General features: G+C 33.1%; 1 pseudogene; it reads left to right on the top strand.

Moving 5' to 3' along the window:
- Positions 1-36,364: 36,364 nt before the first annotated feature.
- LOC141498978 (pre-B-cell leukemia transcription factor 2 pseudogene) lies at positions 36,365-57,242 on the top strand (annotated as a pseudogene).
- Positions 57,243-72,089: the final 14,847 nt, after the last annotated feature.

Below are 72,089 nucleotides of genomic sequence, written 5' to 3'. Positions count from 1 at the left end.
TCAGTTCCTTTTGATGATTATTTCATGTTTGATCTTGGGAAATTAAGTAGCATAAACTTCTTGGGCCTCAGTTTTCACAATTATTATTTAAAGGGATTGAATAGACGATATCTTAGATCCTTTCCAGATCTAGATCCATGATCTATGATTCTCTCATGTATATAGTCAAATGTTGGAATGCAAAAATTTCTGTTTAATTGCCTAATGTTATGAAAATTTATCCATACTGATTTTGTGATGTTCTGACTTTGAATAGGAAAATATTTCATAGTTACCTCCAACTTATTAATATGGTAACAAGCAATCCCTCTTTATTCAAGTAACATAATAAGAAATTATAAAACTGAACAATAGAAATTTACTGTTGGGTTCACTTAGAGAAAATATTTCAAAAGTTTTGTTTTTTTTAATATACTATCATCAAATACAGTGTCTTGCAAATAGTAAATATTTAAGAAATGAATTTTATGTTGATTTGAGGCTAAATTTGAAATCATCAGATTTCCTGACTCAATTCCCTTCACTCTAATCATTGCACCAACTAGCATCCTAGTATTAGGGATATAATACCAGGGATCTGATTTTCTGTCATGCTGTATTATCCCAAAATACAATAAGCAAGATCTTACAAAGTCTAGATGCATTAAATTTTTGAAAAACCACTTAAAGGGAATGAAGGAAGTTTCTATTTTAAATCAAATGATACAAAATCATCAAAAAAGAGGTATAGTCTTTTTAAAAAAAGAACCAAAAAAACCCCCCTGAAATTGAAAACAGAAGACCATTTTTCTGGACATTTAATTAGAATGATTAGGTTAACATTCCAGATTAACATTTTATGATCTTCCTACTAATTATAAGTATCATTGCTTCAATACCACTCTACTAATCTAGTCAATTGTAAAACAGAGTGTAGAGATATTCATTATAAAGTACCAAGTCATTATGGCAGTGAACAAACATTCATTAAGTGCCTCCTGCTATCTTTGTGGCCCTATCCTATTTTTAAAAAGTCCCTGACCTAATCAACAACACACAAAAGGAATATAAAACAAGAGAGATGTAGAAAATTAATTTTTCAAATAATACTTCCCCAAAAGGTTGTAATCATTCATATTTTTCAAATAATTTAGGTTTGGCAAAGCAAACTATTTCACAGTATAAATTACTCTTGAGTTTTATTCCCATAATCTTGTCTATTCACCTAAATATATTTTTGCTGTCCTCTAAAGCAACCTGACTTATGATGTAAATGGAAATTCATTGGTTAGGGATTCTGAGTTACCTAAAATTTACACAGTCATGCCCACAGAGAACACCAGTACTGGACTGTGAGAAGTACATGTGGTAAAACCAATCACTACTCATAAATCAAAGTTCTTTTAAACAATGACTATTCATTTGTAAAATGTTTGGCAATACAGTTGGAGAAGTAAGTTCAGTCCCAGTTTTATTCAAATTGTTACTTAGCAACATTTATTGAAGATCTCTGTTATATTAATTATAAAAAATATAAAAAAATAAGTCAGGGAAAGAATACAGTGGATAAAATATTGGGTCTGGAGTTAGGAAGTCATGAGTTCAAATCAATCCTCATACTCTTACAGTCTGTGTGACCTTGAGCAATCACTTTACCTCTGTCTGCCTCAATTACATCAATTGTAAAAGGGGCTTAACAATAGCACCTACCTCGTGGGATCATTGTGAAAAAAAATGAAATAATATTTGCAAATGTTTAGCATAGTGACTGGCTCATTGGAAGCAATAATTAATTACTAGGTCCTAATTAGAACAAGAAGGAGGAAAAGGAAGAAAATGAGGAAGGGAAGCTGTTTGGTCATTTCAGGCATGCCTGACTCTTCATGGCCTTATCTGTGGCTTCCTTGGCAAGGGTACCTAGTGATTTGCCATTTTTCCCAGATCATTTTACAGATGAGGAAACTGAGACAAACAGGATTAAATGACTTGCTGAGGGTCAAGCAATCAATATATTTCTGAGACCTTATTTGAAAACAGATCTTCCTGACTCCAGCCTTAATATTATTTCCTCAGTGCTACCTAGCTGCCCCACAAAGAGTAGCAGCAGTAGTAGTGATAATAGTAATGATACTGGTAGTGGTAGTGGTAGTGGTAGTGATGGTGATGGCAGTGGTGGTGGTGGTAGTAGTATTGGTGGTAGTGCTAGTAGTAAAGTTAGTAGTAATGGTAGTGGCAGTGATAGAGGTAGGGGCAATTGCTTTTGCTGTTGATATTTTTGTAGTAGTTATAGTAGTAATAGTAGCAGTATTATTATTATTATTATTAGTAGTAGTAGTAGTAGTTGTGTGCAGCAGCAGCAGTAACAGTAACAGTAATATGATAAGGAATAGAGAACACAGCAAAAACATAAAATATGATATCTGATCTCAAGGAGTTTACTATCTATACAAAGCCAGAAAGAATGTATGTGAAAACATTCACAGACTGTGTATCCCAATTGACAACTGAAATGCTTCTGCAGGAAAAGCCCACTCCTGATTCATGTACTGACCTCTTTAAGTCTATATAAAAGCAGATTGTCACTTTCTTAGTCTTAAATATTGATTAGCCAACAAGGGTATAAAACCAATGTCTTTGAATGCATAATCAAAAGATTTCTTTCTTCCAACAGTGGGAGAGATAACTTAAGTGCGTTGATTAGCAAGATACAAAATTCAATCTAGGGGAAAATAAAATGAATTAGAGATATATAGCTTGTGAATATTGTGAAAATATTTATATGTTTCCAAGTCTCCCAATGTCTGGAAATCTTTCTTGAATCTAACTGACTCTATTTATACTGCAAGTGAAATCCACATTATCGCCAACTGTATTTGTTCTAACAAGAAATTGAATAAGATGTTTGTTAAATACTACTCCATGGAATAGTCAGTCTTTATAACCTCCCACCAATCCTTCTCTTTATTTATACCTCTGGAGGTTGAGGGAAGTTTGCTGGTGACAAGTTACAAATACTGACAGAAACCTGAGATCATAGAAGGATTATAGTGGGATTCTGAGGTGCACAGAAGTCAGATTCTATTGCAGCTACAATGTTAAATTTTCAATGAGAGCATTTACATCTTAGAAATAGGTCAATATTTCAAATCACGGCTTCCTTCTAACCCTGACCTTAAGAAAATGATAAAGAAAGTATTAATAATTTAGATTAAACTTAAAAGTATATCATTGGAACTTTTTTCCAGGACCAATCTTTTTTTTTTTTTTTTTTTTTTAGGTTTTTGCAAGGCAAAATGGGGTTAAGTAGCTTGACCAAGGCCACACAGCTAGGTAATTATTAAGTGTCTGAGACCGGATTTGAACACAGGTACTCCTGACTCCAAGGCCGGTGCTTTATTCACTATGCCACCTAGCCGCCCTTGGAGGAACAATCTTGAAGCATTCGCCAGCATAATGCGGGAAGAATTAATTATATGACTGGTCAATTATGAGGTTGTGCCTGTTTTCAAAGAATAGTTTGGAGGATGGAAAAAATCATCCTCTAACCATATAGTAAAATTTTAATGAGCTATCAGTTAAATTCCTCTAAAATTTGATCTCCATGACAATGCTGAGCCCCTACCATAATACTAGCTCCCAAAGATACAGACTTGGGTTCCTGCTGTCATAACAACTATGCCCAAAAATGTCTGCCTGAGCACAATAGCCATGCATTCTCCTTATCCAACTAACCAACAGGGTTCTAGATTGCCATATGATTCTCATTCTCTTTCACTAGGACTGGAATAAAAAAATAGAAAAAGAAAATAAAAAGAAAAAAGAAAACTGACCTAAGGTCAAAGAAAAGTATTTTCTTCAACTTTTCTGCTTCTTTTATCAAATTATTAATTATCTTTTTAAATTTTTCTTTCTTTTTTCTCAATTTATTCTCTATCACTCATAAGAATTCTTTATCTCTTCTGCGAATATTTCCTGCTTTCCTGTAGTTGCAGGTGTTGGCACTCCTTTCTATCTTGGGGCACCAGCTCATCACAAGTGTGCCCTAGAACTGCAATGTAAAACTGTATGTGGGCAATAAAATTGCTGAACAACACCATACCCTTCACCACGTCCTAGGAAAGAATCCTCTGTAAGCTTCTTCTGACCATTTGTCTATCCTCCTTGCTGTTTCTGTACTGAGAGCCCCTGAAGTTGCTGCCAACTCCAAAGTTCACTTCTAGTTCTACTGCTCTGTGGGCTGCAGATCAGCTCCCATTCTGATTTCATGGATCTTTCCTACCAACCTTCTGACTTGTCTCACCCCAACCTTGTCTTGGCTCATCACTTTAGAATTTAATTTGAGGTGTTATTTTAAGGTAGTTTGGAGGGGAACACTGAACAAGTTCAACTGGATTTTTACCACTAGTACACCTTCTTGGTTTTTCACTTATTTACTATCTCTCCCTCTCTACTAGTTCATTTCCTACAGCCTACATACATACTCATGAGTGTTCCAAAAGACATATTATCTTTCAACTTCACCTATAGACATTTTCTCTGGCTGTCTCCCATGCCCAGAGACTTTCTCTCCTCTTTTCTGACTACTAATTTTTTTGATCACTCTCATCTAAAATACTTGCTTCTACACAAATTCTTCCTCAATCCTTCCTAGTGCTTTTGTGCTTTGATCATTTCCTAATTATTATATATATCTATATAACACATATATAAATATATGCATATATATGTATATGTATACATAGTCCTACAAGCAAATACATGTAAATGTGTATATATATATATATATATATGTGTGTGTGTGTGTGTGTGTGTGTGTGTGTGTGTGTGTGTGGATACATATTTGTTTGCCTTTTGTCTCCCCCATCAGATTGTTAGCTCCTTGATGATAGAGACAGTGTTTTGCATATTTTTGTATTCCCAGTGCTTAGTACAGTTCCTGATACATAGAATGTGTTTCATAAATGCTTATACACAGGCATATTATACATATATAAATATATATATATATAATTTCTCATTTAAAATGCAAATTCTTTGAGGACAAGAGTTCATTTTGCTTCTATTTGCAGACTCACAGCAAATCCACATTTGTCTTTTATACATTAGGAACTAATTAAATGTTTGCTGAATTGAACTGAAATTTACATAGCATTAAAAAAGCAGTACATAGATGACATCTTGGTATGAAGCCTTGGTTTGTGTTAGAGTGCATAGAATTATAGAATTGGAGTAGTTAGAACATAACTTTTAATGTCCATCTCTTACTTTTACGAAATTTATGACCAGACAAATTGTTTAACTTCCCTAAGCTTCAATTTCTTCACTTATTAAAAAGGGTAAGTACTTTCTTTGTAGACTTCTTCTGAAGAACAAACAAGGTAATACTTTATAAACTTCAAAGTTTCATGCAAATGTCAATTATTATCATCATACTAGAAGCAAGTACTTAAGTGTTATAGGTAAGCAAAGAAGAGAGATGTTGAAGTAGGACACATTGGCCCATCAAAATTCTAACTTTTCAACAAGTAGTCAATGAACACTTGAAAATGTCCAACCTTAACCTAGGAATGGAGCTGGAAGGAAAGATTCCCTTTTCAAAGAGGCATCAAATAACTTTAATCTCCTAGAATAAATTTTGTAAATAAGAAAATATAAGTTGATAAGAGTTCAAGTTGTTTATTTTTATAAAAGCTATTTACATATGACACATTCTGTTTATGGAGTAGCCAAGGTTATATTTTAATTTTGCTACATTTAGTGTACATCAGGACTATTCACTTCAAATCTATTCCTTGTTAATGGTAGAAGTCAATTTCATCAGTAGATTATCTCTGTTGTTTTTCAAACATCCCTAAAAATAGCCAATGGGTACAACTCTTGACTTCTTTGGAAGTTTGAAGGGACAGCACTGGAGAATAAATCTGGTTTGGTGAGAGTAGGACCTGATTTGATAACAGTGGCCCTTCAAAGGCTTTTCTTTTTATAAATTCCACTGTTCTAATCCCTCCTATCCAATTTGTGAAGGAAACTGTATGTTAACTGCAACTCTCTCATATTCAAGTAGGGAATAGCTAGAAAACCTTCAGTTTTGACTAAAGCATTTCTAATAGACCACACTTGACAGAAACTACTATTCTTTTTCCTTTTTCTATTTTTTTTTAAATTTTATATAGCACACTGACCTTTAAAATAATAGAGTTAAAGATTTATAGGTAAATGAATGAATAAATTAATGGATGTATATAGAATACATAAGTATGTGTGTGTGTGAGAGAGAGAGAGAGAGATTTCCATAGAATTTGGTATGAAATTAGGAAGGAAAAGTAACTGAAAACTGACTTTTTCATCATAGTTCCATTATAGCAGTTTCTAGTAAGCTCAAAGAAATAAAACTTCAACAAGATGAATAAAAACATAGGATTTGTTTAGAGTTATCATTACCTTAAAGTTGGAGAGGAGAAAAAGAAAAAGAGAGAGAGATGCCTGTTTACCAGTGTATTCAAATATGTGTATATACATATATATATATATATATGAATGTGTATGCATATATGTGTGCATGTGTACTAATATAGGTGCATATGAATATTTGTGTATATCTATACACATATGTGTGCAAATCTACATAGGTATATATGAGTCTTATAGACAAATATATTATTATACTTTGCATATTTATATATGCAAATGTGCACTAGTGTAGGGTTTTGGGGGGGTAAATTTAAAAGCAAAGAGATAAAGGAGAAGGGAGATTAAGAAAAACAGAATTACATTGACTCTACTAAATTCACCTAGTTGTGTTTGTGTTAGTTACACATACCCACCATGCTTCAACTAACATAATGATGGTATATTCAAAATGTCATAGAGAAGTTCAAAAATTCTACAAGTGAATAAATGCATATCTTCAGAATTCTGATTTTACTTTTTCTGCAACTTCTTAATCTGAGAAATTTTGGTAACAATTTTGAATTTGAATTATCCTGTCAGGCATTTTGTGTGAAACTGGCTGAAATTTTTACATTTTATTTTAGTTATTTTCTGGAATCTAGTTTATTTTGATGACTTTGTATTTATATGCATTATATATTGGTATGGTTGTAATTCAAGAGTCCATAGTTCCTTTCCCACCACTATAAAGCACAAGAAAGAAATTTAATTGAAGAACTTATTTCATATTCCTTATGGATTTGATTGATTTTAGAGCTAATCCTAGGAACCACTTGTAATTATTCAATGGGAAAACATCAATTCATATAGTTTTAAGTTTTACAAAGTCCTCTGGTATTCATTGTCATTATCATCATCAAATCCACTTTCAATCAATATTGTAGCACAATCTATTTGTAGGACATTTTTTGAATGAGTTAACTGATTTAGAATAAGAAAATAAAGATGTCTTGCCATGTGTATGACTATTTCAAGTGATTTTATGTGGGGGGAAAAACAAGTCAGGTATACTTATAAATATCTAGATAATCAAGTAAAAAATTTTATTCCATTATTTTAAATACCAAAATAATTGGTTCCAAGTATCCAAAGTGAATTCTTTGACACACTTCCTAGAACGTCCATTCTATTAAAGCAAATATAAGAGGAACTAAATTTCCTGGAAGTTATAGCAAGAAAACCTGACCAGTTTTTAATGATTTCTCTTATTTTATTAACATCAAGTAGGGATGAGATATAAAATGTGGTGACATAGCATTGTGCAAAGATCACAGTACTATAAGCCAGAACACCTGAGCTCTACCCATAACTATTGTGACCTCAATCGAGTCTCAACTTTGCTGTGCCTTCATTTCATTTTTTTGTTCAATGAGAAGTTTGGACAAGATGATCCTTTAAGCCTCAGCCAGCTTTAGGCTTCTATAATGGGTTCTTTTATGGTACCTTAGCTCAAGAATAGTATGAGACTTGAAAAATAGTTCAATGTGACTTGCACCTATAAATACAAACCACTTTGTGAGGAATATTAAATTCAAATATCAAGTTATTTTGCACAATGATTGATTTGTAACTTGTGATTAAGTGGCTATTTAATTAAATCCAATCAGTTGTTTTCAAATTCTTGGTTTGTTTGAATTCAACTGGTGACTTAAAAAAGTGAAATTATTTTGGGCATGTAGATACAGTTATACTTTGTTGACTCATGATTTCTAAAGAAAATTAAGGCATTGTCTTTTAATCCACAAGATTTTGGCTTTCATCATGTTTTGTATAAATAGTTTCTTTTGCAAAAATGTGATTTAGAATTAATCAGAAAGAGTTTAAAGGTAATGGAATTTAATTCAATTTAAGAAAATAATCTTTAGTATGAGAAAAAGAAAAGCAAATATTAATCAGTCATCAAAGGTTTATTAAGTATCTACTATGGGTCAGAAATGTAGATTATAGAGTGTATTTAAAAATATAAATGAAATACACTCTGATTGTTGCTTAATTTGTATTGGTGAAAATATACATGTTTGATCAAATAGTGCAGACAAAAATGTAAGGAAGGTGAATTTATGAAGGACTAGAAACTAGAAGTTAAGAAAAAGTTTTGCATAAAAGGAGGTAGATTTTTTTTAATTTTAAAAAGAAAAAAATGTATTACTTCTTTCTACTTATTACTTGTAGATTTACAAATTTTCCCCAAATTGAAGAAATACATGATTAAAATGATGATATTCAGCAAGCCATAGTATACCAGAGCTAGACAGAGATAAACATAATTTAGTTATGATAGCTTCTTAATGTATCTGTCATTTCATGTGACAGGGTTAACTGAACTATAATTTTTGCAATTCACTTTGGATTTTTAATTTTTGTATTGATATTTAATTTTTTAAATACATGTTTTGGAAGTTTGTCAAGATTCATCCATATGTCGATGGATACCTTTAAATTACAAAATTTCCTTCCACCCTCTTTTCCCAGCCCTTCATTGGAGAACAGATAAATATTGGACATACACATTTGCATTAAACATGCTTGCAGATTGGTCATTTTCATTATGAGGAATTAAGATTAAGGGAAAGAAATACATAAGTGATATTTTTTTAAAAAATGTGAATGTAGTGTTCATTAGATTCTGAAGGACTTCTTTTGTTTTGTTTTGTTTTGGTTTGGTTTTGGTTTTCTTCTTCTGGATAGAGATAACATTGTCCATAGCCAGTCTAATAGGGTTATACTGGCTCTCTGGACTACTAAGAGCAACTATATCTATCAGGATTGATCATCTTAAAAAGTTGTTAATGTGTACATTCTTCTCTTGGTTGCCTTTGCTCAGTTTCAAATCTTGTAATTCCGTCCATGCTTCTCTAAAATCTGACCATTTATGGTTTCTTACAGAACCATGTTCAACAGAACAATAATATTCTTGTACCATAACTTGTTTAACAATTCCAAATTGATGGGTATTCCCTCAATTTCCAATTCTTTGCCACAAAAAGAGCTGCTATGGATAATTTGGATCATGTGAGACTTTTCCCATTTTCTATGATTTCTTCTGGATATAGGTCTAAAACTGGTATTCCTGTGTCAAAGGATATGAATATTTTTATTTCTCTTTGGGCATAGTTCAATATTGCTCTCCAGAACGGTTGGATAAGGAGGCAGAATTTTGAAGATGAGATTTTAAGTCTTGAAGATGAAGTAGCAGTACCTTCCAGAGAGGGGGGACAAGTAGTTCAAAGACATGGAACTGGAGGTGGGGAGCATTTGTGAAAAACAATGACAAGGCCACTTTGAAACAATCAATATTTATTATGTATCTATTACATGCCAGACTCTGTGCTAAGTCTTCACAAATATTTTCAAATCTGATGTTTACAATTACATTGAGGTAGATTATAATATTTCCTTCTTGTTTTAGCTTTTATCTTTTATTTAGTATTTTATTTTTCCCATTATAATGTAAAAATAATTTTAACGTTTGTTTTTAAAACTTTTAGTTCCAAATTTTCTCCCTTTCTCCCACCCCAATCCCCTTCATTGAGAAAGCAGTTTGTTAGAGGTTATAAATGTGTAGTCATGAAAAACATTTCTGTTATAGTCATGTGAAAGAAAACATAGCCCCCTTCCTCCCAGAAAAGGAAATCTCAAGAAAATTAAAGTAAAACCAAATATGTTTTAATCTGTATTCAGACATCATCAGTTCTATCTCTGAAGATGGACAGTAGTCTTCCAGGTTTGTCTAACCTTGATCTTCATTTTTTATAGGAAAATAACATTCTATCATAATGATATACCACAATTTGTTTGACCAAACCTCAATTTATGGACATCCCCTCAATTTCCAATTCTTTACCACCAGAAAAGAGCTCTTATAAATATCCTTGTATGTATATATATTTTCCTTTTTGTTTTCGTTCTCTTTTGGGATAGAGACTAACTTTGGCATTGCTACATCAAAAGGTATGCATGGTTTTATAGCCTTTTGTACATGGCTCCAATTTTTTCAGAGAATGGTTGAATCAGTTTGCAAATTCACCATCAACTGATTGTCTCATTTTCCCTACATCCCCTACAGCATTTGTAATTTTCCTCTTCTGTCCCATTAGTCAATCTAATAGACATAAGGTAATATCTCAGAATTGTTCTAAGTTGTATTTCCCCAATCCATAGTGAGTTAGAATGGTTTTTAAATATGGTTATAGATAACATTGATATCTAAATTGATATCTAGATGTGAAAACTTTTGAAATTTTTTGATCATTTATCAATTGGATCACTTGTCAATGGGAAAACATAAATCAATAATGCCATTTTTATGAATGTGTCTCAGTTCTCTAATAAGGCCTCTATCAGAGAAACTTGCTTCAATTTTTTTTTTCACAAATGCTATTGATAACTGTATTTCCCTACATCCTATTCACCACCCTATTCATTCTCTCTCTCTCTCTCTCTCTCTCTCTCTCTCTCTCTCTCTCTCTCTCTCTCTCTCTCTCTCTCTCCTTTCAACCTGTACCTTCTCAAAAGTGTTTTGCTTCTGACTGAACCCTCTCTGAATCTTCCCTCCCATCCATGGTCTCTTATTTTACCTTATGCCTTTCCCTTCCTACTTTCCTATAGGGTAAGATATATTTCTATAACCAGCTGAGTTTGCATGTTTTTTTTTCTTAGAACCAATTCTACTAAGAGTTAGGTTTACTTGATCCCCCTTTGATTCCCCACCCCATTCCACTCACTACAGAAAAGCCCTTTCTTGCCTCTTTATTTTGAGAGAATTTACCCCATTCTACTTCCCTCCTTGCCTTTCTCCTTGTACATGATTCTTTCATCCATTAATTATATTTTTAAATATCAATCCTTCATATTCAACTCACAACTCTGGCATGTGGTATACTCCTTCTAACTGCCCAAATAAACAATAAAGTTCATACGAGTTATCAGTATCATCTTCCCATGTAAGAAAGCAGTTCAACAACATTAAAGTTCTTTTTATTTTCCTTTCCTATTTAGGTATTTATGCTTCACTTGAGTCTAATATTTGAAGATAAAATTTTCTGTTCATCTCTGGTCTTTTAATCAGGAAAGTTTGAAAGCCCTCTATTTCATTTAATATCCATCTTTTCAAGGAAATAGTCTACTCAACATTGCTAGGTAGACGATTCTTGGTTATAATCTAAGCTTTTTGGCCTTCTGAAATATTGTATTCTAAATCCTATAGTCATTTGATATAGATGTTGCTAGATCTTTTGTTATTCTGACTGTGACACCAGGATACTTGAATTGCTTCTTTCTGACTGAATAAAATATTTTCTCTTTGACATGGGAACTCTGTAATGTAACATATTCCTGGATATAATATTTGATATTTCTTTCAGAAAGTGATCAGTGTATTCTTTCTATTTCTCTTTTACCCTATAATGCTAAAATATTAGGGCAGTTTTCTTTGATAATTTCCTGAAAGATAATGGCATGATTCTTTTTGTAATCATGACTTTCAGTCTTAATTTTTAAACTATCTCTCGTTGATCAATTTTTCAGGCAAATTGATTCCCATTGAGATACTTCTCATTGTCCTCTAGATTTTCAATTTTTGGATTTTGTTTTATTGTTTTTCTTGAGTTCTCAAAAAGGAATTAGCTTCCATTTGTTCAATTCTAATTTTTAGGGAATTATTCTCTTCAGGAATCTTCTGTACCACATTTTCCATTTGACCAATTCTACATTTTAAGGATATTTTTTTCCTTGTGTGAAATTTTGTGCCTATTTTTCCATTAATTTAATTCTATCTTAAGGCATTCTCCTTCTCCTTGATTTTTTTGGGCCTTTCAGGGGAGGATCCATGCATTCTTTTAATAACTATATTGCCCTCTGGTTCTAGGATATAAGAGCAGTTCTCCTTCCCTATAGCTCGAGTGCAGGCTTCCCCCCCCCCCCCACTTTTTTGAATCAAGTTTTTCAAGTAGTCCTTTCTCTCCCCTGGATCTATTTTCCAAGTCAGGTTGCTTTACCAATGAGGAATTTTACATTTTCTTCTATTTTTTTTATCTTTTAAATTTTGTTTAACAGATTCTTAGTGTCTCATGAAGGCATTACGTATCACACATTCCAGTCTTTTTATTAGATAATAGTTTTCTTCATTTATCTTTCCTTTTTTATTTTGTTAATTCTAATTTTGAAAGAATTATTTTCTTTTTCCATTTGGTTCAATTGTATTTTTTAAAGGATCTGTTTTCTTCTGTCATTTTTTGTTGTAAGATGCCAATTTTCTCTTGCTTTTCTTTTCCCAATTATGCAACTTGATTTTTAATCCTTTTTGATCTCTTCTAAGATATGTTTCTGGGCTGGAGACTAATACATATTCTCTTCTGAAGCTTCATATATAGCATATAGTAAAGACTTCCCCACAGATTATCAGGTTAGTCCCCCAGCCTCATTCTGCCACCTGTGGACTTAGGCTCTTATCTGCACTGGAGAATAAGTTAAGAATGTCAAATAGTAGTTGCAATTGATATAATGTTTCCATTATACAAATGGATATTTATTTAAAAATTAATTTTATTATAAAGAAATGACACAGTTTATTAACATGTTTTCATACACAGGTTTGCTTAAAGCAACTGTGCCATGAGTCATTTTTGTTATACTTAGCTTTAAGATGCTCAAACTTTTACAGTCTGATACAGCAACTCTAAATTTCAATCCTCCAGATCCATGTATGTGCCCATATTTATCAATAAAATATCCTTAACATTTATATTACATGTGTTCATTTATGGAGAGAGAGGAAATTATGGTGAAACAAAGAGCATGATAATGAAGCCAACTGTTTCATTTGTCATTATTTCATAGAGGGTACCAAGTTTATCTCCAGTAGTACTTTAATAAACCCACCCTAATCTGAACAAATGAGAAGTATTCACTAGTTCCAAGTTCTTATATAAATTTTAAGATGTCAGAAAGCCATCAACCATATCTATAAACAGCAGGAATTAGTCATCACAAGGCTAATTCATTTCCAACCACTTTCACAATCAATACTAATCATTTCTGACCAAATAAATTAGGTTAAAATCTTCATTGACCCACAGGGCAATTAAATTAAACAAACTGGACATTATCATAGGGAACTCTGTATAAACATGCTAGTCACATTGTCTCCAACTCAGAAATCTTTAACTAAATGTTCCTGCCCAGGAGATAAAATTACTATATATTTGTTATTATTTTAAATTTAATTGAATTTATTGTTGAGATATCCAAATTTGTTTTGCAGTTAGGAAATTGAATTAGTTAGCAGATTCACATAGCTGTCATATTTCAATTAAGGTCATAACAAAAAGAGCTATTAAACTAACTATTAAACTCATTAAAGTTTTCTTACAGTTTTACTCCATAATTTCACATCTTTTTGATTTTATGAATTTTATCTAGTCTTTCTCCTACAATGTCTTCTCTTTAGCTGTCCACAGAAGTCTAGTTATAAGGCTAGAATTTTCTGACACATTAAATTCATGTTACAAACTAATCAGGATTCACCAGTTCCTATGCCAACTCTAAGCTCCACTTCAGTTTTTCATTTATAGCAGGATTTTGAGATTTGGGGGGAATATATATATATATATATATATATATATATGCTAATTCTGTATTTTTTATTTTATATTTTAAATTTAATAAGTTTGAATTTCAATGTAGAAATAAACAAAATATATTAAAAATGAATTTTCATAGCAATGATTTTAATAACTTTGGAGACATCTTTGGATACAAATTTTGATCATAAGATATATACATATATGTATATGTTTTGCTATAGTTACATACCAATAAACAATAAAATTATATTAATTTGATCACACATGGGCAGAAATAACATTTACATAATTGATTTAAGAAAATTATTGTTTTAATCTAAAATTTAGTTACTAAGCTTAAACGCATTTGGAGAAAATTCGAGCCACTTTATGGCATGAAAGTCTATTTACTGTAGTAAATATGTAAATATCTTTTTATTAGTTTCAAAATGTCATGGTTCTATTTTTACATTAGTAAATGGAAAAATAACTGCAGTACTCTTTAACTTCAGATATATCAAATGCTATTAGAATCTTCTAGATTTGAAAAAATCAACGTTCTACCTTCTACTGACCATTAATGTGCATATTTTAATCTATTTCATAATTTTCTGACAAACAACACAACATGAACTTGTGCTCAATTGATTTTAAAAATATTTTAAATTGCCTTAAATTTCTATTATATGGTAAAGACTTTTCTCATGTTGATACAAAAATCTGTTAGAAAGAAATATTAGGAGGAGTGTAAAGAAACAAGTTTATCTTTTAATATCCTGGTAACTGGCTCTATCAAGCAAATGATGTATGGGCATCTGAAGGTCACTGATGGATACAAGTTTAAAGTATTATAATTAAAAATGCAAAGAAGAAAAATCATTTCCAAGGGGGATAATTACAAATTATCTTGAGTTGAGAAAGAGTCCTATATATGAAATTAAAATGCTGGAGCCTGGAAATTAATCCATCCTAAGGGATAGGGAATGTATACACTTATTTATTTACTCACTCATTGTTCATTCATTCAATAAATATTTATTAGATATTTACTAGGTGTCAATTTATATATGCAAACAAAAGACAAAACAGTCCTTGCCCTAGAGGAGCTTTATTGTGGGGTAGTAGGGGAAGAAATAGCATTATATTTCATATTCTAGAAAAGAAAATTATACTTCAGTATAGTTTATATTCCCTTAGGTTTTCAAGTTCTCTTGGATCCTTTTAGTTGCTGTTGTTAACTGCCATATTTAATACTATAATAAGTTTTAATCAAAAGACTTCTTATCTCCTAATGACAGTGACTAAGTAAGTAGGTACTCCCATTAACCTAAGTCTCAGAAGAATGGGCTCTAATAAAAGGAAAGGAGCAGGTCCCTCAGCTGAAGTCCAAAACCTGAGAGAAACTCTAAAACTCACTTTTCTGTCATGGAACTAACTAATCAGCCCCCAGCCAACCTCATCTATCTTCTGTGTACTCAGTTGTTCAAAAATGAAACTTTCTTATCTAAGATTGTCTTATTTTAGGTTGAATTTCTTATTTTTTTTAAATGAGACAGTTTATGGATAGTTGTTGAAGGAAAAAAGGATAAAGGGAGCAATCATTTCCATGTGTGCTATTGAGACATTTAAAGGCTAGCTGCAAATGAAATGGAATGTTTCTATTTGGGTTTTCTTCTTCCTTAATATGTCAAGATAGAGTCCAGTAGAGATAGAAAAACTTGAGAAAGTGTTTGACTGAAGGACAAGGGCAAAAAAAAGGATTTATCCAAAATTCAATACATTCTACTCTCCCCAATATAATAAATCCTACTAACAGTGGGGGAATCTATCTGTTCAGAACTAGCCATGATCTAGCATATGACATCCCTATTCAATAAAATATAGTAACTTCCTCTCACCTGTAGGATGAAAGGATGAAATACAAATTCCTCTTTTTTCTGAAACCCTTTATAACCTTTCTATCTTTCCTTTCTTGTATAACTTTAACCTGATACATGTAACCTGCAGTCCAGTACCACTGTGCTGAATTCTTTCATTGATTGTCCAACATTCTAGAAATGTTCTCTCTCTTTCTCTCTCTCTCTCTCTCTCTCTCTCTCTCTCTCTCTCTCTCTCTCTCTCCATCTTTCTCTATCTCCCTCTGTACCGCTAATCCCTCTTTCTGTGTCCCTCTGTCTGTCTGTCTCTCTGTCTCTATCTCTTTGTCTCTGTGTCTGTGTCTCTATCTCTATCTCACTCTCTGTGTCTCTCTGTTTTTCTTTGTCTCTCTCTCTGTCTCTGTCTCTGTATGTTTTTATATTGTCATACTTAATCAAAATGACCAGGACAGAGAAAGGGAAGAATAAATTTTAAGTTGGTGACCACAACCCATTGGTACTAAATTCTAAAATGCACTGAAAATATAATATGCTAAATGTTGTGCTAAATAATATGAGCTTAAATTAAACTGAGTTCTCATGATGTCAAACAATATGCTGATTAAAATAGCACATTTTATCACATATAAATGATAATTAATTTTCTAAAAATCCAATTTTGATACAGGAAGACTGGGAACTTCTACAGATCCTAGCTAAGTCCCAAACAAATAATATTTAATTACATTTATACAACTAAACTGTTTCTGTGATGCTATTACAAAAAGATTTATGTATTTTATTTCAATAATTTATCTAAATTTAATGGTTTGATTTGACTTATCGAGCCAAATTGTTTGCAATTATTTCTGAGGAGACATCATTATTAAATGTACATGTAGTTTAATGCTTATGTGCAGACTAAGCCTCTTAACTATGTTTCTATTTTTCTCTCTCTTAATATAACTGGTTTCTAGCAAACTCATGGATTCATTTTCATCTTGTAAATTGTTCCAAGAAAGTAAAAAGGGCCAGGAGAACTTATAAATAATGTCACCTCTATAATTTATTTCCTAATGATTCTAGGATCATTAAACATGTTTCTATATAAGCTCTGCATTGAAGATACATTGAAGATCCTCAAAATATGTAAATGTAAGCAGAATATGACCTTCATGAAGGGAAGGACTATTTCATGTAATGTCATCAAGTAGAAACTTATTAAAAGCTTGTTAAATGAGGAAGACCAGAGTAAAGAATATCCAAGTACCTAATTTCATGTTCTTTTCCCTTTAACTTCTCCTCTTACTGCGAGTTCAATTACAGCATTAATGTGAAAGCTGGCAGATCAATATCTTCAAGAAACAAATTTTTATGAGTTACTGTATACCAAAAAGAACAACACTTCTCAATGTCATTTGTGGGGAAACTGGGGTAAAACAGCATATAAATATCAGGGTAACATTTTACAGAAGCAATATGCAATTATGAAATATAATTGTCAGTAATTGTAAATGTAAGCTAGTGAGAAGTTTTTAAATGATAAAATCCATTATTATATTTGCCATTAATCATCCAAACAAGCATCTTTTGCAGTCCAAATAGAGAATTTATGCAATAAAAACTAATAAAATATTGGTTTTCACACACTTTCTGTTTGTTAAAGAAATAATCCCAGAGAAAGAATTTCATATTTGCTGACAACAAAAGTTAATATACATTTATTTTTTGTTTGTTTGCTTGGAAGAAGTTTTAGAACAAAAGCAGAAGCACATGGCAATGCTCATTGGAGGTGTAAAATGCATTAAATTCTATAGTATATAGAAATCAGTGAGCATTTGCTAAGTATCTATTTGAATAAAAATCTATAAAAATATTGCAATTAGCCACATATTAACTGCCTCCATAAGTCTGTATGAAATGTGTTTTAAAAATTATTTTACTCTCCTATAAAATTCTTCTTTTAAAACTCTCCTTTTACTCTCCTTTTAAAACATTTAAAAATTGTTTTTAAAGAGGATTTTAAAAACATTGTCATCTTTAAGAAAGATGCAAGAATCTTGATGAGATATCATAGTTAAGTTGTCATTTATTATTAATTTACTTTTAAAAAATACTTTAAAATAATAATAATTAAGAATACAAATAGTCAGCTTGGGAGTCCATACAATATTGCTATCAGTGGAAAAAAGTTTTGGAATTTTTTATTTTTATTTTACAATTGCTTTCTAGAATTGTTTCTTAAATTCTATTGAATGTTCTTAATGATGAAAATACTTTGCCCAATGACAAGTAGAGTTTATTTTTAGAAATAGACAAAAGATTACTTGTTCAATAATGTAGACAGTTATTTTTTTTTCTTAGAAGCATGAACATTAGAGTAATGCAAGCAATTCCCTTCTTAGTTCATCAACTCTCTAGGAAGAAAATTCCAAAAGAATTTTATATGTGACAAGCTTTATCTGATTCTTAGAACAATAATATAGCCTTCCAAAGCAATTACTTTGATGAAAGAACTAATTTAGATTTATAAACTTTGTTATTTTGTTTTGGGACATATCTTGTAGTCTTCTCATATGATAATGGGATCATAGGATCATGAACAAAGTTAGAAGAGACATTAGTGATCATTTAGCCCTCATTTACTGAGGAAGAAACTGAGGTATATCAAGATAAGGTCACTTAAACAGTGTATAGAAGAGCTAGGATTATGACTTGAAGATTGAATCAAAGTCCATTATTCTTTTCACTGTAAGAGAGATAGAATACAAATGTTGAGCTTAAATAAAATAAATAAATATAAATGGAGAAATAAAATATGGAACTGGTTTATGCTACTTCAACCATATAGTATCTGAGATCCAAATAAATTTAAATAATCAAAACAATACTATTTAGTGCAGCTAGATTGCAGAATAAGCAGAAAATCAGAATTTCAGATCTGATAATAACTTTAAATGTAGTAGAACATCATCTGATTATTCATGTATAAAATCAGGCTAAGGTTCTGTAGTTTTTAACTATTCCTACTTCTTAGTTCATTCAGATTCTTTTGTATTTTGTCACAATTTCATAAATGTTTGGAAATTATCTCATCAATCAAAAACTTTTTATTCAATTTTTTTAATCTTGCAGCTTCCTAATCCTATAAAAATAATAAAAGCAAAATATAAAAACAAACAACAGAAGTACTTCTTGAAATGATAGTCATATCATTAAGTCATTCATTGATTAAAATGTTAATTCATTGTAACCCAGTTAACATATTGTAAGACATTGCATTTCAAGACACTGGAGAGATGCAGACACAGTTGCTATATTTTGGAAAGTAATGACCTAGTAAATAGACATAGCAAAATATTTATTAAATATTTTCTCCATCATATTTTCTAAAAACAAGAAGAGGGAGTATATTTGTGAGTGAATATTTATTTGGTTCTTGTCCTTCTTTAGTGAAAACAAAAATGACATCACTACATTTAAGACAAATTTATGGAGTGTCCAACCATGGTTGATCAGACCAATACAAGATCAGACTGCTCTGCCACAGATTGCATACAAACAGTTCATGTGAACACCTGGGGTGGGTATTCTTGACTTACATAAGTCACATTTCCCTTGAGTTGCTTCAATTCTGTATTCTTCATAGAGTACAGAACCCTCTCTAATGAGGCTAGACCATGCTGGACAGTCCTGTGCCTAGACTTACTGCACAAGAGATTATAAAGTTCTTTTTTTTTATTTTCTTGATTGATTTTTCTTTTATTTTTCAAATTAAATGTTATGAAAACTTTCCAAGATTCATCCACTTACATATTTATAAAATACACAATTTTCCTCCACTATCCCTTTACATCTCTCCTCAACAGGAAACAATCTAGTGAAATTTGTGTGTATACATTTGTATTTAGCATGTTTATATATTAGTCATCTTTTGTACAAGGAATTAAGGCTAAAGGAAGAGGAAAGAACCATGAGATAGGAAGGAAAAACATGAGAGAAATTTTTAAAAAGTAAAGATAATCTGTAGATTTTTTGTTTTTTGATTATTTGTTTGTTTCACTTTTCTTTTATTATCTGAATATGGGTGGCATTTGTCCATAACGGGTCTACCAGGGTTGTCCTTAATCTCTGAACTGCTGAGAGGAGCTGCATCCATCATAGCTGATCACACCACAGTGTTGTTGTTAATGTGTACAATGCTCTCTTGGTTCTGCTTCTTTGATCAGCATCAGTTCATGTAATTTTTTTCATGCTTTTATAAATGTGACCATTCATGATTTCCTATAAAACATTAAAACTTCATAACTTCTTCAGCCATTCCCCAATTGATGGGCATCCCTACAATTTTAATTCTTTGACACTACAAAAAGAGCTGCTAAAATTTTTTGGAAGGTTGGGAATGTTCTCATTTTTTGATGATTTATTCTGAATATAGGATGAGTAGTGTTATTGCTGAGATAAGGATATAATTAGTTTCAATGCTTTTGGGGCATAGGTCTATATTGCTCTCCAAATGGTTAGAATACTTCACATCACCAACAATACATTGATGTCCCAATCTTCCCACATCTTCTCCAACATTGATTTGTCTCCCTTTTTCGTCATCTTATCAATATGATAGGTGTGAATTATACCACATAGTTGTTTTAATTTGCATTTATCTAATCAACAATGATTTGGAGATTTAATTTCTTCAGTTGAAAACTGTCTGTTCATATCCTTTGAAGATTTATCAATTGGGAATTTACTTGTAACCTTATCAATTTGATTCAGTTCTCTATTTTAGAAATGAGACTTTATCAGAGCCTCCACTTACTGTTGTCCTTCTAATCTTGGGAGTATTGATTTTATTAGTGGAAAAGATTATTCTTTTAATATGGCCAAAGTCAATTTTGCAGTTTATAATGTACTTTATTTCTTGTTTGGTCATAAATTTCTCCGCTTTCCATGGATCTGACAGATAAAGAATTAGTTAATCTGTTAATTGGTCTATGCTATCATCCTTTTTTGGCTAAATCCTGTACCCATCATTTTGACCTTATTTTGGTATAGGGTATGGGTTGATACCTAGTTATTGTCATACTATTTTCCAGTTTTTCATAAAGTTTGTGTCAAATGGTGAGTTCCTATCCCAGAAGTTAATGTCTTTGGGTGTGTCAACTAGTCATTTGCTACTGTTTATTTTACACCTATCCTAATCCACTGGTCCATTACTCTTTTTCATAACCAGTTATATGTTGGGTTGATGACTGACACTTTATAATATAGTTTTAGATCTGGTAGAGTTAGTAGAACTTTCTTTACACATTTTTTATCAGTTGACAATATACTTGACTTTTGAGATTTCAGATGAATTTTGAAACTACTTTTTTCTAACTGTAAAAAATAGTTGTTTGGAAGTTTGACTGGTATGGCACTGAATAAGTAATTTAATCTGGGTAGAATTTCCATTTTTATTTTTTAAGCTTGACCCAACCATGTGCAATTGATGTTTTCCCATTTGTTTAGATCTGACTTTATTTGTGTGAAAAGTGTTTAAGTGTTTTGTAATAATGTTCATACAGCTTCTGGATTTGTCTTGAGAGATAGATTCTCAAATATTTTTATAGTCTACAGTTACTTTAAAAGATATTTCCGTTGCAATGCACTTATGAGGAGGAACAGGGTGAAAGTGAAAGGAGAGAGATTAAATGAGGGTGGGGGAATAGGATGGAGGGAAATACAGTTAGTAATAGCAATTGTGAGAAAAATATTGAAGCAATTTCTCTGATGGGCTGATGATAATGAATGCTATATATCCCAAAGACAGAGCTGATGGTGCCTGGATATAGAGTGAAGTTATTTTTTTTCACTTAATTTTTTCTTGAGGTTTCTCTTGCTTTGTGAAACCAAGATAAAGTCTAACAGAATGCCTTCTGTGGGGGGAAAGGGAAGCAAGAATGGGAGAAAAATTGTAAAACTCAAAATAAATAAAATATTTGTTAAAAAAAAAGGCAAATATAATATAATAAAAATGACAATTCTACCAAAACTAAACTATCTGTTTAGTGCCCTACCAATCAAAATTCCAAAAAATTACTTTAACAAGTTAGAAAAAATTGTAAATAAATTCATATGGAGAAACAAAAACTCAAGAATTGTCAAGACCTTAATGAAAAAAAGTGCAAAAGAAAGTGGCTTATCCCTACCTGATCTAAAATTATATTATAAAGCATCAGTCATCAAAACTGTTTGGTATTAGATAAGAAATAGAGTGGTAGACCAACCAGTGGAATAGACTAGGTGTAAAAGCAGGAGATGATTATAGTAATCTGCTATTTGATAAACCCAAAGAGTCCAGCCATTGGGATGAAAACTCCCTCTTTGATAAAAATTGCTGGGATGATTGGAAGTTAGTATGGAAGAAACTTAGATTAGACCAACACCTCACACCCTTTACCAAGATAAGATCCAAATGGTTACAGCACATAGACATAAAAAAAACTATAAGCAAATTAGAAGATCAGGGACTAGTCTACCTGTCAGATCTTTGGAAAGGGGAACAGTTTATGACTAAGGAAGAGTTGGAGAACATCACCAAAAACCAATTAGATGATTTGGATTACATTAAATTAAAAAGCTGTTGCACATATAAAACCAATGTAACCAAGATCAAAAGAAATGTAGTAAATTTGGAAACAATCTTTACAACTAATGATACTGACAAAAGACTCATTTCTAAAATATACAGAGAACTGAGTCATATTTTTAAAACAAAAAGCCATTCCCAATTGACAAATGGTCAAATGATATGCAAAGGCAATTTACAGAAGAGGAGATCAAAGTAATCCATACCCATATGAAAAAAATGCTCTAAATCATTAATTATTAGAGAAATGCAAATTAAAGCTTCTCTGAGGTACCACCTCACACCTCTCAGATTGGCCAGTATGACCAGGAAAGATAATGATCATTGTTGGAAGGGATGTGGGAAATCTGGGACACTATTACACTGTTGGTGGAGTTGTGAACTCATCCAACCCTTCTGGAGAGCTATTTGGAACTATGCCCAAAGGGCAACAAAAATGTGCATACCCTTTGACCCAGCAATACCACTACTGGGTCGATACCCTGAAGAGATGAGGAAAAAGGGTAAAAACATTACTTGTACAAAAATATTTATAGCAGCCCTGTTTGTGGTGGCAAAGAATTGGAAATCCAGTAAATGTCCTTCAATTGGGGAATGGCTTAGCAAAGTGTGGTATATGTATGTCATGCAACACTATTGTTCTATTAGAAACCAGGAGGGATGGGATTTCAGGGAAACCTGGAGGGATTTGCATGAACTGATGCTGAGTGAGATGAGCAGAACAAGAAAAACACTGTACACCCTAACAGCAACATGGAAGTGATGTTCAACCTTGAAGGACTTGCTCATTCCATCAGTGCAACAATCGGGAACAATTTTGGTCTGTCTGCAAAGAAGAGTACCATTTGTATCCAGATAAGGAGCTGTGGAGTTTGAACAAAGTGCAAGGGCTATTACCTTTAATTTAGAAAAAAAAACCAGATAACTTACTGTCTGATCTTGTTACCTCTTAGACTTCTCTTCTCTTTAAGGATATGATTTCTCTCTCATCACACCCAATTTGGATCAAGGTACAACATGGAAACAAAGTAAAGACTGACAGAGTGCTTTCTGTGGGGGGGGAAGCAAGATTGGGGGAAAATTGCAAAACTCAAACAATATCTTTAATAAAAATAAATTTAAAAAAATAAAAAAATAAAAAAGGCAAGTATATAACCATGAAAAACATTGGTTCCATGTTATACATTGATCTCAGTTGAATATGATGACAGAGAAATCATATCCTTAAGGAAGAAACATAAAATATGAGGTAGTAAAATTACTTAATAATATAATGAGGTTTGTTCTAATTTGACGATAATAATCTTTGGTCTTTTTTCAAAGTCCATAATTCTTTCTCTGGATTTAGTTGGTATTCTCCATTGCAGATAGCCCAAAATTGTCCCTGGTTGTTGCACTGAAGGGATGAACAGGTCCATCAAGGTTGATCATCACCTTCATGTTGCTGTTAGCGTGTGCAATGTTTTTATGGTTCTGCTCATCTCGCTCACCTTCAGTTCATGCAAATCCTTCCAGGCTTTGCTGAATTCCCATCCCTCCTGGTGTCTAATAGAACAATAGTGTTGCATGACATACACATACCACAATTTGTTAAGTCATTCCCCAATTGAAGAACATTCAGTTAATTTCCAATTTTTTTGCCACCAATTTTTTGCTGCTACAAATATTTTTTTACAAGTGATTTTTTTACCCTTTTTTCATAATTTCTTCAGGGTATAGACCCAGTAGTGGTATTGCTGGATCAAACAGTATGCACATTTTTGATGCATGGCTATATATTTTCAACCTACACCAAGAAACTTGCTTTCTCAATGAGGGGGAGTGGGGTGGGAAGAATGGAGAGAATTTGGAACTCAAGGTTTTGGAAGTAGATGTTGAAACTTGGTTTTACATATAACTGGGGGGAAATTTAAAAATAAAATAAATAAATAAATATTTGTAGTTGAATATAAAGTGTATAGGTGCAATTAATCAGAAAAAATAGCTTTTCATATTTAGATCTAACCCTGTCATTTTAAGAATGATGGAAATGAGGCATGGAAGCTTGTCCAGAATTACATAGGTAATAAACTACCAAGGTTGGTATTCAAGAACTCCAAGTCTAGTTCTCTAGTTATTAAACCATTATGTTTCATCAGTTCAAGCAGCTATGCAAAGGAAAGAAATTATTATTTCCCATAATTGAGAAGTAGGAGTAAAGCATACAAAATGGAGGAAGGAATTAGGGCGGGGTTAGATATCAGATCAACTTTGTTCTTACCTGATTTAGACAACTGAGAGTTGAAACAGATTTGCAGGTTTGTGTAGAAATATATTGAATTCATTAGGAAGATAAGAAATGGTTATGGGACTACAGAGTTAGGAAGGAAATAGCCATAAGCAAAATAAACTTTCTTGATTCTTATTTCACTGAATTTGCCTCAGAGAGGGAGTAACATCTACACTCAGTTGGGTTTAGAAATTAGCTTACCTTACAGGGAATTAGCAAAGGAAAGGAGGAAAAGAAAGGTGGAACTGATGAGGGAAGAAAGGTGTTAAAAAATAAAAAGAAGAAAGAAGAAAGAAAAGAGAGGGAACCAAGAGAAAGAGGAAAAATTGAAGGAGGCTATGTTCAGAAGATTGATTGGTGAGGAGGGATAGGGTGAGAGAAGAAAGACTAGTATAAACAGATGGAAAATAGGAGATGGAGCGTAACAGAAAGTTAATAATTTTATCTGAAAATGTTAATGAGTCTAATTCTCCTATAAAAGGAAGTAGATAGCACAATGAATTAAAAATCAGAATCCTACAATATCTTGTTTACGAAACGCATCTGAAAAAGGGAGATATGCATACAGTAAAAGTAAAAGGCTGAAGGAAATATATTAGACTTCAAATGAAGTAAAAAACAAACAAACAGAGGTAATAATCCTCCTCTCAGACAAAGAAATTGCAAAAATAGGTCTCATTAAAAGGGATAAGAAAAGGAAAGATATCTTCCTAAAAAGGTACCATAGACAATGAAGTAATGTCAATGGAATATATATATATATATATATATATATATATATATATATATATACAGCAAAACTAAACTAATAGCAGGCCTCAACTTTCCACTCTCAAAATTAGATAAATCTAACTGCAAAGTAAACAAGAAGGAAATTAAGGATGTGAATAGAATGTTAGGAAAATTACTTATATTTGACCTCTGGAGATAATTGAACGGCCAGAAGAAAGAATGTACTTTTTTTCTCATAGGTACATGGCAACTACAAAAAAAAATGATGATTTATTAGTGCATAAATGCCTCACAATCAAATATAAAAGGAAGAAATTATAAATACATAATTTTAAACTGTCATACAATAAAAATCACATGTAATAAAGGACCATAAAAAGATAAAAAATTAATTAGAAACTAAAGAGCATAATTTTAAAGTTTGAGTTGATCAAACTCATAGAAATCATAGAAATAGTTAATAATTTCATCTAAAGTAATGATAGTAATGAACTATCATGCCAAAAATTGTGGGATACAGTAAAAGTAATTATTAGGGAAATTTTATATCACTAAATAAGTGTATGAATAAAAAAAGAGAAAGAGAAGATCAATGAATTGGACGCAAAACAAAAAAAAAAAGCTTGACAAAGAACAAATTAAAAGTCCCCAATTAAATACTGTTAGAAATTTTGAAAGTAAAGGATTATAAAAATCAAGTTAGAAAACTATTGAACTAATGAAACTAAGAGCTAATTTTTAAGAAAAAAAGAATATACAAAATTTTGATTAATTTGTTGTAAAAAAGAAAAAAGCAAATTTCCAATATCAAAAATAAAATTGTTCAATTCACCACCAAGAAGGAGGAACTTAAAATCAATTTGGAATTATATTCCTCAAATGTAGGCTAATTAATCTGGTAATCTAAATTAAATGAATAAATATTTTAAAAATATAAATTATCCAGGTTAACAGAAGAGGAAATTAAGCACAACACCATTTCAGAAAAAGAAATTGAACAAGCCATCAATGAACTGTTGAAGGAAAAAATTTCCAAAATCAGATTAATTCACAAGTGAATTCTTCCAAACATTTAAAGAAAAATTAATTCCAATTCTTTATAAACTAAATGAATAAAATTGGTGAAGTTCTATCAAATTCCATGTATTACACCAACTTGGTGCTGATACCTAAACCAGAAAGACTCAAAACAGAGAACAAAAAGTACAGAACAATTTCCCAAATGAATATTGATGCAAAAATATTTAAAATATATTGCAAAGTGATTACAACTAGTTATCACTAGGATAATATACTATGAACAATTAAGAATTATACCAGTAATGCAGAGTTGATTACGTATTGGGGGGGAAATGGTATAATTGACTATATCTATGATAAAATGAACAGAAATCATATGATTATATGATATTTAAAATCTTTTCATAAAATAGAGCATGCATTCCTATTAAAATCACTATATAGCATAAGAATAAGTGGAGTGTTACTTAAAATGATAAGCAGTATCCATCTAAAACTACAAAAATATGATATGGGAAAAATATGAAATGGGAATAAATTAGAAGATGTCATTAAGATCAGGGATGGAACACGATTACCACAATTGAAGGAATTTGGCAATGAGGAAACAAACCTCACTCTGCAAATGATATGATGGTATACTTATAGAACCTTAGAAAATCAACTAAAAAGCTACTTGAGACATTCAGTAACTTTAAAAAAGTTGCAGATTATAAAATCAACTCACAATAATCATCAGTTGTATTGCAAACAAAGCACAGCAGCAAAAGATAGAACAATTACATTTTAAAGTAATGGTAGAAAACATAAAATCTTTGGGAGTCTACTTGTCAAGACAAACTGAGAAACTATATGAAAATAATTATAAATTTTGTCCACACAAATAAAATCATATATAAATAAATGGACAAATGTCTATTTCTTATGAGTATGCTGAACAAATATAATAAAAATTCTAATTCTACCTAAATTGAATTGCTTATTTAGTGTCATATCAATTAAACTACCAAATATTACTTTATTGGACTAGATAAGATTGTAATTTTATTGCAAATTGTAAATTCATAGGGAGGATCAAGATGTCAAGATGATTAACATGGAAATATGTTAACATGGTTGTACATGTATAATCAAAATTATAATATTCTGTGGCCAGTAGAGAGGGGAGTGAATGGAAAGAAGGAAAAAATGTGGAACTCAAAATCTTACCAAAAATGACATTTGAAAACTAGATGTAGTTGAAAAAATAAATACATAAATTTATTTTCAAAAGATAAAGAATAATGGAAATGTGATCCAATGACTGACAAAAGAGAAAAAATATTTTTCATTGTTTTAAAACAAAAAAAAGGAAATGGATAAAAAAGCAGAAGGGGAAGAAGGCAAAAAAAAGAAAGGGAAAAGAAGAGAGAAAGGAGAGCTGAAAGAAGGGAGGAGAGTAAAGGAAAAGAAAGAGAGGGAGGGAGGTAATTGAAGTAGAAGGTGAAACTGGCTTCCATATTGTATTATACTATGATGGAAATCCATGATCTTACTCCCTCCCTAATCTTTGACTCGTGTCATCAAAATAAAATTGCCATTTTTGATATTGTAATGATCCTTTTTTAAAAAAACACAATAGTGAATAATGAAAAAAGGAAATTGTAAACAAATTCTCATGGGTAAGTTCTCCCACCCCACCTTAGATTCTCAAAGCATAGTTTCAGGGTAGGGGTGTCTGGAGTATGACCAAGTACTTTTGAAGTGCAGATATATTTTTTCCAACCTGTTCTAATTCTACTGTTTAGTCTAGCATCACATACTCACAGCAGACATATAAAATTGTCTTGGAATAACTGCTTACATGTCATATTCATGTATAAAATTTGTATATCACAATCAAAAAATAAAATTGACTTGGAATCTGCCACTTTCACATATTTAAAACTATCTTGTTGATGTGACTTGCATTAGTCCAGATTGCTGATAACAATCACCTATTGTCTACTAATTAAGTACTTTTCAGTCTCTTATTAATTATGTTTCAAAGTCATAGCAAACCAAATCAAAATAAGGAAGCATCCTTCACAGGATTCTGATCTGGTATCTGCTTTGCTGATTACTTGCATATTTAATGCACAGACATCTCTCAGCCTTCATACACTGAAAATTTCCAGTCCTATTGAAAACACTGGCAGTAGGGCATCTTCTTTGTAATTAGTAAGTTAAATTACATTTTTACCTCTGGGGTAAACAGACTTTAATGAATGAGGATAGTTAAAAGAGAAGACAACAAAAATTTCAGTAGCCATTTCATGTTTAGATGAATGTGAAATTGTATTCTTTGGAGCTTTAGGCATCTTTTTATAAAAAATATTTTAATAGCATAAAATAACAAGAGCATAAATAACTAGTTAGAAATGGTGTTCTGTAATGTGGATCCCTGGAAAGAGAAAAAACATCAAGGTTTAATGCCTATAAAAAATTAAGATTTTCAAAATAAAGTTACATAAAAATTAGAGCACCAAGAATTTGAAAAAGGAAAGTCTATTTCTGTCTTTTTGTTTGTTTTGAGTTTTGTTTTGTTTTGCTTTTTTTGTAGAAAATATTTGAAAAAGACATTTCTCTAGAGAACAGTTGGTAAGCAAATCTATCAAAACTATTTAGCTGAATGTGCACAGTAATGTCATGATTTAGAAAAACAAAAGATAATTATATTTGCTTTCAATATACTCATAAAGGATCTAAATCTAATTGTTATCTTCCTCATATGGCACAGGATGGAGAGTAGCTACTGATAGACAAGTGTGTATAACCAATTCATATTCCCTGGGAGAAAATAGGTGATTCAACTAAACTTTATCGAATTTATATATAAAATAAGTACGGGCTTCAATCACATTTCAACTTTTCCTACTAATGGTGAAGTGCAGAGATTAGCAGAATCAAAGTGAGAAGGTATTTTGAACTCAGATTTGAATATGACTATGTCTGGTATTCAATGAACTGTCTTTAAACAAAAAAATAAAGACACTTTGAAGAACTAACTGTGAAAAGAAGCTGTCAAATTTCATAATACTTTTGCTTAATTTATACCTCACCATTTTTTGTTCTGTTGTGGAATTTCAGGGAAAGACCTGTGTTATTCATCATCAAGAAGAAAATTCAGCTGATTGACTGAAAGACAGCATGGTTAAGTAGAAAGTATATTGAAATTAAAGGCAGTAAATCTGAGGGGTGCAAATGTAATTATACCTATCTTATGGATGAAGAAATTGAGAATGAACTAAGAGGTCATTGGTGTCATTGAGACGAAAATGTGAATATTTTGGCAATAGTGTAACATTTAAAACATAGTATATTCTTCCCTAAATTCATTCATAGACATCTGTATAGTGCAGATTATTTCATTTATACCCTTTACTATGAATATATAACTATTTTTTCATACTGCTGTTTTTATAGTTTTATTCAAGTTACCATGACACTGCACTTCCCTTCCTTTCTTTTTCTTTTCTTTCTAACATGGTATCTAGGCATTCTTTTACTTAAATTTTAAAAACACCATTAAACTGAACAGAGTAATTTTTAACAGTTCTCAAATTTGGATTCACATTCTTGAACCTAGACCCAGACCGTAAATATAACTTCTTTTACCACAGCAAGTCAACAAAAGAAGATCAAATCCCTTTGCTGACAGAATTGACAGAAATATCAAAATAAACAAGTACTGAGAAAAATCATAGACTTTTAGATGTAGAAAGGATGTTCTATTTTTAACAGTACAGAAATTGAGAATTCCAAAAGGTATATAACTTGCCCAAAGTCCTAAACCTCTTTAACTTCTTTGGACAGCAGTTAACTGTAAAATAATTGTATAACTCCTGGTAACATGAGCTGCCATTTATGTACTTTGGGAAGTGGTCAGCTTAGTCAAATAATTAGTTTGATAACTTTTCACTACTGAAAATATGTTATTTTTTTAATTGAGTTATCTTCTTTCTTTTTTTTAAACCAGATTAACAAAAGATTTGTCTATTTTAGTGGCTTTCTCATAAAACCAACTCTTAGGAGATCAATGTTTTCCTTACTTTCCATTTTATTAATCTCTCCCTTGATTTTCAGAATTCTAATCTGTTATTTAATTGCAGATCATTAATTTGTTCTTTTTCTAGCTCTTTTAGTTGCATACTCAATTCATTGATTTCCTCTTTCTCTATTTTATTCATATAGACATTTAGAGATATAAAGTTCCACCTCAAAACTTCCTTGGCTTCATCCCAGAAATTTTGTTAAGATTTCTCTTTAGTATGATCTTCTTGGATATAATTATTGATTATTTATATTATTTACTGTTTGATACACCCATAATTTAAAATTAAGTTATTTAGTTTCATATTCATTTTTGGTTTATCTTTCCATGACCCCTTATTAAATGAAATTATATTACATGAAATTAAAGGCAATAGCATCATAGTCTTAGAAGGATGTATTTATTATTTCTGCCTTTCTGTATTTGATTATAAGGTTTTTGTGCCCTAGTACATGGTCAGTTTTAATATAGGTACCATGTACTGCTAAGAAAATGCATATTCTTTTCTTCCCCCCTTATGTTTTCTCCAGAGATCTATCATAACTAAGTTTTCTAAGATTTCTTTCACTAAAACTTCCTTCCTTGCTTAACTTCCTTCTTCTTTATTTTGTGGTTAGATTGAGCTAGTTCTGAGAGAGGGAGATTGAGGTTTCCTCATTATTAAAGTTTTGCTGGCTGTGGTTCCTTTTAATTCACTAAGCTTTTCCTCTAGGAATCTGGATGCTATACTACTAGGTGCACCCATGTTTAGTAATAATACTAGCTTCACTATTATTGGTGCCTTTTAAGAATATGTAGTTTCCTTCTTTTCCCTTTTAATAAGACTGATTTTTGATGAGAATTGCTATTCCTAATTTTTTTACTTCATCTGAGGCATAAGATATTTTGTTCCAATCTTTTACCTTTGTCTTGTATGTATCTCTGTGTTTCAAATATGTTTCTTGTAAACAACATATTGTGGGATTCTGGTTTTTAATCCATTCTGCTGTCCTCTTATGTTTTTGGACAGTTCATTCTATTCACATTTACAGTTAAGATTACTAATTGTGCATTTCCCTCCCTGAGATATTTCCCATTTAAACTTTTCTCTTTCCTTTCCTCTTATTCCTCGTCACCAAAATTTTTCTCCCTTTCCCCTTTCCCACTTTTCTTTTAAAATTTAACTTTCAGTTAATTTACACTTATACCTTTGTCTTCCCTTTATCAGACCCTTATTCTTTTATTTTTTCCCTTTCCCCATGCCCCCTTCCCTATAGATTAGGATAGATTTTTAAACCCAAGTGGGAATGTATCTTATTCCCTCTCTAGGTCAAATCTATTGAATACAATTTACTCAGCATTACAGCATACGAGTTTTTACAGATATTACCATAAGAAAAATGCCAAAAATACAGAATATAAGTGAATTTGTAGTATGCATGTGTTTCGCTTTTAAAATGGGCCCCCTAAAGGTAAGAAATGCAGTACAATGTGACATTGGTTAATTACAAGCCTGATTCTGCTAGTTAATAGAAAATAAACTGACCTTCAGGCACATTCTTTAGATGGATAAATTAATGTAGTTTGTAATTTTGAATATTAGAGAGTTTTTAATCCCCCTCCAGATAACTATTATTGACCTTAGCATAATTACAGGGTTTGAAATGAAACCTTTGAATTTAATTGTCTTCTGAATTTATTGTATTTTTGGCAAATTTTGACAGAAAACTTAGGCTGCTCAGTTAGTAGCAACGTTTGTGTCTCTGTCTTGTTCACAAACTTAAAGAGAAACGAGTAAAGTTCCAAATATATCTCTCTCTCTCGCTCTCTCTCTCTCTCTCTCTCTCTCTCTCTCTCTCACACACACACACACACACACACAGACACACACACACACAAACATACACAGACACAGACACAGACACACCCCAGCAGCACTGTACTTGAAATCAGAAAGATTTTTTTTTCATGAGTTCAAATCTAGTTTCAGAAACAAAATAGCAATATCACTCTTGGTAAATCACTTAACCTTGTTTGCCTCAGTTTCTCAATCTGTAAAATGACAAAGAGAAGAAAATGGCAAACTATACTAATATCTTTGTAAAGAAAACTCTAAAGTGGAGTCATGGAGAGTCTGATAGAACCTAAATATTTAAACAATAACAAATATGTGTGTATGAGAAAAAATAGATATATAGATGAAAACTTCATATGGCATTGTGAAATCCCTTGTACTTCAGTACTTGGTAGTCATTTCAAAGTGGGCACTTATTTTAACTCATTGACTTTTTTTTAGGTTTTTGCAAGGCAATGGGGTTAAGTGGCTTGCCCAAGGCCACACAGCTAGGTAATTATTAAGTGTCTGAGGCCAGATTTGAACTCGGGTACTACTGACACCAGAGCCGTTGCTCTATCCACTGCACCACCTACCACCCCCATTACATTCAATTCTGAAAAAAAAAATTATTTCCTTTTGTCTCAGTGCTGAATATTTTGTGTCAAATTTGGACCAAAATTCAAATTTCACAAGGAATCAATTATACTTGCAGTTCATTATAGTTTCTTACTAATTACTTTATAAGTAATAAATAAAACTTGCAGAAAATAATGAGTTTTTCAACATAACATGCTCCTGCACCAAAAAAAGTTAAAGTATCTGAGTATTGTTCATTTATGCTTTCCTATTTTGTATGATTTCTATTCAAGTCTTTCCATAAATGCTTAGCAGGTAGCCATGGGATCACTGAATCATAAATCTTGAACTGTAATAAACCTTAAGTTCATTCTTTATATGAGGGTCTTTCTATTCGATGTCTTCATAATTAAAATACCAATTAGAATAACATGTTAAACAATACTAGCTTAATTATTCCTCATAGCAGTCTTATAACATCATGTTCTTCCCATTTTATAGATGTAGAAGCTGAGATTGGAAAAAAGTCAAATGACTTGCCTAGAATCACACCACTAGGTATGGCTAAAACAGAAATGTAGAAAATCCCTCAGATGTCTTTCTTTTATAATCTGTCTTTTTCATATTCTTACCATACAACATATACACTCTTGAGATAATCTTTTCTACCTAGTTCTAAAAGTCCATTCATCTCCTAATAATAATTCATTCAGATATTGTGTTTATTTCTGGATGCCACATAGGAATTCATCACTAAAATAGTCATAGTACATAGAAAAACTCTCAATACTTTTCCTATGATGCTTGGACATATCCCCTGGGAGAAATCAAGAATTTGAGCAATGTTATTTTCATGATGAAGCACTTACCATGGCTGAATTCAGAGCATATGCTTCATAAAGCAAGAATTTTGATTGGTTCATGAATCTTCCAAAAGGCAAGAGATTTGCTTGGTTGTTTGTTTTTTAGTCAGGATGTAAAATCTTTGTTACAAGAGAGTGGATAGATAAAATGTGTACTGCTTCCCAAATCCTGGTAATCTCACAGATCAAAATGCAAATAAATATCTGTCCTAAGTGAAGTTCTAAAAGTTCTTCATGATGGGAGTAAAAAGGGAGAAAAAGAGTGAATTGGAAACCCAAACTGTTTTGAGAAGTTACAGTTCTCTTCTGCCAATTTCTACAATGTTTTATAATACCAGCACAATGTAGTTTCTTAAAAGAATCATCTCAATGATTTTATTATGCAAAAAAAAAATCTCTTCAAATTGGGCAATTTTGATTTCCATCACAATAGTAAATACTTTCCTCTGCCTTTCTGGATGTTTTTAACGCAAGGATGTTTGAACATGTTATTTCTTTTTCAGGCTATCTGAAATTATTTTGATTATGGAGCCCTATTTGAAAAAAATCATAATAAAGAATCAAAAAGCACAATGTATTCTCATATTTTCTACATGTTTTAGACAATGGCAAAAATAATAAACATGTGGCCAGTAGTTAACTATCACTTTTGAAAAATTGCTTGTTTTTTGTTGGTACCTGCATTGAATATTCTCTGTTTTTTGTATAGATGAATCACATAAAGAATTTATACAGGGGCTGCTAGGTGGTGCAGTGGATAAAGCACTGACCTTGGAGTCAGGAGTACCTGGGTTCAAATCTGGTCTCAGACACTTAATAATTACCTAGCCTTGTGGCCCTGGGCAAGCCACTTAATCCCATTGCCTTGCAAAAAGCTAAAAAAGCAACAAACAAAAAAATAGACTTTATACAAAAGGGAGAATAAGCACACAGTTTAATAGCTGACATTTTCTGTCACCTTTTTAAAAAAATAATAATAAATCTTCCAGGAGTCAAGATGGCAGACTAAGTAGTAGATCACTGAAACTTTCTTGTATTCACCTCCAAACAGTCATAAAATAGTGCCCCACAACAAATCCTGGAGTAGAAGAAACAGCAGGGGAGGGGAGGGAACAGAAGAGGAGAGTCCAGAATTGAAAGCATTCCAGGAAACCAGTAGGAGACTCTGAATCACAATATGGTGAATCAAGGAAATGCCAACATCAGGATCTTCTATTTGCTTTAGCATTATCAGGGGAACCCTCAGACTGTACAGTTTCCCAAAACCTCCACTTGCTTTAGCAAAACCCCTGGCAAACAGTCCTCCTCTCCTGTGGTCAAATCATGACATACCCCAGCACAGCACTGGATTCAGGCATCCTCCAACAATCATATTATCACATATTTAAGTGAAAACCCAGGGAAATATGGAATCATTTCACTGGACTTCAGAACACAACTAGACACCACCATAGGATTCCAGCTCAGTACAAAGTAAACTGACAGAGAAATTCAAAAGAGTAAAAAATGGAAGAAAATATTAAATGCCTCATGAGAAAAGTGACTGACGTGGAAAATAGGAGACACAGTTTCAGAATAGTTGGAATTCAGAATCTCAGAATCAAAAGGAAAAATGCCCTGATATTCTGAAAGCAAAGGACAAAATGGAAATTGAAAGAATCCACCAATCACCTTAGAAAGAGATGCCACAATAAAGACTCCAAAGAATATTAAAGAAAAATTTCATAAATAAAAAGTCAAGGAATAAGTACAAGTGGTCAAATTTACATGGTTTGATGTTGAGTGAAGTGTATAGAACCAGTAGAACATTATAGACATTAAGAACAACATTGAGTTTTGATCAGCTGTGATGCACTTGATCTTCTCAGCAGTATGGTGAGGGAAGACATTTCTAAAAGACTTGTGATACCATCCACATCCAGAGAAGAACTGTGGAATCTGAATGCAAAGCAAAGAGTGCTAATTTCCCTTTTTTCCTGTTTCTTTTTTTTTTTCATTTTTTTAAAATTTCTTTTGTGCATTTCCTCTTGTTCAGATTCTTCTTTCACAACATGACTAATATGGAAAGAAGTTTAACATGATTGTGAATGAATAACCTGTATCATTTTCATAAAATGAAGATTGAAAGCTATCTTTCAGTCCGACTCCAATTTCTCCACCACTGGGGGCTCGGGTCTTCTCTGGGGAGCCCAGCCCATATCCCAGAGCTCCCTCCCAGGGCAGGGGGCCCCCAGGGAGCCAGGAGACTGGGAGACAGGCGGGGAGGTGGCAATAAGAGCATCAGCCCAAGAAATTTCTCAAGAAAAGGGGAGAACCCGGGAGAGAGAAGGGGCTGACCAGGGAGGGGGCTCTGGGTGGAGGGGCCCCCCCAGATATGGACCGCCCCCTCTAGGCAGGGGGCGAGGAGGCCTGGGGCTAGTAAGTGCAGAGCCAGGGGGACCTGTGGAACCTCCCAGTGGTGGAGAACCTGGAGGGGGTGCTGGGGGGCTCCCAGGAGGATGGGGAAAGCTGGACATCAGGGACATCCTGCAGCAGATCATGACCATCACCGACCAAAGCCTGGATGAGGTCCAGGCCAAGAAACATGACCTAAATTGCCACCGAATGAAACCTACTCTTTTCAGTTTCCTATGTGAGATCAAAGAGAAGACTGGCCTCAGTATCCGAAGCTCACAGGAAGAAGAGCCTGCGGACCCCTAGCAGATGTGTTTGGACAACATACTTCTGGCAGAAGGGGTGGCAGGACCGGAAAAGGGAGGAGGGTCTGCAGCTGCTGCTGCAGCAGCCACAGCCTCTGGGGGTGGAGTGTCTCCTGATAACTCCATTGAGCACTCCAACTATTGAAGTAAACTGGCCCAGATCGGTCATATCTACCATTCTGAGCTGGAGAAGTATGAACAGGCGTGTAATGAGTTCACTACCCATGTGATGAACCTGCTTCGAGAGCAGAGTCGTACACGGCCTGTAGCTCCCAAGGAGATGGAGCGGTTGGTTGGTATCATCCACCAAAAATTCAGTGCCATTCAGATGCAGCTCAAACAGAGCACATGTGAAGCCGTCATGATCCTGCACTCACGTTTTCTGGATGCTAGAAGAAAACGCCGTAACTTCAGCAAACAGGCTACTGAGGTCTTAAATGAGTATTTCTACTCTCACCTGAGTAACCCTTATACCAGTGAAGAGGCCAAGGAAGAGCTCGCCAAGCAGTGTGGGATCATTGTTTCCCAGGTCTCTAACTGTTTGGCAACAAGTGGATCAGATAGAAGAAGAATATTGGGAAGGTCCAGGAAAAAGCAAATATCTTATGCAGTGAAAACTGCTGTGTCTGTCACTCAAGGGGGCCATAGCCGTGCCAGTTCCCCTACACCTCCCTCTTCTGCAGGCTCTGGTGGTTCTTTCAACCTCTCAGGATCTGGAGTTCCTAGGGCTGCCTGGGCTCAATGGAGACTCCTACCCCAGTTCCCAGGTTGAATCGCTCCATCACTCAATGGACCCTGGGGGCTACAGAGATAACCTTGGGGGAGGCCAGATGTACAGCTCCCGGGAAATGAGGGCTAATGGTGGCTGGCAGGAGGCAGTGACCCCCATCTTCAGTGATCTCCCAACAGAGGGACCTGGGAGTGTCCACTCTGATACATCCAACTACAGGGTGGGAAGGATCACCCAAGAGACCCTTCTCTGTTCCCTCCTCATTCCTACCGTCTACCCTGCTTCTTTCCTTCTCTTTATTCTCTCTCTCTCTCTCTCTCTCTCTCTCTCTCTCTCTCTCTCTCACCCTCTGACATGACATATTCCTCTTGCCCTCCCCACCCCACCCCACCCTACTTGTACACTCTAGAATTGGGCAGAGACGCCACCCCTGTCTAGTAACGCCAAAAATGGGGACAAAGTATCTGGACAGAGGACACAGGCCATGCCCCCTGTGTATACCCCGCCCCCTGCCCTCTAAGACAGGTCTTATTACCTCATATGCAGCTCATCTTAAACCAACAGTATCACCTGGTGGACAAGAAGTGTCTGACTCAGATATCTACCTCAGAGGGAGTTTCTGCCACTTTAGAAAAATGTTGACTGGGCTTTAGATTTTTGTTTTCTTTTAAAAAAAAAGAAAGAAAAAGAAAAACTTGGGATTCATCTTTTTTTGTTGTTGTTCTTAATAATTTAGGATTTGCTGGTGATGGTGTTAAACGTATTGATTCTTCTTTTTTAGGTTTTTGCAAGGCCAACAGGGTTAAGTGGCTTGCCCAAGGCTACACAGCTAGGTAATTATTAAGTGTCTGAGGTTAGATTTGAACTCAGGTACTCCTGTCTCCAGGGCCGGTGCTTTATCCACTATGCCACCTAGCCGCCCCAAGTGTATTGATTCTTTTGACTTCTTCTTTGCCCATATTAGGGTTAATAGCCAGGAGTGTACTATTAAAGGAGGGATGAGCAAACAAATATATAAGAGGACTCAACCTATCCCACTCCCCAGATGGGTCCATCAAGGAGTTTGGTCAACAGGGTCTTTTAAAGGAGGAATTTATCCTTCTTTCAGATCTTGCTGAGTACTGGGAGCTTTTCAGTTGAATATGCAAATCAGCCTGCTTCACTCTCCCAGATGCTTGGTAATAGGATGACAAAAGGGGATAAATGATCTTCCCATAAATCTTTGCCCAAGAAAGTAATTGGAGAGTGGATTGGCAAGTTGACAATTTAGTGACTTTTAAGAAGGAAAAAAGTAAAATCACCTGTCCCCTCTCCCAGGGACTAACAGGTTAATATTTGTTTTTGCATTTTTCTTTATTTTCACTATTTCTTAGAATGGGAGGGTTGGGGGACTCATTGCCAAATATATTAAATAGAGGGTAAACTTGTCTCTCTCTCAGTTTCCCCAGAAATGAAGTTTCGGTTTTTATCCCAAAATGAGGGGTTTAGGTGAGGAGGAAGGGCAACAGGGACCAAGTGTGAGAAGAAGGAATCTTAGAAATGTCCCATAGCCCTCTCCCTCTCCCATCCTGGCTCTCTCAAACATCCTCAGGATTTGTTGTGTGTGTTGGGGTCAGAGGACTCCTCCCATAAGAGATAATCTGGGGTGGGGTCAGGGAGCAAAGGGGATTGTTGGAGAGGCAATTATCTCCTCACTTGTAAACTTGTAGTTTCACAGAACAAATGACAGTTTTAAATAAAGAAATTTCTTTTTTCACCTGGGGAAAAAAAAGCTATCTTTCCATGTAGTTTTGAAAAGAATACTATTAAGATTAAAAATAAGAGTACAAGTCAATCCCCAATTGAAATATGGTCAAAGGACATGAACAGGCAGTTTTCAGAAGAAAAGAAAACTATCTATAGGCATATAAATGAGTGCTCCAAACCACTTTTCAGTAGAGAGATGAAAATTTAAAAAAATCTCTGAGAAAATCCTCATATCTATCAAATTGACTAATATGACAAAAAAGCAAAGTGATAAATGTTGGAGAGGTGTTAAAAAAATGAGACACTTAATGCATTGTGGGTGAAGTTGTAAACTGATCATTCATTCTAGAGGTCAGATTGGAACTGTGCCCATAGGGCAGCCAAATTATGAATACCCTTTGATAGAACAATAGTACTACAAGAGAAAAGAGAAAAGGACCTACATGTGTAAAAATATTTACAATACCCCCTTTAATGGTGGCAAAATATTTGAAATTGATGAGATCTCCATCAAATGGGGAATGGATGAACAAGTTGGTTTATGGATGTAATGGGATACTTTTTATTATAAGGAATAATAAAAAGGCAGATTTTAGAAAACCTGTAAAGACTTACAAATTGATGCAAAATGAAATGAGCAGAACCAGGAAAACAAAGTACACATTATCAGAAACATTGTATGATAATTAGCTATGAATGACCCAGATCTTCTCAGCAACAGAATGATCTAAGACAAGGAGAAAGGACTTAAGAAGGAAAACTGCAATTCACTTCCAAACAAATGATGGACTCTAAATGTAAATTGAAGCATATTTTTACAAGTACCTTATTCTTTCTCTTTATTATTTTTATTTTGATGTTTCTTGTACAGCTGAGATAATATTGAAATATATGTTACACGATAGAAAATGTATAATCTGTAATTCAATTCAATATTAAACTACGTATCATTTATAGAATAGAGAAGGGGAAAGCAGAAAGGGTGAAAAAATTCTAACTCAATATCTTGTAAAAATGAATGCAAAATGTCTCTCCACTCCAACAGAATTTTTAGCACTTCTTCATATGGCTATGGGTAGCTTTGATTTCTTCAAATGAAATTCTCTCTTCAAATGCTTTGAATTTTATCAGTTGGAGGACAGTTTAAATTTTTATAACTTTGATTCAGTTATCTATTTGAGATATGAGGTTTTTATCAGAGACACACATACTGTAAGGATTGTTTCTCAGCTTTCTGCTTTCATTCTAATCTTGGGTGTGATGGCTTTGTTTGCACAAAAGCTTTTTAATTGAATGTCATCAAAATTATCTTTTGTATTTACATCTTGTAGTGAATTCTTCAATTGTTAGAAAATGGTCCAAATGCCTAGAAATTTCCCATGGTATAATAGTCAAAGTTTGATCACATAAAGAATTCAATTTAATATCTCTATATTAAAGAAATGATCCAGGAGTTCCAGATTGACAATAAAAGTAGTTTAATAATCTGAGTGTAATAATCACTCTGGGTCAGCCCTAGGGAGACTGCAAGATGACAGTCATGGATCCCAGCAAAGACTACTCCAAAATTCCTATGGTAATTATAGAATACAGACAAAGAAAAGATAATTTGGCTGCAAAGTATGAATTGACTAATAATTTAGGCTTTCTTCAATTTAGCTCTCAGGTGCTTAAACCTCCATCCCAGTGCTACATTAGATTTCCTTACAGTAAAATCCTGTGTTCACAAAGACTTACACAGGTCCTGCTCTGGTCAAGTATACTCTTTTGGCATATGTTACTCTTGGTTTATGGTATTCATTGAGAAAAAAATAGCTTGTTAATGTTATGGGTTTTGCTGATATAAAATTTTGCTGGCAACTCCCATCATGAATTTTACTACTAGAGACTTTTTTTTAGGTTTTTGCAAGGCATGAGGTTAAGTGGCTTACCCAAAGCCACATAGCTAGATAATTATTGTGTGTGAGGCTGGATTTGAACTCAGTTAGTCATGAGTTCAGGTCCAGTGTTCTGTCCACTGCACCACCTAGCTGCTCCTACTAGAGACTTTTGCTAGGAAACCCATATCATAAATTTCATTGCTTAAAGGGGCACACATTTTTATGACTTTTACATGAATCCATATCCCAAGTTTTCAACCAACTGGGACTCCAACTCTGCTTCTTAAAAAATAATAAAAGAATCAAAGTTTATGAAGTAAAATTACTTTGCTTTTCAAATGTTAACTGAAATAGTCTTTGCTTAAATTGAATGACTTTTTAAAAAATTGATCATAGAATGTGCATATTTGACTGAATGTATAATCTGGAATTCAATGACTAGTTAAAATGCTATCATCAAGAAAGTAAGAAAGAAAATTAACTTAAACAAAAATGTTATATTGACTATTCACCGATGTTAGATTTTTTCCACTTGCAAATGTGCCTATTATATAACCGACTTTAAAGCTGTTGTTATAAATTTAAATCATAAATCAACCGTAACATAAAGCACTATAGTAAAGAAAAACAAATCTCTGTGAGGAGTAAGAGCAGCCTCATTGCTGGAGAGTTGGGCAACAAAACTTTCTTTTTTGTTTTTTTATATGTTTTGGTTCTTTCTTTCTTTTATTTGTTTTAATTTACTATTTTATTTTTCCCCAGTTACATGTAAAAACAATTTTTAGCATTCATTTTAATATTATATCTTGTGTCTTCCAAATTCTTTCCCTTTCTCCTTCCCCATTCCCACCTTCATTGAGAAGGTTAGCAATTAGATATATGTTATATATACTTATTCATGCAAAACAATTCCATAGTAGCCATGTTGTGAAAGAAAACATATGCCACAAAAACTCCAGAAAAATAATCCAGCAATGGAAGAATCACTGACCAAATTGTGGTATGTGATTAAGAAAAAAATGCTATTCTTCCATAAGAAATGATGGGCAGGATGCACTCAGAAAAACATGAAAGATTTACATGAACTGGTACAAAGTATACAAAGTATTGTGTACAAAGTAACATCACTATTATAAGATAGTCAGCTGTGAACAATAGTTATTCATAGTCATAAAATGCCTCAAGACAATGTTGAAAGATTTATGGTCAAAAATGCTATCCATTCCCAGAGAGAGAACAGATGGTGTTTGAATACAGATTGAAGCATACTTTTATTCCACCCTTCCTCCATCCCTTCCTTCCTTCCTTATTTCCTTCCTTCCTTTCTTCCTTCCTTCCTTCCTTCTTTTCTTTCATTCTTTCTTCTTTCCTTTCATTCTGTACATTTATGGTATCACAGCCTCTGTTCAAAGGAATTTTAAACAATATAATACATGAATATATAATCAATAAATATTTATTAAATAATTATTATGTACCAAGCACTATGTTAACTTCTTGGGATACAAATATGAAAAAGAAATGCATTTCTTACCTGGAGAAGCTTAAATTTTAAAGGAGGACAGGCAACACATAAAAGAAAGTTGAAAACTTGGTTGGGAGTTTGGAGTGGGAGGTACTGAATGGTGTAGAAGTCAAAAAAATTCAAAATGAGTGCCGTAAATATGTACATGAATATATATTGTTTGGCTTCACTGAAAATAGTTTGTTAAGTGCTTCATTTTGCATGCTTTCTCAATAGTTGGACAAAGGGTGGGTACAAGAGAGAAATTTCAAGACAAAAAATAATCAAATAGTCAAATTAAAAAAATTGTTCTGTCTATATAGTTACAATAATAATGTTTAGATTGGACCTGTGATTTCATCAATATAGAAAAATTCAACTGAGAAAAACTCTACCAACGCAAATTAACATTTCTTCCACAACTTAGAGAATTTTCTGGGTCACTGAGATATCGAGTGACCTATCCATAATCACATAGTCAGTGTTTGTCATATTTGGAACTTAAACTCAGATCTTCCTAATTCCAGGCCAACTCTATTTCTATTCCATCATGATAGCTCTATAGATTGTATTCTAAAAAATATAGAAATGTATGATTTTACCTGTCTCCAACATTCAAATTGTAATTATTAGCATTATTTTCAAATAATTTTCATGTCCAGTGTTTTATTTAATCACTACAACTACCCCAGAGACAGCAAGGATAAATATCATTAGCCATTCACCTTTAAGGAATAAGAATCTAATAAATAAAGATGTATGTTATAGTAATATTCATCGAGTCAGAACTAGAGCCCAGGTTTTCAATTGCTAGACTAGTGTTCATTATGCTCACAATCCAGAAAATAAGGAAGGAAAGGAAATAGAGTATATTACTTTGCCTTCCCAGAATTCTCAATGTCAAAGAAGCTTTATATGTTCCCCCATTCCCCCAAACCCCTAACAAAGGATTCAAGGTTAAGGACAGGAGACATAAGCAAGTAATATGACATCAACAGAAACTCAGTTTCCCAAGCTCTAGCTTTCCCAAGAAGATTTCCAATTTAAAGAGAAGCATTTGTCACTGATTATAATTTCCCCTATAGTTTCATGCTGTATAGTTTCATATTCTTCATTTAATAATAACTTGAGTTCATCTCCAAAATGCCTTATCTTGTCTTCTATATGAAGTATATTGGAAAAATAGCAAATAGACTCATGTTTTATTTGACATAGATTTCTGATTAGTTGTATACAGTATATGTGCCTGAGTCTGTGTTTATCTCTCTTATTTTTAGGAGACAATTGGGGTTAAGTGACTTGCCCAAGGCCAGACAGCTAGAGCTAGAATGTGACTGAGATTGGATTTAAGCTCAGGTCCTCCTATCTCCAGAGTCTATGATTTACCCATTGTGCCATCTAGGTGCCTCACTCTCCATCTCACGATTTTTCCTAAGCAAACTTTCCACTTAAACAAACAATAGAAAATAAAATATCAGTTCACATTTATGAATAATGCTTTTACCTTACACAACACTTTCATATACATTATCTCACTTGATGCTACACAATCACCACAATAGGATTGCACTACAAATCCTATTCTTACTCTCATTTTACAGATGAAGAAATTAAATACTCAGAGTATAAGGAATTTTCTCAACCAAATGTAACTAGCACTATATTTATAGGTTGCAGTTTGGCCTAGTTTAGACAGTAATTAACTATATGAACTTGAAAAAGACCATTAACTTTCCTGAATTTTTTAGCTTCAGTTTCCTCATCTATAACTGGGGGGGGAGTAGGTCTACTTTAAAAATCTCTTAGGTCTCTCCTACAACTAAAATTTTATATTTATTGAAATTTATTTTATTTTTGATTTGTTAATTCTATTCAAATCACTTATTAAGAAACTACTATATACTAGGCACTTTTAGGCACTAGAAAAAGAAGTGAAAAAACAGACTATTCTCATTTATATTCTATTAAAGGGACTGGTAATAAATAACAAATATATAGAAAATTAAATTAATATATATACAGATATAAAGAAATGTACAGAAAGAATGTACCTGTTACCTGTTTACTATAAAGGGAAATTTATTTAAAATAGAAATCCCAGTAAGCACCACAGAAGGATATATTAAAGTGAAAAAGGGACACAAGTATTATGGCACTGTTAAGGATGAGTATGAGAGGACAGGGATTGGTATCCAGGGAAGTAACCTTTGGACTATGCAGCTCAATCAAAGAAATTGAGTGGAGTCCTAAGGCAAAAGAGTTCCTACCTTTTACAGAAGCTTTTATAATGTTATTTGGACAATCCCTGAGCAAGAGGTGGAAAAAGGTGAGAGGAAAGCATGTATTTGTTGGCAGGGAAGATTACAAATCCCAGTTCAGTTTGATGGTCAAGCAGTTGTTTCAGTATTGGGACCTGGTTGACTAGAGAGGCATAGCTGAGGTAGTCATCTTCCAATCACTAGTCAGGTCAACTCTAACCAAAGGGTAAGTATAATGTTGAGTAGATTATTTCCTGTAAGGTTATAGGTCCCAGAAGGGTCTTTGAACTGGAACCAGAAGCTGGTTTGGAGAAGCTGGGGCAGTTAGTCAGATTAACCTTTTAAGAAAAACATAGAATTTTAAATCATGGTGAATTTGTTCATGTCCCCTGTGTTACTCTGAACCTTCTATTAGCAAGATAGATGGTGTGGTTGTCTTTTAAGCCTGCAGGAACCTAAATAATTTGTATGTACAGCACAACAGTGACATAGAGAACTACATGATTTCCAAATGTAGTGAAAACTTGTTATTCCCTAAGGGAGTATAATTAAAATTTAGTAATTTTCAGGAATATTGAACTTCTGATGGCCAAGTGTAAAGAAAGAAGACCTTACATTTTCTTTTTTTTATGATTTTTAAAAATTTATTTATTTATTCTTATTTTTGTACAAATTTTTACACATTACTAAAATATTCTTGTTTAAGAGAAAACATAATACCACCTCCCCCAAAAAAATATAGACCTGCATGAGCAATAAAGTAAAGAGAAAAAAATTAAATTAAAATAATAATAATAATAATAGTAATAAATAGTAATAGGGGCAGCCAAGTGGTGCAGTGGACAGAGCACCAACCCCAGACACCCAACAGTCACCTAGCTGTGTGACCCTGGGCAAGCCATCCCAACCCCATTGCCCTGCAAAAACAAAACAAAAAACAAAATAAATAAAATAATAATAATAGTAATATTAGGGACAGCCAGGTGGTGCAGAGGACAAAGCACCAGCCCTGGAGCCAGGAGCACCCAGGTCCAAATCCTGCCTCAGACACCCAACAATCACCCAGCTGTGCAGCCCCAGGCAAGTCGCCCAATTCCATTTGCCCTATAACCCCCCAAAATAATAATAATAATGATAATAATAATATTATTAACAACAATAATAATGTGCTTCAGTCTGTGTTCCAACACCTCCAGCTCTGTCACGAGTGAATCACATTCTTTTTAAGTCCATCACAAAAGCTACTTCCATATTTTTCCACCATTACCATTGCTGATAGCAACACCCTCCACTTGTACTTCCCCACTATCATATACTGTATTTTCTCTCTCCTTTCACTCTGTCACTCTTCTTAAATGTGCTGTAGGGTATCTGAGTGATGCAGCAGACAGATTCCCGGCACTGGGGCCAAGAGGCTCAGAGCCCACATACCACCCCTTAGACCCAGCATCCTCTGGGCCCTATGGTCCTGGACAGGCCATCCAATACCAGCCCCTTGCAAAAAGTAAAAATGAAAATGTTTTATATCTGACCACTCTTCCCCCACAGTCCACCTTTTCCTCCATCACTCATATCCCCCACCTTCACCCTGTCCCCCTTCTCTCCTTATCTAGATGTCTATACCCCATTGAATATATATGATGTTTCCTCTCCTAACCACCTCTGATGAGAGCAAAGTATCCCTCATTCCCCTTTGCCTGCCTTCCCCCTTTCCACATTACAATAGCTCATTGTGATAAAAAAATCTTATTATATGAAATATCTTAGCCTATTCCACCTCTCCTTTTTCTTTCTCCCAATACATTTTACTTTTATTCCATTTTTACACTATATTATATATTCAAATTCAGCTCTCTCCTGTGCTTCATCTATAAAAGCTCCTTCTACCTGCTCTATTAAATGAGAAGGTTCATATGAGTATTATCAGTATCATTTTTCTATGCAGGAATCATGTAGTTCATCATCAAGTCCCTCATATTTTACCCTTCTCCTCCACTCTCTATGCTTCACCTGAGTCCTGTATTTGAAGATCAAACTTTTTGTTCAGCGCTGGTCATTCCAACAGGAACATTTGGAATTCCCCTGGTTCACTGAAAGTCCATCTTTTTTCCCTGGAAGACATTCAGTATTGCTGGGTAATTGACTCTCATTTGCATTCCAAGCTCTTTTGCCTTCCAGAATATTATATTCCAAGCCCTATGAGCTTTTAATGTAGTTACTGCTAAGTCCTGTGTGATTCTGACTGCAGCTCCACAATATTTGAATTGTGTCCTTCTGGCTGCTTGTAATATTTTCTCTTTGACTTAGGAGTTCTGGAACTTGACTATAATATTCCTGGGGGTAGTTTTTTTTTGGATCTCTTTCTCCAGGAGATCAGTGGATTCTCTCAATTTATATTTTGCCATCTGCTTCTAGGATAACTGGGCAACTTTCCTGTAGTAATTCTTTGAAAATGATGTCATTTTTCCTGATCATGACTTTCAGGTATTTCAATAATTATTCATTTATCTTTCCTGATTCTGTTTTCCATATCAGTTGTTTTTTTCAATGAGATGTTTCACATTTTCAGCTTATTTTTCATTCTTTTGGTTTTGAAGTATTGTATCTTGATTTCTCGTAAAATCAGCAGCTTCCCTCAGTTGCAGCACATTTTTCTCTTTTTCCATTTGGCCATTTCTGCTTTTTAAAGCATTCTTCTCCTCAATAACTTTTTGAACTGTTTTATCCATTTGACTTAGGCTGGTTTTTAATGTTATTTTCTTCAGCATTTTTTTGGCTCTCCTTGACTAAGCTACTGACTTCATTTTCATGTTTTTCTGCATCTCTCTCATTTCTTTTCCCAATTTTTCTTCTATCTCCCTCACTTGATTTTCAAAATCTTTTCTGAGCTCTATCATAGCCTGAGCCCAATTTCTGTTTTTCTTGGAATCTTTAGATGCAGGAGCTTGTACATCCTCATCTTCAGATTGAATATTTTGATCCTTCTTGGGATCACAGACAAAGTATTTCTCAATAGTGTTCCTCTCTTTTCTCTGCTTACTCATTTCTCCAGTATGTGCCTGGTTTTGGGGTGCTACCTGAACTTTTGAGTATTATTGGGACACCCCCACACAAGGATCTCTGTGTGTGAAGCTCTGTCTTCCCTCCTGTTCTGTGAATGACCACAAGCGTACCCCTCTGTCAAGGGACTGAGGTGGGGGGGTGCCTGCTGTTCTATTGGGGGACCTAGTTTGTGATCAGGATCTGAATGTGGTCAGAGCCCCTGTTCCAGGTACAGAGGACAAACCTCAGAAGTCTCTCTCCTCTTCCCTACCTAGTTAGGCTGAGCACCCAAGCCTGGGGGCTCCTGCTTACTGTCTCCAGCTGCTTCCAGTTCCTGCATCTGGGCTTTCACAGCCATTCTGGTAGCTGAGTGCCCCAAAGGCTGGGCTTCACGGGCTTGCTCTGGCAGAGCCCTCCCCCCACTGATCTTCCAAGTTGTACCCAGTGCTCTCCAGGGTGTATGTTAGGAAACTGCCCCTGCTGCCTTGAGCCAAAGCTCCCAGTGCCCTGGGGCTGTGTCCAGGCGCCTGAAATTCCTCCACTCTGGTGGCTGCCCCTCTAACCCCATGGAGCTGAGCATTTCCGCTCAAGACCTTACATTTTCAATTATATGTTTATAAAATTGGTACTCACTGAGTAAGTTTCAGATTCATCTAATAATCCTCATGTTTACACACATACATGAACATGTTATCTATACACACAGAGTAAAGGTTTACTTTGGAATATAATCTGAATAACTTTTAATTTTTTTTAATTTTGATATAATCACTTAATTTAGTTTTAGAATTTAGGTAACACCAAGACAGTTCATACTAGTTGATCAAAATTGTATTGAATTAAGTATAAAGCAGACTCTCATAGTGAAAATCCCTCTAAAAAGGATTTTAGAGATTATTAAGCCTAATGCATTCATTTTGCATTTACAAAACAAAAGCACCAAGTAGTGAAATGAATTGCGCAAGAGAATTCAGCTATTAAGTGTTAGAGCCAGGAATCATACCTGTCTCTACTTAGTGTTTTAGAATCAAATGGAAAAGCAGATTTGGAAAAATAATTTTTAACCCATGTCTCGGTAATTCAAAAATTCTACTGTAATGTGGGGTTTTAAGCTCTTTCTTAATACAGACATTCTATTCTCACTTTCTTCATTTACTCGTTCTGAAAATGGCAAATTTTTATCTTCTACAGAAGGCAAGCAATAATATGTTTACTTGTGTGCTTTTGTGCTCTGCCTATCCAAAAAAGAGCTCTTAGGAGAAAAATAATGATGAGGATGATGATGATATGGTAGTGATGATAATGATCACATTAAGGTAGTACAGTGTTAGGTCTGGAGTCAAGAAGAAAAGAGTTCCAATACAGTCCTAGTACTCTACCTTCTAAGACGTTGTAAGGATCAAATGAGATAATAATTTCAAAGTGTCTGGCACATAATAAGTGCTAAGTAAATTATAACTCTTAATATTACAAATGATGACAATAATAGTGAGATAACATTTATATAATATTTTAAGTTTTGCAAAGTTTCACTATTGTTTTTCTCTGCTGTTCCCTAAAATATTCTTGCTATTATTTTCACCATTTTGCAAGTGAGAGAATGAGACTAAAAGAGATTTAGCAAGTTGTTCAGGGTCACACAACTGAGTTAAACTCAAACTATTAACTTTCTGATTTCATTTCTAGAGCTCTGTGCACTGTATCCTAACTGCATTTTTTTATTTTATAGTGTGATGTCTAGTTCTATTCTTAAATTCAGCAGAACCACTTCTGAATATCATCTTTCTAATCACCTTTCAATAGCAGGGTACTTTCATTTGATGTAAGTAGAGTAGTGTTAACTAGACCTCATCTAGTTCAAAGTAAAATAATATTAGAACTTCTTTATCAGCATTATAATGTACTCATTGCTCACTCCTTACACACAAAACCTTGACTTAAAATCTACATATACCTACATTCAAATATACAAAAGCATACATAATGTTAGAAAGGATGAATCTGATTATGCCAACTTATAACTGAATAAATATTGATAGCAAAGGGCATGACTATAGGCAAGGATAAACAGAAGTATTATTATTATTACAAAAATATGGATTGGTTCTCTATTCACCCACAGGACCAGTATTTTATTAAAGAAATGAGAAAAATTATAGCACCTAATGGGCAATTTATAGGTTCTCAGATCAGGTTACAGTGTTTAAACAGATCTGGAACATTTTGGGGAAAATTATTTCTTCAGTGGTACAAAAAAACTATTGCCTGAACTTCTAGCTAATCATCCTCAATGTGCTTTAAGGACAAAAGCAGAACATGTAAAACCTGTTTTATTTATATAGTTTATGAAATACTTGAAGCTAACGTTAGGGGGGGTTTTGCAAGGCAATGGGGTTAAGTGGCTTGCCCAGGGCCACACAGCTAGGTAATTATTAAGTGTCTGATGCCGGATTTGAATTCAGGTCCTCCTGACTCCAGGGCTGGTGCTCTGTCCACTGCACCAACTAGTTACCCCCGAAGCTAATTTTCTTAAAAGTTATTCATTTATTCAACAATCCATTCATCTATTCAGGCAGAATATTTCTATTTGTTTAAACTGATCCACCTAACTTCACCCTATACTATCCCCTTTTCCTTCAAACTCTGGTCCTGAACAAAGTATCTGGATTAGTCTGATAGTGGAGGCAAATTTATGCCTCCAAGGCATAAGGTTTATTTATTTCATAAACCTTCAGTTCTTCAATGACTAGATCACCCTTACCATAAGTTGTTCCACTTTACACAAATCAAAATTAAAAAAATATTTAAAAAGCTACTGTATCTTTCCTGTTTCATTCCTATTTACAAGGATTCCAGAGAAACATACTTGCCCACCTCAAGCTTATTTCTAAATTTTCTAAAATTTTACAGGTAGTCATTTTCTCAATTCTCAGAGGTTTGAGGCCTATTAGTTATTTTCAAACTGCTTTGATCTGACTGTCAAGATGGTTTACCGATGTATATACTACAGTTTCTTGTTTGTTATTTGTTAATGAGGATTGATTGAGAATGATCACCAAAGGTGAATGACCAGCTCTGAAAAGGACTCTGTAAACCCTCACACCAGAGGTGGTGGTCTTTCCTGAACATATTATATACCTCAATAAATATATGTATGCAAAAATGGAATTATTGCCTCAAGGAAGTAGTGTGTTCCTTCTCATTACAGGTTGTCAAGAAGAGTTTGAATCATCATTTTTGGGTGATGACTTAGAAGACTTTAAGGTCAGTTATAGGATAGTATGTAAAGATCCTTCTTTCAACTTTATTTTCTAATGATCTACGATTCTATGATTCTAAAGATACCCTAGCTGAATGGGCCCTAAAGGATGATCCAGGCTTCCTTTTTATTTTAACACTTGAAGATACTGAGTTTCTAAGATTTTAAAAAGTGACTGCATTTTTACACTATATCTTCAAATTCAGCTCTCTCATGCACTTCATTTATAAAAGCTCCTTCTACCTGCTCTATTAAATGAGAAGGTTCATATGAGTAATATCAGTATCAGAATAAAATTGTATAATATACTAATAAAGATGGACTCAATGGGTTATTAAGTAAAGTACTGTGAGAAAGGGAAAGGAGACATTGAATGGGCTAAGATATTTTGCATGAAAGAGTCAAGAAAAATCTTTTGCAATGGAGTAGAAGGAGGCAATGAGTGAATCTTCTTTCTCATCAGAATGGCTCAGAGAGGAAATAACAAACACACTTATTAGAGAATAAAAATCAATCTTACCCTAGAGGGAAAAAAGAGAGAAAAGGGATGAAGATGGGGAACAAGGGGAGGAGAGGATGATGGAGAAGGTGATAGAAGAGAGGGAAGAATGTAGAAAAGAGTAGTTATATGTCATAAAAGGAGAGAGAGAGAGAGAGAGAGAGAGAGAGAGAGAGAGAGAGAGAGTGAGAATAGAATAAATTGGAGTGGTGAGGAATATTGGTGGGAAATACAGTTACCAATAGCAACTGTGGGAGAAAATGTTGAAGCAACTTCTCTGATGGACTTATAAAGAATGCAACCCATCCCAGAGACAGAGTTGATGGTATCTAAACACATCCTAAAGAACACTTTTTTTCTCTCATTTCTTTTCTCTTGAGGTTTCTCTATGTTTTTATGGGATGAGGGGAGTTTATATTTACTTTCACAATAAGATTATTGGGAAATGTGAAAATAACTAATTAAGAAATAAAAAATACATAAATATAATATACATGTAATATATAATATATAATACATATATTATAACATGTAATAAATATATATTATAATATATAATTAATATAATATTTAAATAATATATAATAGATATATTATAATATATAATAAATATAATATACATATAATATATAAATACAAATACAAAATAAAAATAATCTATCCACACTTTTTCACTATTACCATCTATTGTCTCCTTCCCTCTTGCCTTACAAATATACTCCTATCTCCCATTGTTAAAAACCCTCACTGTTCTATCTATCCCAATGATCTTTACTCCTATATTTCTTCTCTCTTTTATTTCTGAACTATGAAAACATTGTCAAGAATTGGTCCCTCTACTTTCTGTCTTTTCCTTCTCTTTGAAATTTAATGCAGTATGACATCCAACTTTATAATTCAACTGAAACTACTGTCTCTAAAGTTACAAATGTTCCTGATTGTCAAATCTAATGTTCTTTTTTCAAAACCTGTAATTTTTTATCCTTTTTCAAACTTTGATATTATTGATCACTCTCTTCTCCAGGATAGTCTTTCTCCCTAAGCTTTGTGATACTGATCTCTTCTGGTTCTATCTTCTTCACTGTTCCTACCTCGTGTCCTTTACCTGATCTTCATCTAGGTCATATTTGGTAAACATGGATATCCCCAAGGTTGTATCATGAGTCTACTTCTTTATTTCATCTCTACTGTCTTGTTTATTGATTTCATTAGATGCTGTAGATTCAATTATAATCTATGAGAATGATGCTTGATTTATTTATTGAGCTCTAATCTCTCTGCTATCTTCAGACTCACAACTCCAACTACCTATTAGATATATCAAGTTGTATATCTCATAAATATATAAACATCTGAGACCATTTCTTCTTTTTCTTGGAGGTTTTAAATATAGAATATTTGAATTTGTCATTTTCTGAGTGTATATTTTGATTCTCCATGGGACCAAAGTATTTTTTAATGACTAAACAAATTATTTTTCTTCCCCCAAATCCTCCTCTCTTCTTAACTTCACTGTTACTATCTAGAATGCCATTCTTTCAGTTATCAAAGTGTACACTAAATAAATGTTTGCAATATTAGTATTGTTCATAACTTTTTACTCTTTTTCATTCCCCATATTCAATCTGTTAATAAATGCTATAATTTCTGCCTCTATAATATTTCTGTATATTTTCCCTTCTCCCCATATAGTCACCTCTTGCCTGGACTACTAAAATAACCTGCTGGTTTTTTTTCTCGATTTCAAGCCTCTACCTGTTCTACTTCATCTTCCACTCAGTTGCCAAAATTAGAGCACTTAAACCCTATTACTCCTCAATTGATTAGATTAAAATAGTTTCCGATGATTTTTGGACTGAAATTCAAAATCCTCTCTCTGACTTTTAAACTCTTCATAACCTGGTCTATTCCAACCTTTCCACACTTCTTATATACTACTCCCTGACATGTATTCTTCAATCCAGTAACATTGGGTTCTTTGCTTTGATTACACATGACACTATCTCCTGACTACCTTTTTACCCATTGTGTCCCTTGTCTGAAATACTTTCTTTTCTCATTTCTGGCATTTGTCTTTGCTGGCCTCCTTCAATTCTTGGCTAAAATTTCATTTTCAAGCGGTTTTTCCTTGGGATCCTCAATGCTAAAAATCTTCTAAGATCACCTCCAGTTAAAACTGCTGCAAGTGTGTATCTGTGTGTGTGTGTGTGTGTGTGTGTGTGTGTGTTATGTTTATCTTGTTCTTATATCAGCAGAAGCAGTTAGTGAAGGAGTGAATAGAACATTTGCCCTAGAGTGAAGGACATAAATTCAAATTTGACCTCTAATGCTTATTAGCTGTGTGACTCCTGACATACAATGTAGCCTCCATTTGGCACAGTCTTTACAAGTGTAAAAGTGAGGATTCTGATATTATCTGCCTCACAAGGTCATCATGTGTATCAAATAGAATAATTAATTAAAAAACACTTAGCATAGTGCCTGGCACAGGCATTATAGAAAAATGCTTATTTTTTTTACATAAAATTATCTGCATGCTTTCTCCTCCATGAAAATCTCTTCTTCTTTAGAGCAAGGATATTTTCTCTTTATTTCTTTGTATACTCAATGCTTAGCACAATGCCTAGTTCAAGAGATGAATTTAATAAATACTTATTATCTTGACAACTTCTTGTCTGCACTAAGTAAGAATTCAAGGACAGCTGAACAATTGAATTGTCACTTTTATCAAGATGAGAATATTAATAAGCTTGTATAAGGGCCAAAATAAATATGGTAACAGGACAATCACTGTGAAGGAATTAATCTTAACTTTTTTTAGTTTTAGTATAATTATTTTAATACTTCAAAAGCTCTATGATCTCAGCATTTTAGGCACTCTTTGTAGCCATGCTGATTGTATCAGATTCTTACTTTGCAATCATCCTTTGTAATCCTCATTCCTTCTCTCCCATAGAAACCCCACAGGAGGTCTAAGCAGTATTCTAGAGACTTTCCTCTAGAATACATTGATGTTGAGAGAATAACAATGTAAAACAAAGAATATCCATTGGATATTTTTTTGCTAGATCACTAGTTCTTTCTCTGGTTTAGGCAGGCATCTGTTTAATGATAAAGTTTACCTTACTTAACCTACATAATACTTTATTTTTAGTATTGATATATATATATACACATATATATATACATGTATATATACACATATATGTATATATATATATATGGATAGAGAGAGCTTCCTGTGACTAACATATGGCCCTATTTAACATATAAGTTAAGTATTTTTATGAGACTCAATAGCAAAGCAGTCTTTTATTTTTGAAAAACAAGGTTTTCCAAGTCAAAGTATATAGCAATCAATATTCTCTTAATCACATAATTGAATTATAGGTACAGGGAATACAAGAGAACAGTATGCTAAATAAAGTCATTTGATTGTAGAGAGGAAAATATTAATTTGATGGTTTTCTTCCAACTATACTATCTTCAATATATATTTTTAAAATAATTATCTTATCTGAAAATATGAAACAAAGGATATGATTTTATGATATGATCCACTAATTATTAGTATCAAGTAGGACTAATATATAGAGAAGCATACTTGCACACGCACGCACACACACACACACACACACACAAATTTTGCCATTAACATGAAAGATGATTGGTGTGTGTTAAGTTTCACAGTGGCTTGCTTTTTGACTCATATCTTCTCATACTTTTTTATTCTTTGACATTTTTTCCATGAGTTCTTCTTAGTAGAAAACATAATAAGCTGTAATATCTGTATCTTCCCTATCTTTATACATGTACACTCTGCATATCCAAATATTTCTAAAAATCAATGCTTATGCTTATTAATGACATGAAAGAAACATACATGTTACCCACATGGTTTCTCATTCTCACTACATGCTTTTTAAATCTTTTCCTGTTGATACATGTCCTTGATAGACAAGATAAATGATTCCTAGGTACAAAGGCTCAAGAAGAATGGGAGGAATCTACATACCAAACTCTGATGAGGTGACATAATTGAATCTGGGGGGAATGAGAAAGGGAAAAAGATAATTCCAAAGAAACCAAGCTAATTTTCCATAAAATCTCATGGGGAACTGATTTTTTTAAGGTCTTGTGCCAAATTTATAAGCAGAAGTAATATAAGGAGTAGGTTTTTCTTTAACAAATATTGAGAATGATCTATGTGCCAGTTTAAAAATTTCAGATTTCTTTTTTACAAATCAGAATGCTGTATTTTTTGCTTCTTTTTCACTGATTAATGGAATAGAGAGTTTTACTTAACCAGGATATTAAATAATAATTTGTAGTGAATCAGATCATTGAAAATCATCAATTAAACAGGAAATTTTCTAATTACCAAAGTGATTAAGAGATTATCGAATTGATGAATGAATTCAATTCAGCATACCTAGATGGGCAAATTACAAAACTGATTTGGGATATTTCTGTGATGTAAATCCCTATTCTCGCACTCTAAGTGCAATCATTTGGGGCCAATTTAAGTTTAGAAAATGTCAACTAGGTAGAACATTTAAGAAGTTAAAATGCTTTCCCAATTTGATATTGGGAATTTAATTTTTTCTATTCTCCTAATTACTTCACTCAAGGGTTTTAGTTCTGAAATTTATATTTTCTTTTCCTTTGCAAATAATTACAGGAAAACCCTCATGCAGAGTGGAATCATGGAGGTAAGATAGAAAGGAAAAAGGTAACAGGTTCTGATTACAGAGTCAACAAAGATTAAAAGAAACATTAACTTAGGATCTCAGTACTCACAGTTCCAAGCACACTCAAGAATCAAGGAAAGTGACCTAAATTGAGTTTTAGTGATCACTGAAAATTTAATAAGAAGTAAAAGTGAAAAGCCATGAAGCCCAGAGAAACTCCCTGGATCAGTTCTGAGGATTTGGATTCGATAGGAAATTTCTGTGATTTGTTGTAACAGAAAGTCTAAGGATGGTCCTCTGCAGTCATGATCAAGAAAGAACACAAAAGATTACAGAGAGTTGTAATAATGTATTCCTTCATTTTCGAAGAAGACATGACACCAGGAAAGTGATGCCATGACAAGGACATGATTTGGATTTCAGTAAGGGGATGCTATCCTAAATCACCAGTCTCACTTTCTCCTCCAGAATCATCTGGGTTCAGTGCCCAGTTAAGAAACAGAATGACTGGAGATGACTCTAGATGGGAAGCTATAGGGTTAAGTGATTTGCCCAGGGTCACACTGCTATTAAGTGTCTGAGGCCATATTTGAACTCAGGTCCTCCTGACTTCAGGGTCAGTGCTCAAATTAGTAATAATAATAATAATGACAGGACAGGTAAAGCCCAGATTGAACTAGATAAAGAAAGGATAGAAAATGGAATTTTGATTTTGTTGATATGGGGAAGGCTAAGACCTTTTGGAAGTATATTTCACGAGGAACCACAAGGGAAGAATAGATCCTTCACTTAAGACAATCTTGAGAAATGATACAGAGAGAAAAACTTACTCTAGTTTGCTTCACATATTTTAATAAGAATATCTGCCAAATTGAAAAGAGTAAAGTAAATAAAAAGAAGAGAAATGAAGTCTAAGATAGAAAGGGAAAGAGGATAGGAAAGCAAGCATCTATGTTAAAGAAGTTGAAATGCAAGCAAATTATATTACAGAATACTGAAAGAACTTGCAGATGTATACAAATAAACATGTAAATATTTTTATTCATCTTTGTAGAATGCTGGAAAATTGAAGAATAATCTAAAAGTTCAGAAGCCTGAAGACAGGTGAATTCTGACATTCAAAAAATGTCAAAAATATAGATTTTTGAAGAGAAGTCAACTGTGTGTATATGCAATTGTTTATGTATGTGTGTAGGAGCAGATCTGTCTATTTACTTTTTCTTTTTTAATTTGTTCATTCAATTTATCAACAAAAATTAAAGACTTTAAATATGTTTATCAATTTTTCAGATGACACAAATCTTGAAGTAACAAGTAAATACGGGATGACATAATTAGAATATAGGAAAAGACTGATAGAAAGAAAAGAATCTAAAACTCTAAAAAATAAAATTCTGATAATCATATAGAACTGGGTTCATTTAACCATAACAAGGAAAGTTGGGGAAAAAACAAATGACACTGCAATCTATGAAAAGATCTTTTATAAGGATCATTTCAGCATTTTTGTTCTTTCTACTAAGAACCATCTAATAAGTAGTAGATTTGAAGTAAAAGAGGTAATATTTAAGGAATATTTGGAAAGAGTTCTTGTTCATAATGTATGTATCAGTTTAAATTGTGATACCATTCAAATTCTCAAATAAAAGTATGATCACTCCTGCCATGAAGATTTCACACCTTTGATGTCTGCTTATTGTATATGTATTTTTTTCTTTTTGTGAAGCAATTAGGGTAAAATGACTTGCTCAGGGTCACACAGCTAGTTAGGATCAATTATATGAGTTTGCATTTGAACCCAGGTGCTCCTGATTCCAGGACCAGCTTTCTATCTATTGTGCCACTTTGCTACTCCCATCCCAAAAGATTCTTGCCCCCATGCTCTATGTCTGCTCTTCCTCCATTTTCCCCTGTTTATAATTAGTAAGCACATTGTTAGGAGAGGAAGAACATGGAAGAAAATTAGAAAAATGTATGAAAACTTTACTTTTTATACATAAATATTGAAAATATTGATTCCTTATTAGAAAAGAAATTCAAATACCACAATATATGAACATTGCTTATTATTATAAAAAATAATGGATACTTTCCTGGAACTATATTTAAAAAAATAAATTTAGGTATCATTCCTGGAATTTTCTGAATTTTTACTATGATGACAGAGGAGATAAAATAAATAATATTGGACAATGAAAACACCAATAAATGGTAATTGAGCATTGTTATAGGACCAAAATCTACAGGAATTTTCCCTTCACAGTTGCCTACATGAGTAAGGTTAGTGTTTTCATTTTATTTTATTTAAGGAGAAGGGAGGAAGGTTGTGTTTTCTTTGCTTCTTGCTAATTTTTTTTTCTTTTATTTTTCCCAGAGAGGTGACAAAGCTAGTTCATATATTTGATCGTCCCAGATGGTCAAGACTCAAATAGGCCCTCCCTTTAAACCACTTACTAGAATCTTCTGAACTTATAGGCACGACTTCTGAGTAATCTAAAGGCCAAACTAGGTGGAACTGAAACCCTTCCGATTGGTGTATGTTTCTGCTGAGTACATGTATTTTTCATATGGGCATGACAGGTTTCACACTTACTCAAACTAAATGTTGGAACAATCCCTGTGTAACACCCTTTCTTTTTGATGACTAAGTAAAACTCCTTTTTCAAACTTAAAATAACATAACTTAAAATAAAATAACTCCAGAGTAAACAAATTAAATACTGTGGGTAAAAAATGCTAAATGGAAAAAAAAATCCCTGTCTATATGCAGTTTACATTCTCTCAGAGAATTTGGCTGGGGTATAGTACAATTAAACAAATGAATATATTTGCATATTTGTGTATATATACATGTCTATATGCATACATGTATGTGTAAGAACATAATTACATTATACACAACAGACATACATAGTTAACTTTTTTTGTTCAGTCATATTAGTCATGTATAACACTTTGTGACAAAATTTGGGATTTTCTTGGTAAAGATACCAAAGTGAATTGCCATTTGCCCCTTCAGTTCATCTAACATATGAGGAAACAGGCAAGCAAGATTAAATGACTTGCCCAGGGACACAGAATTAGTGTCTGAGACTGGATTTAAACTCTGTATTTCTTGATTCCAGGTCTGGCACTCTATCCACTGCACCACTTAGGTACAAAACAGATTTAATAAGTGCTGACTATGTCTCAGGAAATATGTTATGTGTTGGTTATATACATATATAAAATTTGTGCAAATTTGTATGTGAAAAAAAATATATATATACCATTCATATGCAAATGCACATTGTGATTGTGCACAAGTATACATATATAAATGTATGCATTGGTATTTGTGTGTATATGCATGTGTGCTTGTGTATTATATTTGTGTACAATTCTATATCTGCAAAATAAATAGCAGGCAATTATGAGGTCACAATAGAATAAGGAAAAGATTAACTTAGAAGGATGTACTTTGACATGAGCATTTTAAAAACCTAGATATTTTAAGAGCTGGACCTTAGTTTCTGAATTCCAGGCCTGGACCTTAGCCTGGATGTCAATATTGGAATAAAGACTAGAATTGTCTATGAAGGACAACAGAAAAAGTACAAGCTCTTGGGATATAAGTTGCCTCAGGTAGAACATGGCATAATGGTTGTAAAGCCTTGATAGACTAGACAAAGGACATTTTTATTTGATTCTAAAGGCAATTGAAAGCTATCTAAGTTTATCAAATAGAGAAATGACATGATCAGAAGTGAGCTACAGGAAAATCACTTTGGTATTTGTGAAGTGGATGATTCAGAGAAGGGAGAAACCAGACAGGGAAAGAAGTTAAAGGTTATTTCAGTAGTCACAGGAAGAAATAATAAGGACCTGAATGAAGTCTATGATTGTGTGAGAAGAGAGAAAAAAGAATGTGGATGCAAAAGGTGCTGAAGGGATAGTAACAAAACTTGATCTGATTTTGATTCACTAGGTGAGATAAATGAGACTGAGAAGATGATATGGAATGAGAGAATGGAAAATTATGGTCAGAGAAAAAATGATTACTTTTAGGTCAACATTTAGCATCATTGAGGAAACATCATCAGTTTTATAGAGTATTTGCTTGAATTATATGAAACTAGGCAAATGACAGCCTCTCAGATTCCATTTCCTCATGTCTAAGATGAGGATTATTTTGACCTCTGATATCCCTTCTATATCTATGTTCTTTCCTTAAAGATAATCTACAATACACATAGTTGTAACTAAATGGGCATTTTTGCAGTTTTTGACAGGTGACTTTCCATCTAATGAGAAAATATTTCTAAAAAATGCTTTGAAATTTTCCTAGAATGAAGTAGTTATCAAATAAATACTTATTTATTCCTTTGCCTTCTCTGCCCCATTCCCTGACTGTTAAGTTTTTAACTGTCTGCTCCCCATGCCTGAAATACTCTCCTTCTTCATTTTCAGCTGCTAACCACCCAGAATCCCATCCAGAATCAGTCTAAATCTCATCATCTGAAAGAGGCTTCCCCTCCTCCATCCAAGCATACAAACTGTTAGTGCTTTCTGTTGAAAATTATCTTCTGTATATGTCTTGTTTGTGAATAGTTGCTTTCCTCATATCTTCATCTGCATGCAAATTCCTTGATATCAGGAGCAATTTTAAAAAAACCAATTTCCTATGTATATCCAGTTCCTAGAACAATGCCTCTAACATAACTTTGTCTAAATAAGTCTAAATAATACCTTTTGAATAAAATGATAATGATTTTGATAAGCTTTTGGAATTCCTTCCAGTTCTCTTATATAAAACCAAATGTTGCTTCTATTATTTACTTGTTAGATTACTAGCTAGTTGTTATTCACTTTAGGCAAGTCATTTAAGTTTTTTGAGCCTCAGTTTACTCACAAGAATAATGACAAATAACATGTTCCATCTTTCCTTTGATTTTTGTCAGCATTTTGTAAAGATCTCTATACTCAGCGGGCACTTTGAAAATGCTGTTGGCTAACTACCTGAAACAGAGATTTGTTCTAATAGAGACACAGATGGTAAATTCTTTGCCTGAGGAATGTGAAAAGATTACTTATCCCTTGTGAAAGATATATTCTCCAGGGGTGTCATCCCCTGGCTGTTCACAGAGTACAGCTTCACCAAAATGAGGACAAAAAGAGCAAGGCACACCTTGAACAGGCATCTTGAGCTGCAGAGATGAAGACAATATAATCAGAGCAGGATAATGAGCAGAATGACAATTGGCTGAGGGAAGACAAATTTTCTTCCCTGGGAAGAGATGCCTAACTGAGAATACCAACAAGGAAAATTTAATACCTTAGACTGCTTGTGCAGAGAAATATTTTCTTATCAGGTAATAAACTTGTTTTTAGTGATAGAAATGATAATGGATCCATCCCTAATGCTGATAAGTGTTCCAGAGATAATGTGCACAGTGCACATTCATTTATCATTTTGGGGTAAACAAATCCAAGAATGAAAAAAGAAAAGGAAAGAAGCAGAACTACATAGACTAGGCAAGGAAGGAATATAGAAATAAAACTAAGAATCATAAGCAGTAAAAAAATATGAAGTACATAGATAAAATTAAAAAACTACATTTAAATGTCAGGTTTCTTAGAATTGTTTTGACTGAAAGAGGCTAGGTTAAGAATCCATTCATCTGCTTTACTCAGATATTTCTTTTTAAACTTAGGGCTTTGGAAGAAATATTAAAATATACTTCCCATTTGAAAACCAAAGTAAATAAACTATATATGTTATCTTTACCCTAGGGGCAATTCTGAGTATGACAGAATGATATATTGCAATAATATGTCACTGATAGAGATAAAAATTATTCAAAGACTCTTCCCAATTGGAAGTTTTTAGCCTGGCTTATCATGGATGTATCATAACTTTAATTTATTCATTGTCAAAGGAGAAGTTTTGCTGTTGACAAATTTGTTACATATTTTTTGAACTGTGCCCTTAATGAACAATTTTTTTTTATTTAAAGCAAAAAACCAAGAAATCAAGTGAAAATTACAGGCAAGCATGTTAAATTACATTGCCTTGTTGATCAAATCTAAAGAATAATAAAAGCAAACGCATATGTGAAGACCAAAATTATTCCACAAAAGTGGTCATTTAAATGAGAATAAACTTTGCTAGATCTTTTGATATTTTTAATAATTTCTGTTTTCGAAAAACACTGTACACCCTAACAGCAACATGGGTGCAATGATCAGCCTTGATGGACTCGCTCATTCCATCAGTGCAACAATCAGAGACAATCTGGGGCTCTCTGCAAAGGAGAATACCATCTGTATCCTGAGAAACAACTGTGGAGTTTGAACAAAGACCAAGAACTATTACTTTAAATTTAGGGGAAAAAAACTGATATCTTATTGTCTGATCTTGCTATTTATTGTACTTTATGTTTCTTCCTAAAGGATATGATTTCTCTCTCATCACACTCAATTTGGATCAATGTATACCATGGAAACAATGTAAAGACTGACAAATTGCCTTCTGTGTTGGGGGGGGGAGTAAGATTGGAGGAGAATTGTAAAACTCAAAAGTCAAAATAAATAAAATCTTTAATAAAAAATAATAATTTCTGTTTTCTTACTATGGATTAGAAGTATACATATGCAATAAAGTGAATATATTCAGTGGTCTTATCTACCTGTCCTATGTAAATTATCCCTGGTCCCTGACTTATAGAAAAATGTTTGCTTAAAAAAAACTAAAAAGTTGTGACCATATTACCAAAGATTTCTTTTTTCTTGGTGTTTAGGAAAATGATTCATAGCATCAAACTAATAGTTTTGTCTAAAATGTATAAAGATAAGTCCTATAATTATTCACTGAATTTGAACAATGAAATTATTTCAACTATATCCCAAAACAAAAATCACCTTGGCCCTGAGAAGAATAAGTTGATTAAATTTACTAGGCAAAAGATCACATCTCTATTACTTTACATATAGTGCAGAGATAACTAAATGTAGGAGTTTAATCTGTATGCAGACATTTTATCTTACAACAATTAAAAAGGCTTCAAGAAAATTAAATCAATTGGAAAGAATGTTCATACACATTAGATTATTACTTGAGCCATAGTATGAAAGAGTGAGAATTCAGGAAGAAACTAGAAATTCAAAACCAATTAATTAATTTCATAGTTTTTGCCATGACACATTTTTAAATATCCTTGTAACAATTCATCATGATATTTTGACTTTTAGGATTTCTTTTATTTTTCTCTTCATGCTTCTGAGTACAATTCAAATTTGACCGTTCTATTTATACAAAGGAGAATCATTTCATTTAATGATAAGAAGGTGTTATAATGGAGAATGTGGGACTTAGATTCATGAAGACATGAGTCTGAATTCTCTCTCAGACATTTATTAGTTTTGTCACCCTGGAAAAGTCAGTTAATCTCTATGTACCTCAGTTATATCACCTGTAAAATGGGGGTTAACAGAATGTTCTGAGGATAAAATGAGTTAGCATTTGAAAAGCAATATGCAAATCTTAAAATGTCATAATAAAAGCTATTTATGAGAATCCTGCTGATAATGAAATTTTTATTGAGATTCTAACATGTCTCATGGACTTACAGGAAATATGATTAAAAACTTTCAGTGGTGCCAAACTTTGCTTGAAATGATTTGCACAGTTCTTGCTTTCACAAAAGAATTATATCTCAAAGTCTTCAGTATAAGAAACCACAAAAAACATATTTAAGCATATAATACTAGGATAATGCAATTTTCATTGTTCCTATCTAAAGCTTTAACTGTTTTCTCTTTCAGAACAGAAAGGAATAAGTATAATACGTATAACATATTAAGTATAATATCAGCAGTTTTCTGTAATTTTAATAAATAAATGCATAATAGAATTTAAATTAAAATATATATATATATATATATATATACACATATTAAAGACAATTCAGCACTATATTTTCTTCTTACCTAGATTAGTAAAACTGGGCCATCATTAAGGGCCAGGATTAAGAGAAGTTCTCTTGAAACCTTTTCTATTGGTTTAATCATCTCTCTTTCATCTCTAAAATTTCAATAAATACTTTAATATAGAAACTAGATGTGCTAAATCAGGTAACACCCTCCTATCCCTTCCCCTTCTTTCCCAATGGATGGTTAGAAAGATTTCTAGGGACATTTCACAGTTTAAACAAGCAAAGCTAGCAAATAATTCCATAGACATTATAAATCTGGTTGTATGAGGAATGTATATTGATTGTCCTTTCTTAAAAATAATTATGTAATTTGAATTTATAAGAATCAAAACTATTAACATATTGATAAGTGATGTTAGGATATGAATAGGTAGTTCTCAAATGAGGTAATCCAGACTATCTAGCATCATATAAAATACTCAGAATCACTCATTATTAGAGGTACCAAATTAATGGAATTTTGAGGTTCCATCTCAGAATGACAAAGACGATAAGGAAAGGAATATTGGGAAAACTGGAAGGCCTGGTGGAAAGCAAATATATTATCAACAAGTATAAATGTTGGTGGACCCGTGAATTGATATAACCATTCTGGAAACCAATTTGTAACTATGCCCTGAACTATGCTATTAATTGCGCATACCTTTTGATCCAGTCATTAAATTTCCTTGAACTAAAACTTTAAAGAGATCAAAGAAAGAAAATATGTAAATTATGAAAATATTTGCATCTTTTTCAATCACATGCAACTCTATATGACCCCATTTTGGGGGTTTCTTGACAAAGATAAAGGAGTGATTTGCCATTTCCATCTCCAGAACATTGTACAGATAAGGAAACTGAGGGAAATAGGATTAAGTGTCACATGGTCACACAGCTAATAAGTGCCTGAGGGAAGATTTTAATTCAATAAGATGACTCTTCTTGACTTCAGGCCCAGTGTTTAATCCAAGGTTGGCCACTTAGCTGCCAAAAAAAAAAAAAGAATTTAGCAAACTTTTTTTGTGGTGGCAAAGAAATGGAAATTGAAAATTGCTTGGCTATTGAGAAATGGTTAAACAACTATGATTTATGCATGCAATATTGTAGTAAAGTGCTATAAGAAATGAGGAGAAAGCTTCTGAATAATCTGGGAAGTTTCATTTAAACTGATAAAGACTGAAGTGAGCAATTTTGAAAGTTTTTGTTCCAAAGTTTTACCTGCAATAACTAACTATGATTCCAGATAATGACAACACCTAGGCTGATAGATGTTTTCAAGTAAATAAGCAGGATGAAACCCACATTTTTGGACAAGGCTAATGAAATAAATTGTTTTGCTTGTCTTAGCATATGTGTTTAGATGACTTTTTAATTATGGGAAAAATATACTTGCTGATTGAAAAACTAGAATTAAAAATAGCATAACATAGCTTTAACTGTTTTCACTAGACAAAAAAACAAATTTAAAAGGGGGAGAAGAGATAAATTTTTGTAGAAAAAGAGAAACAGCAACAATAATGGAGGGAAAAGAATTTAAAAGTTGTGAGATCTTTGAAGATTGCCACAATATCAAATGAAGAAAAAAAGTTCAAACTGTAAAAGCCCCTTTCCCATAACTGAGCATCTCAGCTGCCTCACCCCACCACTCATGCTCTGAATTTCTATTTTCTTCCCTAGGTACCCTCATGCTCCTCCAATGATAGACATTGCAGGAAGATGCTCTACTCTGTTCTTTTGTGGGTTTTATTCTGAAATCTGTCAAGTCTTGATTAATGTCAATTATTGAGGGAAAACCAGGAGAGCTTAAGAAAGTTCCTATGTCCTCTCTGTCATCATGGTTGGAAGTTCCCTAATCATAATAATTTTCTATATTTTATGATATTTACTCATAAATTATACTTCAGAGATAATTTATTCAGCTTTTTTTTTAATCATTCATGCTCCTCATACTTTATTTTAAGCATCTTGGTCTATATATCCTCTGATATGTCATTAATGACTTATAATATGGGCAATTTGCTTTAGACAGTTCAATAATGAAAGCAGGATTTGGGGATTGAGACAAGGAGAGCCAAGATTGCAAAGAGAATCCAGGAAGTTGCCTGGGCTCTCCCCAGTTTTCTTCAGAAACAATGTTAAATCAAGTATCTAAACAAATTCTAGAGCAACAGAACCCACAACAAGATGAATTTAAACAATTTTGTAATGATAACTTAGAAGGATTCCAGGAAAGACCTGTCTCACTTAGATTTTTAAAAAAGGCACATAACCCAATACTGATTGAGTCCAGTCAAACCAGCCAAAGGTTCTAAGTCAAAGCACAGATTAGACACTAAGGCCTCTCTGTCCTGGTTTACAAACTAGTGGCACAGCAGGAAAGCTGTGATACCTCTACCCACATTGGAGGAGACAACCAGTACCAAAACATAACAGGAAAGTTTAGATTGGGCCTCCTCAATACATTGAGCAGGCCCCGTGCTTGAGACCCCAGTGCAGAAAGCCTGATCCACCAGCACTAGAAGCCTGGAGCAATGTTCCTTTTGTCTCAGGACTAGGGATAGGCTTTTTCAAATGAACTAAACCTAAACTCAGAAAAGATCAAGAATGGCAGGATGCCTATATATGAAGCATCAAAAGGAAATGTGGATAGGCCTCAAGCCCCAAAATTTGTTTTAGAAGAACTCAAGAAGACTTTTCAAAATAAAGTAAGAAAAATTAAAAAAAATAGGGGAAAGAAATGAGTTATGTAAGACAAATATGAACAGTTTGGAAAAGGAAGAATAAAAATTGACTGAAAAAAACTCAACTTTAAAAATACTATAAGACAAATGGAAAAGAAATCCACTGTAGAAAGCAACTCCTTTAAAAATAAAATTGGCAAAATGGAAAAGGAGATACAAAAGTTAACTGAAGAAAATATTGCTTAAAAAATAAAATGAGCAAGTGGAAACTAGTGACTCCATAAGATATCAGGGACTAAACAAAAATAGAAGAATGAAAAAGCAATGTAAAATGAATCATTGGGAAAAAAATTGCTCTGGAAAATAGAAACAAGAGAGGAAATTTAAAAAATCAATGTACTTTCTGAAAGCCATAATCAAGAAAAATACTTTAACAGCCTCCTTCTTTCTTTCTTTTTTTATTTTTTTTATTTAAACATTTTATATATTTATTTGTCCAACTATAAGAAACAGTAGTTTTCAACAATCATTTTTGCAAGGTTTGGAGTTTCACATTTTTTTTTTCCGTTCTCCATTCCCTTTCCCCTCTCCCTGACAGAAATCAATCTAATATAGGCTATATATGTATAACTAAGTTAAACATAGATCTACAATAATTATATGGTGAAAGAAGAATCAAATCCAAATGAAGAAAAATATATATAGAGAGAAAGACATAATATGTTAGACAATTTTTTAAAAATTAACTATGGGAAGTTTTGGAAAGCATTTAAAATCCAAAGTTCCTTCTCTGGATAAGGATGACATTTTATAGCACAAGTCTTTTAGAATTGACTTTGATTATTGCACTGCTGAAATGAACACATTCATCAATGTTGCTGTTAGTGAGTGTAATGTTCTTCTGGTTCTACTCACTTCACTCAGCATCAGTTCATGCAAGTCTTTCTAAGCTAATCTTAAGGCCTGTCCCTCATGATTTCTTATAGAACAATAGTATTCCATCACATTAATATACAGTAATTTGTTCAGTCATTTCCCAATTGATGGCTATCCCCCCAATTTCCAACTCATTGCCACTAAAAAAAGAGCTTCTATAAATAATTTTGCACATATGAGTTTTTTACCCTTTTATGTCATCTGATTGGGATACAGAAATCATAGTGGTATTTCTGGATCAAAGAGTGTGTACAGTTTTAGTGCCCTTTGGGCATAGTCTGGATGTCTTTCAAAAAAACATCAAACTACCCTAATATCCTAGAAACGGAGGGTAAAATATTCATTGAAATAATGCACCAATTACCTTCTGAAATAGATCCTTAAATGAAATCTCCAAGGAATATTGTAACCATTTTCCAGAATTATTCTGTCAAGGAAAAATACTGCAGGAAATCAAAAAGAAATTACCAAGGAGTAACAATTAGGATCTAGCAACTTCTACATTAAATAATCAGAGGGATTTAAATATGATATTCCAGAAGGCAAATTAAGATTTTGGGGTGTCTAGGCAGATAAAGCACCAGCCCTGGAGTCAGGAGTACCTGATTTCAAATCTGGCCTGAGACACTTACTAATTACCTAGCTGTGTGGCCTTGGGCAAGCCATTTAACCCCCATTTGCCTTGCAAACACCTAGAAAAAATTAAGATTTCAACTTGTATTTACAACCAAAAATTAAGTACATAGCAAAACTAATCATAATATTTCAGGAGGAAAGATAAAAATTCAATGAAATTTCATCAGGAATTCAAAATTTATCTTAGAATTTTTTGAAATTTGCATTACCCTTCAGGAAAATTGGAGGGGGTAAGGAAAAAGGAGAGGAGTATCTGATAGAACAGAGGGCAACAGGGAAGATAGAAACTGAAGGGTAAAAAAAGAAAGAAAAGTGAGGACTGAAAGAAAAGAGTGCAGATTGAGGAAAGCGGTGGTCCAAAGCAAAACACTGATGAGGTAGGACAGGGTGAAAGAAGAAAAAAATCGCAAACATAAGGGAAAATCAGGTGTAAAGAAGTACACAGTGAATAATCATAACTGTGAATGTGAAAGGGTTGAACTCTCCCATAAAACAGAAATGGGTAGCAGAGTGGACTAAAATCCAGAATCCTAAAATATGTTATTAGCAAGAAACACATTTGAACCAAAGAGATGCACATAAAGTAAAGATTAAAAACTGGAGCAGAATGTACTGTTTCAGTTAAAGCCAAAAAGCTAGGTTAGCAATCCTGGTTTTAGACAAAGAAAAGAAAAAAATAGATCAAATTAAGAGTTAAGAAAGGAAATTAGGGGCACCTAGGTGGCATAGTGGATAAAGCACCTGCCCTGGAGTCAGGAGTACCTGGGTTCAAATATGGTCTCAGACACTTAATAATTACCATGCCGTGTGGCCTTGGGCAAGCCACTTAACCCCATTTGCCTTGCAAAAAAAAAGAAAGGAAATTACATTCTGTTAAAAAAAAATCTATTATATAGACAACAAGCAATGAAAATACTAAACCGAGTTGTGAAACAAATGGCATGACATCCAAATTCTTTAAGAAAAGTTAATTATTTATTCTTTGTTTTCAAGGGTCTATAATAGGAATGAGTACTAAATTTTGACAAAAACATATAACAAACCAAAGGATTATTCCAATAGATGCAAAAAAATGTTTTTTGTCAAAATATAGTACTCATTCTTAATTAGACTCTTGAGAAAAAAGAATAGATAATAATTAATTTTTTTTCTAAAAATAATAAAAAATATCTATCCTAAACAACCAACAAGCATTACATGCATTGTGGAAAAACTAGAAGTATTATGAATGAGTAGTGAAAGAATGAAGACCTTCATCACCAATATTATTTAATATTGTAATATAAAATATTAGCTATAGTAATAGAGAAGAAAAAGAATTCAAAGTGATTAAACTAGGCAATAGGAAATAAAACTATCTCTTTTCACATGATATCATGGTTTCTTAGAGAATCCTAGAGAAACTACTAAAAAACAATTTGAAACAATTAAAAGCTTTAGCAAAGTTGTAGGACATAAAATAAATCCACACAAATCATTAACATAGTGCCAAAAAATAATTTGAAATTGAGGGAATGTTCATCAGTTGGGAAATGGCTGAACAAGTTGTGGAGTATGAATGTAATAGAATGCTGTTTTTCTATTAGAATTGATGAGCACATCCATTTCAAAAAAACCTTAAAAGACTTACATGAACTGGTACTGAGTGAAATGAACAGAACCAGGAAAACACTGTACAAAGCAACAGCAACAGTTTATGATGATCAACTATAATATTAACCTCTTCTTGACTTTACAATGATCCAAGACAATTCCAAAAGCCTTATAACAGAAAATGCTATCCATATTCAGAGAAAGAGCTATGGACTTTGAATGCAAACCAAAGCATACTACTCTCAGTTTTTTGTTGTTTTTTTTTCTTTGCTGTGGTTTTCTCCTTCTGTTCTGATTCTTCTTTCACAACATGACTAATTTGGAAATATCTTTAACATGATTCTACATGTTTAAATTATATCATATTGCTTAGTTTTTCCTTGAAGACGGGTTAGGAAAAAGAAGGAAGGGAGAAAAATTAGGAATTTTTAAATAAAGAAATGTTGAAAATTCTCTTTACTTATGATTGGAAAACATAAAATAAGAGCAAAAAATAGAAACAAATAAATAGGTAAATTTATAAAGCAATATTTGAATCATTTTTATTTAAAAATTTTCTGTCAATAACTCATTTTATAAATTTAGCTTTTAAAGTCATAATTTTATTTTTTAGGGTAATCCCATTCCTAGAATCACTGAATCTTCTTTCTTATATGTTGTCTTGTCTCTTTCCTTTTCTTTCTTCTTGGTCCTTTAAAATATTCACTGTCATACAAACACTGCTCTTAATTGAATTTTTTTTTTTAGGATTTTGCAAGGCAAATGTGGTTAAATGGCTTGCCCAAGGCCACATGGCCTGGTAATTATTAAGTGTCTGAGGCTGGATTTGAACCCAGGTACTCCTGACTCCAAGGCCGGTGCTTTATCCACTACTCCACCTAGCCACCCCTTACTTGAATGTTTAAGCTTCTCTCATATCTTCTCTTTCTTTGTTCAGAAGAAATTCTGTTTGTCTCTATTTTTCTTTTTTTTCCCATTCAATATGAGTCATTTTCAATAGTTTAGGTAAGCATGTAAAATTAAAGGACAATGCAACTGCTTCTAAGCATGCATTTGGATCTGAGTTTAGAATTTTCAGAGGAAAAAAATTTCACCTACATCAGACTTTCTATCCATGAATTTCTGGATATCAAGGTCAGAGATTTTCATGAATATTACCAACAAAAGAAGCATACAGTTTGGAACATATTGCTTGGATATATTAGCACTCTACTAAAGCTTAAACTGTGAGATGATATAGATCTTGTTAGAACATAACTTACATCATCCAATGCAGCACCAGTGCTAGATCTTGAAAACAAATCTGGGTCTTCACATAGATGCTTATGTCCAATTTCTAAGTACATAGACGTGATTAAAATGCAGTCACTTCAAATTCAAATTTAATGTCCCTAAAGCAAGCATGACTCATTCTAGATTCTTTTTTCCTTTGCTACTTGGTCTGACACATGGGAGATTTCTATTATCTCTCATTTACCATAAGAAACTTAATGACCAGTAGGATAAAAGTATCTTTTTCTCTTTTGATGGGTAGAAAGAGTTAGTGTTCAACACAGAAATTTCTTCCTCTCTCTTTCTATATACTGCTTCCCCACATTTTTCCTAAAGAAAAAATAAAATGATTTAAACTTCATTTTCTCCCTTTGGAGCCATGATGAATAGTCATAAGGAAGGAGCAATATGTTTGCAAAAAGTCTAAAAGAAAATAACTCTGTTATACTCATTTCCTCATAACAGATGCCGCCCCCCAAAACATATTTCATTTTTGAAATTTCCAAAGAAATACACAACACAAGATTGGAATAATATATAATTTATAAACCACAAGTAATTTAAAAATTACAATAAACTGCTGAAACTTACGAAATCAAAATAAACTGTTAATATTTATAAGCTGTCTTAATGCCTATAGCCTAGATTAATATACACTGAAACTACATTTTCTACTGAACTCAAGAGTATCATCATTTATGCTTATAAACTGCTAAAGATTGAAAAAAACTATGTCCACATCAGAGAAACAAGGGAAGACTATGTGATTGTTTTGGAAAGGCTATAAATATAGAGATATATCTTATAAAAGAACATGATGAAGTCCATGCATAAGTAAATAATGCCAAACAAATTTCTCTACTGAATAAATGAAATGAAAGT

Source organism: Macrotis lagotis, chromosome X (genome assembly GCF_037893015.1).
Source record: "Macrotis lagotis isolate mMagLag1 chromosome X, bilby.v1.9.chrom.fasta, whole genome shotgun sequence".
Classification (NCBI taxonomy): Eukaryota; Metazoa; Chordata; class Mammalia; order Peramelemorphia; family Peramelidae; genus Macrotis; species Macrotis lagotis.
This window is presented reverse-complemented; position numbering and strand designations above follow the sequence as displayed.